Source organism: Solanum dulcamara, chromosome 6 (genome assembly GCF_947179165.1).
Source record: "Solanum dulcamara chromosome 6, daSolDulc1.2, whole genome shotgun sequence".
Taxonomy (NCBI): Eukaryota; Viridiplantae; Streptophyta; class Magnoliopsida; order Solanales; family Solanaceae; genus Solanum; species Solanum dulcamara.
In genome coordinates, this window is record NC_077242.1 from 10339596 (window position 1) to 10400543 (window position 60948).

The 60948-nt window shown below is 31.3% G+C and overlaps 5 protein-coding genes across 6 annotated transcripts; 2 read left to right on the plus strand and 3 right to left on the minus strand.

Annotated features, from left to right (window-relative positions):
• Positions 1-5691: 5691 nt before the first annotated feature.
• Positions 5692-8545, minus strand: LOC129892061 (GDSL esterase/lipase At2g42990-like). Of its 2 annotated transcripts, none has more exons than XM_055967596.1 (3): positions 7959-8545; positions 7293-7791; positions 5692-6020 (listed from the first exon to the last, which is right to left on the minus strand). In XM_055967596.1, the coding sequence occupies exons 1-3, from the start codon at positions 8325-8327 to the stop codon at positions 5827-5829; spliced, it is 1062 nt and encodes a 353-aa protein (XP_055823571.1). In that variant the 5' UTR covers positions 8328-8545; the 3' UTR covers positions 5692-5826. The 2 variants fall into 2 exon arrangements, with proteins under 2 accessions (XP_055823571.1, XP_055823572.1); XM_055967597.1 differs by lacking the exon at positions 5692-6020 and adding an exon at positions 6593-6780.
• A 2673-nt stretch (positions 8546-11218) lies between these two features.
• Positions 11219-12673, minus strand: LOC129893514 (60S acidic ribosomal protein P1-like). Its single transcript, XM_055969062.1, has 3 exons — positions 12510-12673; positions 11903-12118; positions 11219-11485 (listed from the first exon to the last, which is right to left on the minus strand). The coding sequence occupies exons 1-3, from the start codon at positions 12579-12581 to the stop codon at positions 11432-11434; spliced, it is 342 nt and encodes a 113-aa protein (XP_055825037.1). The 5' UTR covers positions 12582-12673; the 3' UTR covers positions 11219-11431.
• Positions 12674-17081: 4408 nt separating this feature from the next.
• LOC129892130 (protein-tyrosine-phosphatase IBR5-like) lies at positions 17082-25932 on the plus strand. Its single transcript, XM_055967682.1, has 5 exons — positions 17082-17566; positions 23090-23189; positions 24879-24936; positions 25229-25335; positions 25519-25932. Exons 1-5 carry the CDS (start codon positions 17327-17329, stop codon positions 25833-25835), a joined length of 822 nt encoding a protein of 273 aa, XP_055823657.1. The 5' UTR covers positions 17082-17326; the 3' UTR covers positions 25836-25932.
• Positions 25933-26046: 114 nt separating this feature from the next.
• On the minus strand, positions 26047-26829 carry LOC129892131 (putative E3 ubiquitin-protein ligase XBAT35). Its single transcript, XM_055967683.1, has 2 exons — positions 26740-26829; positions 26047-26633 (listed from the first exon to the last, which is right to left on the minus strand). Exon 2 carries the CDS (start codon positions 26593-26595, stop codon positions 26074-26076), a length of 522 nt encoding a protein of 173 aa, XP_055823658.1. The 5' UTR covers positions 26596-26633; positions 26740-26829; the 3' UTR covers positions 26047-26073.
• Positions 26830-51947: 25118 nt separating this feature from the next.
• On the plus strand, positions 51948-54856 carry LOC129892314 (glucan endo-1,3-beta-glucosidase 12). Its single transcript, XM_055967878.1, has 3 exons — positions 51948-52100; positions 52199-53503; positions 54580-54856. The coding sequence occupies exons 1-3, from the start codon at positions 52034-52036 to the stop codon at positions 54612-54614; spliced, it is 1407 nt and encodes a 468-aa protein (XP_055823853.1). The 5' UTR covers positions 51948-52033; the 3' UTR covers positions 54615-54856.
• Positions 54857-60948: the final 6092 nt, after the last annotated feature.

Genomic DNA, 60948 nt, shown 5'->3' on the forward strand with positions numbered 1-60948 from the left:
GATAGAGTTCAAAATCGTTATTACAACGGTAAATCCAGACCTATAAGGAGGAAATACAGTAATGTAAGATCGTATTTGACAAGTGGTACCATTAATGTTGATTATGTCAAATCTTGTGAAAATCTTGCAAATCCTCTTACTAAGGCCTTAACAAGAGAAAAGGTCTGGAGCACATCGAGGGGGATGGGATTGAAGCCTATAAATCCATGAGTCATATATGAGGAAACCCAACCTGGAGACTAAAGATCCTATAACCAGGTTCAATGGGAAAAACGAATCATAAGATGACTTGTTGTGAAAAAATACTCTATGTTTTATTCTCCCTATGATGTGAGTGCATTGTTTCCTGTAGTGAATTGTGGAGGTTGAGTTTAAAAAAAAACTCTTAATGAAAATCTGTAGCCCGTATGGGTGGAGTGTTAAACTTATAGGAGCACTCTCGACAGATTTCACCTATGTGAGTGTGGAAGTAGGCCGCTTTCTATGAGAATTAGGCTTATTCACAAAAGCACTCATAAAACCGGGATAGCACAAGGCCGTAATGTGCTGGCTTATAAAGCTCGTGACAACACCTTGATTACTATGTGTGAGCAGTAATATTTTATGTCCCTAAGCAGTCATAGTTCAAGTCTGAGACCACTACGACTCTGGAGTAAAAGTTATTGTTTCACTAAGTGGAGGTTCAATGCAGAGCACACCTTCATTATGTATAGTAATCTTCCTTCAGCTGATAAACTCTCTTATATAATATAAAAATGAGTGGGGATTGTAAGTGTTTAAGCATTTTAATATCAATATTAAGTGATATTAATTTGCATAAATGACATATGTTATTATTCTCTCTTTAGTGCATAAAAATGTCTTTCATTATCATCTTTATTTAGTGCAAGACTAAATCATTCCATTATGTATTTTTAATCTAATTATCACGAATAAGTGGTGCACTAAATCATATTATTATGTATTTTAATCTAATTATCACTAATAAGTGGTGCACTAAATCATAATGGTGCACTAAATAATGATAATGATGGCATTCTATTAGTTTTTCATCTTTGTATGATTTTCTCTCCTATAAATTGAGAGGTCTTCTTTGTTTTGAAATGGAAGATAAGAGAAGAAAAAATTGAGAGAGTTAAGTTTATCTAAAAAAGATTGTTCTTATTAGTTGAAGGGAGGTGTTCTTTGTGTGGAGCTTTAAACTCAACTCTTGTCCAGAGTTTGTTGAGTTACATTTCGTGATAAGGCTGTTGTATCCTGGAGGGGACAAGTCAAGAGGACTACTGCTGGACCAGTGAAACGATTTACTGCAGTGGGCTTGAATCTCCTTAAAGAGAGCGAGATATCCGCGCCTCAGCCAAGAAGTGAAGTTAATTTCTTCATTTCATTTTTCAATTATAATTTGTAATCTTGTAATTTCAACAAAAAATTGAGAGAGTTAAGTTTATCTAAAAAAGATTGTTCTTATTAGTTGAAGGGAGGTGTTCTTTGTGTGGAGCTTTAAACTCAACTCTTGTCCAGAGTTTGTTGAGTTACATTTCGTGATAAGGCTGTTGTATCCTGGAGGGGACAAGTCAAGAGGACTACTGCTGGACCAGTGAAACGATTTACTGCAGTGGGCTTGAATCTCCTTAAAGAGAGCGAGATATCCGCGCCTCAGCCAAGAAGTGAAGTTAATTTCTTCATTTTATTTTTCAATTATAATTTGTAATCTTGTAATTTCAACAACAAAAAGTCTTATAATGGGGGTAAAAATTTTTCTAATAAAGGCGATTCCATATTCAATGACATTTGAATTCGAGACCTCTAATTAAGAATGAAGGAATACTTACTACTAGGGATGGCAATGGGGCGGGTGCGGGGCAGGTTGACCTCAACCCGCAAATTTATTAAACCGCCCCGCCCTGCCCCGCATGACAATTTATTTCATTTTCAACCCATTCCGTCCATCCCCACATAAATCCTTCCCGCCCCGCATAAATTTTTAAGTTTTTTTCTTTTTTAATTGAGTTTAATATGAAAAATAAAATTAATATTTTATTTTTTATTTTTCGCTAATCAAAATCAACAACTAATTAATTATTTTTAGTTAACATTTCAACAATTATTTCTTAATCGCTAATTAACTGTTACTAATTAACATTTCAACAACTAACAATTCACTGGAGACGTCTAATTTAAATTATTTTTTTTAAAAAAAGTTAAAACTAAAGTCAAAATTTAATATATAAAGTTTACATCTTTGATTTTTAGTAATTACAAAGATTTAATTTTCTTTAGGTTATTGTTTGGTACCTTAAACCCGCAACCCGCTCCACCCCGCATTAATTTTAAAAATAATTATTTCAATTCATCCCGCCTCATTGTCATTCCTACTTACCACTCCACCATAACCCCAACTTGTCACATGCTATAATATTTGCTAAGCAATTCCATCGACGTTATAATTATTTCTTTCTTTGACTTTCTTTCTTTTGTCATGATGATGATAAGCAGGGAGCGAATTTATATGTTAAAAATGGAGTATTTTATATTTATATTTTCTATAATTAGTATAATATTATTTATTGACACTCACATTATAAAGCTATGCATTAATTGAATATTGTGTTGTTCACAAAAGGATTAGAAATCAATAATATTTTTTGCATCTTTTTTTTTTTTATGATGCACGAGGTTTTAAAAATTCTAGATTTATCTTTAATAATAAGTGAGAGTGATTCATTTGCATTATCCTGAAAGAAGTTAAAATATACCTCATTATGATCTATGACAAAAATCATGCATTGATCTTGATTAGGCAACACCTCCTAATTTACAACCACCGAAGCACTATACAAAAAAACAAAAAAGTATTGATTTCTTCGTTTCAATTTATGTAATACTTCTTACATTTTGAAAGTGAAAAAAGAATTTTTATGGATTTTTTCTATATGTTTTTAAATACTTTTAAATTATTAATTATTATTATTATTATTATGTAATTTTTAAATATATAAATTTTATTTTTATTTTATTTTATATTTTAATTAATAATTACAATTTAAAAATATAACACTTAAAATTTAAATTGTACCGAATAAATTAAGAGAAAAGAATAATGACAAACGGGGCAAAATGAAGTAGAATTGTGAACAGTGTTCATTAATGGAACGACCAGGCCGAGGGTGGCTGGTTGGCCACCCGCTTGTATGTGATCATTAATGGGTCATTTGCACTTCTCTTCTTAATTTTTATCCCTTCAAACGAATAAATTTTTTATCAAATATAAATTTATATTTTTATATTATAATATTTTATAAGTTATATCTTGTTTTGTCTTTACCCTTACAGAATGTAGTCATGCTCTATCATTAAATCTTTCAAAATGGGTTTAGCTGTGAGGTTGATCTAACTCAACTTTTGAATTAAGTGGGTTTGGACTGAATTTTTTCAGTTCATTTAGGAATGAGACTTTTTAGTTCAGCCTCATTTGGCCCACCAGCTTCATATGTTCAATCCACGAGTCTTAGAAGTCAGTCCATAGATCGTTAATTTTAAAAATATTTATTATATATATTTTAAGTAGTGTTTTATTTTGTCAAATATTCAGCAACTAGGCAATTGAAGTTATTATAACCATGAATCTTTGACCTCTTTTACTTTTATGTTTATGACTAATTTTTCATTTCTCCTTTCTTGTGTAGTTTATGAAAAAATGATCATGTAATGTTTGTTGTTCCGGTGAATCTTATGAATGTTGATTGTTGTATCTTTCCTATTATGTTGTTTTGTAAGTATTTCATTAAAGTGTGCGCAACTCATGGACATGTGAATTTTTGATGTATTGGTGTTGTGTTTTTCAATGTTCCATTGTCTTTTTAAGATGTTCATGTTGTCCATCTTTTGATTGAATGATCAATCCGTCCCAATTCGTAGTCTACTTTGGGTTGGGTTGCACAGCTATTTTATAGGCCTTTTATTTGAAAAAGTCAGTCCGTCCTAACCCATTTAACTCGCTAGCCATTTAGGGTTTGGTTGGATTAGATTGGATCATCTCATTTTGATAGCTATATCCATCATGCGTAAATTTAATTGCTAAAAAGGTAAAAAATTAAAGATCAATTTATTTGAAAATGAGTTCCATATTTATTTACTTTCTGATTTGGGGTGCACAATAGCAGCTTTCAAGAATTTTTTATTAAAAAATAGTCAAAAGTTCATAGAGTAATTCAAATCTTGTCCCATAATTTTCTTTAGATTTACTGGACTGACTAAGAGCCCATTTGAATTGGCTTATAAATTGCTTATAAGCTGTTTTTAACTTTTTTGAGTGTTTGACTGACAAACTTAAAATTATTTTGTACTTAAAATAAGTTCAAAAAAATAATTGAATCTGTTCGACTTGGCTTAGTTTATCTAAAGTAGCTTATAAGTTGAAAACAACCTATATGCCAAAAAAAATAAGTTGGGCTATTTCAACTTATTTCTTTTAACTTATAAGCTGCTTAAAATAAGTTTAGTCAAACAGACACTAAGTCACAAGTTAAATTTTCTTTATAACTTCAATTCTTCAAATCTAAAGTTGAGAACTGACTAATAGCCTATTTGGATTGGCTTATTTTTAAGCAGCTTATAAGTTGAAAACTGCTTATAAGTTTAAAAATAAAAAGTAGGTGCAGGTCAACTTTTTTTTTTGAACAACTTATAAACTGCTTAAAATAAGTTCATCTAAATAAATCCAACTATTTATTGGGGCTTATTTTAAACACAAAATGACTCTAAGTTGGTCAGTCATACACTAAAAAAAAAATTAAAAATAGCTTATAAGCAGCTTATAAATCAATTCAAACGGCCTCTAAGTCCCAAGTTAAATTTAAGTGTAAATTAAAATTTTAAATTTGAATGTTTGAAGTTAAAGTAGGCATAGCCCAAGTTTAAAATTACAAAAAGGTACTTGGTACTTTTCTCAAACTCACGTACCCAAAAAAATAAAAAAGCTTACATGTGAAGAGTCCTGTAACAGTCCTTTTAAAGGGGTGAATGATCTTTTAATATGACTCGGAAATTCATCACCCGTTTAATTAGCTTGTGTGGTTAAAAATAGAAGCAAAATTTGTTAGATTTTTAAAAAGTGTGAATGAAAAATAAAGTATTGTGAATTTTCTAAATAATTACGATTTTTTCGAAGAATTATGATTTTTTCGAAGAGTTGTAACTTTTTCAAAGGATTGTGACTTACGAGGCACAATTAGCACCTATTCATACTATTGTTTATTGTCTATAAATAAAAGAATTTCCTCTCATCTGTCAACAACGAATTTCTAACTACTTCTTCTTTCTTCTTATTCTGCACAAATAATTTCTAGTGTATTTTACTGTTGTTGAGTGGTTCATTGAAACCATGATTTTAAGTACCGATACACCGATGAATAAAATCGTTCTATCAATCTTGAGTATTTGAGAAGAATAAATTCATTTAGGAAACACTGTGTATTCAGTGGGATCGATTTTCTTCTTTGTTTCTGATTTTATTTTCTTTACTAATTTTAAGTTTCTGATTTTGAAAAGATTTTGTTATTTCTTACCAAAAGTAATTGTTCTAAATAGTTTCATAATACAAATTAGATAACAAAATTCATTTCTGACCATACATATCAAGTTCGATATTGTGGTTCATATAATACCCTTGAAAGTTGAAACTCTCAAAAGAATGTACAACAACTATTCTTTATCAAATTCTTCCCACCCACCACAGTATTCAAGACCAAGAATCACACTAGACAAACTAAAATACCAGTAAAGACAAGTGAATCTACGCTTCCTCCTACAATATGGATCCAACAGCTATAAAAATTGTCCAAAGACATGTTCCATCAGAAAATCAGAAATAATGTGATTTGTTTTGTCTGTCACATGGAATGCGTCCCAAAATACGAACTTGTTTGCATCCATGCATGTCAATGGGCTTAATTTATCGCACAAGTAACCCATCTCAAATAATCCTGTGCCACAACATGCTACACTTGACACTTCAAACCCTGCACTTATCAAAATGGTACCCAAAAAAGTAATTTAGTTAATTATATTACTAGGGGGAAGTAGCAATTTAATTTGTAGAACTTTTAGCAACAACTACTTATTACCAAACTTTAATAAGATTTGAAGAGGCTACCCTACGTTTTAGGACCAATATATGCACGTGTCGTTGGATAAAAGAATAGAATAGGGTCCTTTATGCTCTATATGTTCTATTTGAATATTATTTTTCCTAACTGCAAATATATTATACTTTAGGTCATTCATATCGTTACAGTAAGCAAATCGTCTTGTATTTACCATTGATTTTAATGGAGCGAGAATTTATGTTCACGTGTCAAAAATAAGTTCAAATTTACCCCTTTTTACGGTGATTTAAAACTATCCTCCATTATACTTCAGGTTAAAACTCCACTACATCTCATAATGATAAGGGTATGAATGACTACAAAAATATAAATACATATAGATTAATTAAAATATTTTGTACAGTAAAGAAGTATGTTTTTTACCCTTTTCTATTTTACAAGAGGAAAAGAAAAAAATTGACTAGTTATAATTGCCAAATTAGGTTTTGGGTCTGACTCACACTTCAAAATCTAGTTCATAGGAAGGAGGATATTGCCCAAGCTTTATGAAGAGTCTAGGATTTCATTCATTTGAAACATCCCATTCATCACCCCCTCGCGCTTGAATCAAACATTCTTTATTCAGGATTTCACTATCCGTACAATTTCTTTTGGTGGTTATATAATTTAAGTCCTAATAAAAAAAAATATGAAGTCGGTTAGTTTGCAGACTAAGTTATTCCAAGATTATAATTTTTGAATTAATAAGGTAGGATTAAATAATACAGAGTAGAATGTGAGAAGGTGGGATATCCAAAATTAAGTTTGACATTAAATTTATAGTTTCTTAAGTTGAAGGTGTAAATTTTATCCCAAAATTAATTTGAATATCCACCTTATCCCATGAACCAAACAAACCATGAAATTTCTTTACATGATATTATAACAAGACCAAACTCAATTCTCCTTCACAATGTTGATCCCCCCTATTTAAATTGTCTATGCTCTAAAAATCCAACTCTGAACGTGAGGAGATCAATTATGAAATAGATGGTCTGTTTATATGACTTAGAGAATCACATATAGTACAATTTCTTTTGTGCTTTTTATCAGGTAGTTACCTAAATAGCATCTAACCTATCATCTCACAAGGACAAAAATGTTTTTAGAGGTAAATAAAAATGTTAATGAAAAAGAAAAACTTACCATATGAAGAAGGTTGTGTAATCATTTGTAGCAAGAGATTATAAGCATCAGCAAAGACCACTCTAATCCCAGGAAGTTCATTATTTAACCTCTGAACCAAACCACCCAACATGTCATTGAAATGCTGAGCCACATTATTATATTTCTCATTGCATCCATCTCCATTTCCACTTACATAATTTGTTGTTCTTTCCAGTGGCAAACACCCCATTGGAGGAACTCCAGCTAAGGAAATTTTCCTAGCACCCATGCGATATATTTGGTGCACAAAATTCTGGGCAAGTTGAAGAAGGAAATCTTGAAATTGTTCTTCTGTGTATTGAGAGGAACGTTGGCTTTGTATTGAGTAGTAATTTTCCAAGAAGTCATTTGATCCTATGCTGACTAAATAGAGTGACTCCTTTATTATGTATTTGGCTTTCTTTTTACCTGCGTATGCTCTTAGTTTCTTTTGATATTCCTTGTAGTACTCCACTTCCTTCCATAATGGTATCACATTCTGCAAAATAATTTTTCTAGCTGAATTGGCTAAAAAAGGAAAACACGTGCTATTTTTATAACAACGAGTGCATAGTTGAATCCTAACTTAAAAAAGAAGACAAAAATAGACCATAGTATTAATTTTATTGATACGTTAAAATTAGGAATGAGTTAATGAAAGCTTACAAGCACATCAGAAGTGGCATTATCATAACCAGTACCCGCAGAAGCAAAACAAACCCCTTCTGCAAAATCAGATATACTATACGCTGGATCCAAATAAGCTGGAACAAAAGGCCTCAGTCCAAAAGCTTCCGATATGAAATCCGGTGGAATTCGCCCATTGCAGAACCTACCAGTTGGCTTTTTATTGTAGAAATCGCGGCCGTACGGCTCGAAATTGCTCTTAAGAACGGTGGAGATCTGGTTGTTATTCCCCGAATCGACAGACGAATCGCCGAACACTATAATTGCCGGAACTTTTCCAGCCAAAGTTTTAGTCATTAGTAACAAAAATTGACTTAGAATTATACTGATCAAAGTGTTATAAGCCATTGTTGAGTTGGGATTTTGAGTGAATTTGGTGATTACGTATTATATGAGTGATAAATTGGGTGGGATAGAGGGTTTGTTGAGATTATTAATGGCTGCCAAAATTATTATGACTAGCTAAGCTTTTTTAGATAGTAGTGAAGAGTCCAGAAAAGAGTTTTGACTTTGGTTGAATAAGTGAGCATTTTTTATTGTCAGTTTCTGGGCTTCGATCAGTTCTTTAATTTTGAATCGGAAATTGCAAAGTTGTCACCCTTCTACGATTCTTTGTATTGGATGACTCAAAATCGCAATTAAAAATAAAAAAATATTGAGTTTTCAAAATTGTGATCATTGGGATTAGAAATTATCGTTGAACGTGAATTTTATTTGAAAAAAAAAAGTTGAATAAATTTTTATTTTTATTTGTCACTTTTGACATATTAAGAAAATATAATTTTTTAATTGTGATTTATCCTTAGCATTATACTCCCTCCATTTCATATTAAGTGAATTTTTGAGGGATTTTTCATTGTTCAAAATTCAAAATGGATATTTGAAACTTTTTCCATATTTGCCCTTTCATTTATTAAAGTTTTATATTTTCTAGGAGATAAATTACACGTAAAGTTATATTTATGATTTTACAAAGAGCAATATTGGAAAAAGATGGTTTAAATTATGTCCTTAAATATTTTTCTTAATATGTGTGCATTATCTTACAAATTCACTTAATATAGAATGGAGGGAGTATTATTTATATCAACCATTAATTCTTAAAAAAGATATGCAAAATTCAAAGTGAACAAGTAAAAGTAAACGAAGGGTGTACAACTTATAATTAATGTACGAGTACTCTGTTATAAATGCAATGGAGGTGCGATACAATCTAAGTGTAGAAGACTATCCTACAAGTAACAGTTAATATAGTGATGTAAAGTTTGGTAATTTTAGTTGCAATAAGTGATATAATGGACAAAATTTCACCAAATTAAAGCTTAGTTACTTTGGATCTAGAATATCGAATTCGTATTCTGGGAAACTCAGTAACCTTTGCGTAAATTATATATCTATATTGAGAAGTCTGTTAAATATATAAGAAACATATATTGAGAATCCAATTGCAAAGTAATTACTTGATCCAATAATAGTGAAGAAATCTGTTAAGCTTAGGAGGTTGAAGTTTAGAATTCGACTATAATAATATGAGTGACAAATTATACATGTTTTCTCAATTATATATATTTTCAAATTTTGAGTTAGGTTTTATTATTCTAACTCTATATTATATTTTTTTATTGAAATTTTACAGGGTTTACATTCTTATTACATAAGGTCTGCATATATTTTACCCTCTCCAAACCTTATTTGTAGGATTGCACTGAGTATATTATAAATATTTAATTTAGGAAAAAGGGCCAAAAATATCATTAAACTATTTGAAATGAACAAAAATGTCATCCATTTATAATTTGATAAAAATATTAATTTTAAGGAACGTTATTCTTGATTTCTTTCCTTCCAAACCACTTCAAGTAATAAAAATGTAGGAAATTATTTTATTCTTCGTAATCTCATTTTATCAATTAAAAAAGAATAATTTCATGTACTCTAATTTTTAATAGATAATATATGTCATATATATAAGTTCATAATAAATCCATCATTAAATTTTATTCAAATAACGATAAAAAAATTATAATAAAATTAAAAAAAATAATTTTTTTAATTTTTTTTCTAATTGAAGTAGAATAAATATTTGCTAATAAAAGAAATATTATTAGGAAAAAAATGTGTTCAAAAAGAAAATAAATAATATATTTATTTGAAAAAAGACATTTTTGAACCAAACCATAAACGGAGGACATATTTGTTCATTTCAAATATTTTAAGGGCATTTTAAACCCTTTTCCCTTTAATTTATATTTGTCAATTAAAAAAAGGATCATTGGGTTTATGCCCCAAACTTGTTGAGACAACCCTGAAGTTATGTTAGATGTATTTATACGTCTTTACACATTATTTTGTTTGTGTTTCTACCTTGATTTGACGAGATTGGTACTAAATACACCTAAGCTAAGTTATGTCGATTATGAAATATTAGGCTAGTTTGGCCTTTATTGTAGAGTATAGGTGTTTTGGGGTGAAAATGCAATGAAATTGAAAAAAAACAACGAATATTAGGTTATGATAGTTGCATGGTTATTATTGTGTCAACTTAAATTAACGTTTTTGTTATAAAATAAGGTAACTTAGCAAATTAATTAAAAAAATAGTGAAGGAAAGAGGAAAAGAGAGGAAATTGAAAAGTATTCGTGTGTGTTTTTCTATTTGTGTGTGTATATTACATTAATAGGATGGGCTATATTTATAGTCAAAAAAGGGATTAAAACCAAGTAGGCCACACTTGGGAAAACAACATCCATAACATTCATTTTCTAACAGTTTTAGATATTTTTCATATGAGTTACATGTATAGTCAAATGCGTGAATTAAATTATTTAAAGGCAAAATTATCATTTTAAATTAAAAGAACACAAATCTCTGCATAGTTCATATACAATTCATTCGTTTTATTAATTAATGTTGATGTCGTAGATTCCCGATTAATTAACCAATACTAATTAATACATATATTAAAGGCTGATACTATGCTAAAGAATATTTGTAGCGGCAGTAAATAAACACATTAACAAAGAGAGTTAAAGTTTTTATCGGGACATTTACAAAAAAAAAATGTTAATTACCTTTAAAAATACATATATATTTAAAGGCTATTAAGCTATTGTCATTAATTCATTTTCACTAAAAATCATTTTTATTATATTGTGAATCATTGATTGTTATTGTAAAGGAAAATGACACGGCTAATACAAAATATAGCAGATGGAATCAGAAACAAAAGGGGTGTGGGCAAATCTTGCTCTGTTTGACAAAATAATAAATAAAATACAATTCTTAAAGAAAAATGCAAAATTTAAAACAAAATTAAATAAGTCTTTTGATATAAGAAGGTAATAAGCAGTAGACCTTTAAAGTTTAAAAAGCCAAAAACTTTAGTCTATAAAAAATAAAATTAAAAAGCCAAAAACTTTAAAGTCTTGAACAAGCTGATCGGGATGTGAGTCCTAATCAAACAAGCTAAACATGGCTTCATCATCACTCTCTTCTTTTATTTCCTCCTGAAAATACAAAACATGACAATAATCAGATATTATGCTTGCAATTCACTCTCCACAAATCAAGTAATAGATATAACTATTTGTTCTTGAAAGTCCAAAAAAGGAATAAAAAAGATATTATATTTTAAGTGTGTTAAATTTCTAGGGATTAGAGGAAATTGTTTTTCAGAAGCTAAAAAAAAAAAAGAAGAAGTTGAGCATCTTTGAGAAAAGTGCACTTAGAAGCACTTTTAAAAAACACAAATTTTTTCTTACTAAAAGTACTTTTGGAAAAACACTTTTTAAAATAAAATAATTTTAAAAACTTGATTAAACATTGTTATGAGCAAACACTATTTTTTTCATGTATGAAAAGGAATTCCCTAAATCAAATAATAAATTGTCGATGTATTAGGAATAATTAAGATCAAAGTATACCTTCTTCTTGTCATGGGCGGAAGGTGCAATAGAAGCATCGTCATCAGTAGTTGGGGGAGGAGCAGCAGCGTTGTTAGACGTTGTGGTTGCGCCAGCACCGACGTTCATAACAAGTTCATCGACGTTCACCTTCTGACAAAGTTTTACAAAAAGGCTTGCCCAGTACGATTCCATCTTTAAATTTGATGCTTTTATAAGTGTACCAATTCTCTCCGCCTACGTAAATAATAAATCGTTCAATGTATAAAGCCATCAAAATTTAAATTTGATGAGTTTAATTTAATTATATGGGTCGGAAATTAGTATTTACGTAAAATATGCTACATGTCCACAACATGGATTTAGTTGAACCATTATTGTTTATTTACTAGATAAAGGGGTACGTTCTTTCTAGAGAAAACAAAAGAGTAAAAACGAGTATCTTCTTGAACTATAAGATACAAAAATCTAGGGTTTATATTTAATATAAAATAACAATAATGTAATTTTATAAGTAGGGTTTGGAGAAGATTGTGTGATCGAGATTGTTTTTGATAAATCATATGTTTAAATAAAGTAGAAAAAAATACAATAGCAAAGAAATTATGAAAAGGAGAGAACACATTACATTAATAGGAATATGATCATCGTGAAGGATCAAACAAGCGTAAGTACAAGCAAGTTCACTGATGGAAGACATAGTTTTCTCAATCTCAACTCTTAACAAATATGCAGAAACTCTTGCCGTCCAAATTTTTGGGGGAAGGGAAAGACTTTGTATGGAATTTAAGCTTTGTGCGGACTATTTATAGAGTAAAATTTATGCTACTCCAACCCTATTTCAATTTGGTTAAAAGGCCTACCAAAAATACTACATTTAAAAAAGGTATCCGATTCCATATAGGTCAAGGAATTAATTTCTTTTTTATTTATTATTTTGAGACGAAACAAGGATTTGTGGTTTTAGGTTAAAGATATACATGGGAAAAAAAAGAATTCATTTAATAAAAAATAAAGCCCTACGCCAAAACTATGCCGGTTTATATTGATATGACTATTTATAGGGGTGTGCAAAAATCGAACCGATCAATAAATCGAATAAAAAAAATGTTATTGGGTTATCGTTATTGGGTTAATAGATTTTTAATGGTTTTATAAAAAAATTATCGGGTTATTGATTCGATATTGGTTTTTAATATTGGGTTATTGGGTATAAATCGATAACCCATTAAGACGTACAACAGTAATTTACTACTTTACCCCTAAATAAATATTAATTATTAATATCAATACCTTATTGGTTACTATCTTTGCCCGTTAGACTTCAATTCACATTATTGTCCTAATTCTTTTATTTGTGTTGCACTTGTAGAGTTCTTTTCATGTTAATCACTATTATTTCTATTTTATTAGCATTCCGTAAAGTTATATTATTGTCTTGTCGCGCCAAATTATTGAAGAAACTATATAATTATTTTATGAGCATTGTCTTATTGGCTAAACCGAAAACCAAACCGTTAAGGACCAACACTGACACATCAAAAATCGATAAAAATATCTTATTGGTTTGTTATTGGTTTAGCATATTTCAAATCGAAAATTGATAAACTGAACCAATAATACATAAAACCGAACCGATCGATACACACCCCTAACTATCTGTGTCTATCTATCTATCTATATTATTATAGAAGCATGAATATAAATGTTGATTGATCAAAATATCCACTAAAAGTTGATTTACTTATTTTCCCTTTTAAGTTAAAACTTCCTCCACCTAAAAAATTACTAATAGGCATAAATGTAATTTTGTACTAGAACTAAACAAAACATGTTTCTATTAGGACTAAGTTTATTGTAGGATACATATTATCCTATTAATACTAAGAGTTTAACATTAAATCTATTTCAAGTAAACTATGAGTAGGAAATGTCTACACGTTTAATAATATTGTTCGACCAAAATATTCATTAAATATTGAACAACTTTTATATTCTTAAGGAGTAAATATTTAATAGTTATAACTTTAATTAATTTCAAAGTCCTACATATTTGCATGATAATTAAATAACAATTATTTAAAAAAATTAGTAAATGATAATTTTGTCTATTGTATAAAAATAGTAAATGATAATTATCTATTATAGAGTCTTTCAATAAAGGCAATATTCAATCAACAATTCAACGGCATACAATATTCCGTCATTAACTTTTTTTTTCCTAAATTCAAGATGATTCGAGACTCAACTCCTGGATCCTAAGTCAGATCGGGGTTGGATTTCAACTTGAGTATCGAATCCCGAGTCAAAAATTGAGATAAAATTTTAGGGCGTCAGGATTGGGTCCTGAGTTAGGTGTCAAGGTGGGGTTTCGTGTTGAGTGTCGGAGTCTGTTTCATATCGAGACTCAAGGTCGGGTCCTAGGTCAAGTATTGGAGTGGGTCCTTAATCGATCATCGGGATCGAGTGTCAGAATTAGATCCCAGTTTGAAAGTTGGATCTCGTGATCGGGTCCTGATTTGAAAGTTGGGTCCCAAATCAAAAGTTGGAGTTGGGTCCTACGTCAGAAGTTGGGATTGGGTCGTAGGTCAAATTCAAGGTCAAATCTCGATTCACAAGTCATATCTAGGGTTTGATGTCGGGGTTGGATCTCAAGTCGAAAGTTGGGCCGAGTCAGGAGTTGCAAGTTGAGGTCAGTCTCGTGTCGGCTGTTAGGGTCGGGTGGAGTCAGATCCCAATTCAAATGTCGGGTGCAGAGTTGAATCTCAAGTCGGAAGTCGGGTCCTAATCTGGGATTTGGATCGGGTCTTAGGTGTCGCAAGTGCTATCCTGAATCAGTGTCGGGTGTCAAGTGTCGAAATAAGATATCGGGGTCAAATTTCTAATCGGGTCTAGAGTCGAATATCGAGATTGGATATAAAATTAAAAATTGGGTCTCGGGTCGAGTCTTGTAACAAGTGTTGGATCAGGAAATGGGTCGTAAGTCAGGGTCAAGTCTTGATTTGAAAGTAGAGTCGTGATTCAAGTGTTGGATATCGAGGTCAGATGTCAGAGTAGAGTCCCGAGTCGGGTGTCAGGATGTGGCTCTGAATTAGTCATCAGATTTTTTTTGTATGATAATTGATAGGGAATAACGTGCAAAGTATGTTCATAGACACAAGTATTATTATAAAAGCATGAATATAAATGTTGATTGATCAAAATATTCACTAAACGTTGATTTACTTATTTGCCCTTTTAAGTTAAACTTTTCTCCATCTAAAATATTACTAATGGGTATAAATATAATTTTGTACTAGGACTAAGCAAAACATATTTCTATTAGGACTAAGTTTACAAGATACATATTATCCTTTTAATATTAGGAGTTTAACATTAAGTCTATTTCAAGTAAACTTTTCTACACGTTTTATAATATGGATTGACCAAAATATCCGTTAAATATTGAACAACTTTTTATCCTTAATGAGTTATAACTTTAACTAATTGCAAAGTCCTATATATTTACATAATAATTAAATAATAATCATTTAAAGAAAAATAATAAATGACAATTTTGTCTGTCGTAAAAAAATAATAAATAATAATTTCATTTATTATAGGACTCTTGGCATCCTTTTTGTTGGGACGAAAGATATGTGTTGCTAGCCTGATAGTTCATTGTCATTTTCGCTAGCCAATCTGCAGGTTAATTAATTTTTTTGTAGCAATGAGTGAATCTGACTATCGTTTGTCTAAGCATTTGCATAAGTGCCTTTGATTACTTTATTTAATTTGAATCTTGTAGCTTTTTCATTTATGGGCATTCCTATGATTATTGAAGAGTCTACTTCGATCTTTAGGTTAGTGTAAGTAAACATTCCGAATAAACCATTTGCAATCAAACTTGATGTATTTTTTTAACCGATTCTTTTCACATTTTGACAATGTTATTTTTATAGCAAATCTGAATAGTCTTCTTTCGATTAGTCGTATTCATGCATTACAAACATCCTTTCACAAGCACAAGTAGTATTTACTAAATTAATTTTTTAGTTCTAGTTCTAATATGCTTTGCTCGTTTAGGTTGAATTACGTTTTAACCTGTCGAATTATATTATACTTTTTTAATTCGATTGTTTAATGGTTTTTTTAAGTACAAACTAATGGATCAGTTCACAAACAGTTCATGATCAAATTTGTATAAACACTAAATGAGTTGAGTGAATTAAGATTATTTTTTTTCATCTGTCTGAAATATAGAATGTAGTAATTTTAATGAAGGAGAAAAATGGTCCTCGAATATGGAACAGAATCAAGGGGAAGAGATTAAACAATTTTCCCATTAATCAAATGTAACTCTCAAATTGGAAACTTTGGGTTCAAAAAGCATTTCAAAGATCATTTAAACGATTGAAAAATTAATTAAATAGGTGATCTAGCATTCCTAGAAAAAATATAGGTAAAAACTACTTCAATGAAGAAAAATAACTCTTATCTAAAAACCTTTTGCTATCTTATCCAAATCTTTTTCCTACTATTTTTAAAAAGAAGGGATGCGACAACTTGATAAAACAAAATGTTTTTGGTCACCTTTTGCCTACTTTATCATTGGATTTTTTTTTTAATTTCTGATATTCGGACTCAATTAAATTCGAATCGCGTATTACATGGTTCATTCAGATTTCTTTATCATTAGATTCCAATCACATATATGGTGGATTATAAATGAATACTCTAGCGAGAGCTATATATATAAATTTCAATTGGAATTTTTTTACAAACCTAGCCTAAATGTTCTTGTGATCAAATTTGAGCATTCGATCTTAGTGGTGGAGTCATTAAAATAATCCATAACATGAAGAAGTCAAAAGAAATTTAATATATATATATATAAATAAATTTAATTATATCTAAATAGTATATTTTTTTCTGTTGAATTTTTTTCGATGAACTCCTAACTCTGTTAGACTTTGCTCCTGCTTAACCACCATACAATACAAATTAATGTAATCTGATACTTTCTCTTCTAAATCAAATTCACAATTCTCTTGTATTTTACTTGATTTATATATTAAAAATAAATATTTTATTTCAATACATTATATTCTCCTTTTTTTAATAATACTATCCTTAATATTAATATAAAACATTAATAATTAAATTTAATAAAATAAAACTCTAATTATAAATTTATATTAAGAGATGTGTCGGGTCGATGGGTTATGGTAACCTTGTATCCATCGAATTCTCAAGAACCCCCGGCCAAAACCAAAATTATTAGCACCGGTAGCTATAAATCACCAAATTTAGCCTGAAATTCTGTTTTAACGCTTCTCCTTACAGCACTTGAGATCTTGTTTCCCATAAAGGGTCACTACAAATCGGATCAAATCTAGACAAAGTTTATCCCTTTTTCCTCTTCTGGGGTTTTCTCGATTGAGTGACATAGTGAATTAGTTCATCATGAGGAAGAGAGAGAGGGAAAACCCATGTGGTATTTGTGGGCATTATCACAAGTACGAGGAAGGGGAGCCTTGTGGGGTTTGTGGTCATCGAATGCCTGCTGTATCTGATAAGGGTTCTTCAATTCAAGTCAGTGCTTTTCCTTCTGAGATCTTGCCAGAGTTTCTCTTCTTGGGCAGCTATGATAATGCTTCTCGGGCTGAGCTTCTTAAGACTCAAGGGATTTCTCGTGTTCTCAATGTAAGTCCCCCCTTACTTGTCCTTGTTTTCTTTCTTTCTTGGAGTTAATTGAATTGTTAAGTAGAGTTGGGAAGTTTCAATCATTGAGGCAAAAGTTGCAAAATATGATTATTATTTTTTTGTTGTTGGCAGAAAGCATAACCAGTTGACCTTGTTTTGTTCTCGTGTTGGAGATATGCTCGTTATCTCTTGCATTGTCTTTTTGAATAACTAGCACTCAAGGTGTGAGGTCAATGAACTGGTTGAGAGCCGTGAGGTCTCAGGCTCAAATCTTCAGTGGAGACAAAAAATACTAGGTGATTTTTCTTATATGTCCTAGCCTAGATGGCAGATATCAGGTGGAGGATACCACGGTCATCCAAAAAAAGAAAGTCCAGTGAAACTTGACGCTGGTGTGCTTTGTGGGGAGGGAGGGTAGGATCGCAGTGTATCCAAATTTCTACTTTTCTTGAGATAACTATACCAATATTTAGATAGTCAAAGTCAGTCATTTGGTGTACGGTGGTGCACTTTTTGACTAGGCAATTTCCCTTATCAATTTTGTTATGAGTACCTTTCACTTCCTGTGTTTGATGCATATCAGAGATTTTCATTGTTGTCGGATAATAGTAACAATCTGCAAAAAAAAAAAGTGGACTGAGTTTTCAATCATAAGGTGCGTCAATGAATATAAATCACTAAATTGACCATACAACATCATCTCAATCCCAAGCTAGTTGGTGAATCAAGAAACTATCCAAACTTAGTGTTTGTTAGACACTCAGGCCTTTAATCCATGTAATCAATGGCAAGTTTGCACAGCAGCTTTGCTTAGGTCTTCTGATTTCTTGGAGCTGTATGGAGAACTCTGCTTTAAGTTGGGGCTGAAAATGATTGTGTTCATTCTTTCAAGCATCTCGTTTGACAACGGGTTATGAAGCCATTCACAACCCGTCTCGCTCCGTCACAAATGTTTTTACCGCTATCTTCTTTTATTTGCAACGGAATTTGAAATGAATTCATGTTCCATCTCATAAAAATCCAGTCTTTGGATTTCGTTTTTATTAAAATGCCTATTCAATCATAGCCGTTAAATGAAGCGGACTACTAGAATTAGATCTTGACTGAGAATGACTTGGACCGGGCTAAGCTCTTTTGGGCTGCTTACTTTTAGGTCAAGAATTAGCTCAAATTGTCTTGAAAAAAAATCATATTAGTCCACTCCCTTTAACCCTCTAATTACATTAAACTTAATTAAACTAAATTCAATTTAAGCTAACTAACTAAAGATTAACTAATTAAATTATTCTATAATACTGCTTCGGTTATCGCCTTATTTGGCTATTGTTCTTGTTCCTTGTTTTCTGAATGCTATGTAATCCTTTCCCATTATTTTCTATGTCCTCTTTACTTTTGTATTTTCCTTTTTAAACTGCTTTGATGTGCATAACTCGAGCCGAGGGTCTTTCGGAAATAACCTCTCTACCTCCACGAGATAGCGGTAAGATCTGCTTACACTCTACCATCCTCAGGCCACGCCTATGGGATTACACTTGGCACGTTGTTGTTGTTGTTGTTGTCCATGATTTTGTCATATATTATCATGATTCAAAAAGTGAGATTTGATGGTGTTTAGTGTCGGACAAAAATGTGTTTGTTCTTAACTTATAATACTGAAATTATTAGACAATGAAGAGAAAGAAAAGGAACTGACAAGAGAGCTAAATAGAATGGAACTAATATCAATTATGATAGTTAGAGGGATGGAATTGCAGCAAGTGTAGTTCACATCATTGCAGTAAGTCTGGATTGGCTGAATGTTAATTTGATTGGGGATCCTTTTCGGGGTTTTGTGGACATAATTATGGTTCCCCACCTCTAATTGATTTATATGGGCCTATTGCTCTCTTGGATGCTTTCTCATTGTCAAATTCCAGTAGACAAAAAAAAGACCTTTTCTTCCCATATGTAAACGCTTGATGGACAGAGATACTTGGTACTTGTCTTGGTAAGAGATACTAAGTACCCCGTAATTAGGAGGTTAGCGTGAAATGACCCGGACACCACCGTTGTCAGAAAGAAAGAAAAGTATCTTATAACACATTGATGCATAACTTTATGGTCCTACTCAAATCTTCAAAGATACTCATCTTATTATCTTGCCTATTTAGTGTGCGACTTCAACTGCATCCTACAATTATAGTGTGAATGTCTGTGTTGGTTCTGAATTGAGTCTGTGCAGATCTAGGCGAGGACATTATTTTAGTGATGGGTGATATCGATCTTGGAAATGGATGATGGACTTATTTCAAAGGGTTTTAAGTTTATCTTATGTTATTCTTTATAATGTATTGTGTTGTACTATTGTAGTTAATTTTATCTACATTGTCGAATATCTTATTGATGTGGGATTTCTAGCATATTTCGAGTAACATAACTATTAGTAATGGCTGCCTACTCAGAAGCATTTGTTTTGTGTTCATGTCCATGATTTTGTTTTCATTCTTTCAAGCATCTCTTTTGGCAACGGGTCTTGAAGTCATTCGTATCCCATCTCTCTCCGTCACTAATGTTTTTACCGCTCTCTTCTTTTAGTTGCAATGGAATTTGAAATGAATTTGTGTTCCATCTCATAAAAATCCAGTCTTTGGATTTTGGTTTTATTAAAATGCCTATTCAATCTTCGTCGTTAAAATAAACGGATGACTAGAATTAGATCTTGACTGAGATTGACTTGGACCAGATTAAGCTTTTTTCGGCTGCGGACTTTTGGGTCAAGAATTGGCTAAAATTTTGTCTAAAAAATATCAGATTAGCCACTCCCTTTAACCCTAATTACATTAAACTTAATTAAGCTAATTAACTAAGAATTAAGTAACTAATTAAATTATCCTATAAATGCGCAAATTATCCGTACTTTTTTCTTGTCCTACGATTTCTGTTACTCTCGGTTATCACATTAATTGGCTATTATTATTGTTCCTTGTTTTCTAAATGCTATGTAGTGCTTTCGGAAACAACATCTCTAACTCCACGAGGTAGTGTTAAGGTCTGCATACACTCTATCCTCCCCAGATCCCGCCTGTAGGATTACACTGGGTATACTGAAATTATGGAAGTTTACGACACATTTATTTAGTGTTTTTTTTTTGGGGGGGGGGGGGGGAATTATCTGACATTTCATTAATCACCGTGAAGAATTACAAAACTATAGCAGCGCCTTCACAGCTTGCTTTTCCATCTACTACTCTCATGTACATTGAAAAGTAAGAGTAGAACCTAACCTAGCACACCAAAGCTTTGAATCATGATTCTCATTCTTACAGGGGCTTTTACATTACAAACATAAACTATTTCTCTAGCTAAACTCCCAAGGCCTTGATTTCTTCTAAATTATTTGATTCCTCTCGATAAAATGGAGTGAACAAATTCTGTATAGACCATTCTGATAAGTTGAGCACTCTATGTTTTCCCATTTGTCCTCATTATTATCCAATTGAGGTGATGTTTCCAGTCCGTGGCAAAGAAAACCTGAAGATGAAGCCATTGTAATAATCTCTCCCATAGCTATTGTGAATACAGACAGTGAGCAAAATAAGTGGTCTCGGGAGTCATTTGCTACAGCACATTACCTGCATTGGTGATCCACATTCATTCACCAAGAAGCTAACCTTTCAACTGTCATTAATCTTCCTTGCAACTGCAGCCAGAGTGTGCAAATGGCTTTTGGCCGGGATGCATTATTGAACATAAGACCCTTCCATCTCATTCTGGGGAAGTCCCTATCAACTGAAGATAAATCTGTTTAACCAATCCTTTGTGCTTCCTGCATTAATTTAGTTTGTAAAGCATGTAGTGCAATTTAAAGGGTGCTTGCCTGTAGGAAACTAAGCTATACAGTATGTCTCTGTTGTCATCTTAGAATGTTTGTGTCCGTGTTTGCCATTTGGCCAGGAAGGGAAGGATGTAAATATGAGACTATGACACACAAACAACTTATGATACGTCAAATTCATATGCTTGGACCTTGGAGGACTTGTTGGTGTTTGGAATTGAACTTTCCCCTTTCAGACAGGAAACAACATGGACATTATCTCATTTTATTTAATAAGCCTGGTGAGGTTTATTGTTTTCAATTCTGAACTCCATGGGTTTCTTTTTGGGATTTTGTAGTTGTCATTTTTGTCAATAGCAATCCATAATACATTTTCTTTTTCTGGTGAAGTTTTGTAGTACATTCTCTTGTAGTTAATATCTTCCCGAATCCACAGTTTTAAGTTCTAAGCCAACTTTAGTGGGAGTAGTCCATATTAGACGATAGGAAGCTTTGAGGAAAACACATGCTGCAGTTTGGATATGATATTGTCTGGTTCATGTATGATGATGCACGTGAAAAACTATAACTGTGATGTCTATTGTACTGGTGGAAAAAGCATGTTGTGCTGGTATGAGTGGTATCATTGCATGATGTATTGTTTGTAGGAAGGCAAAAGATTATAGCTCATTGGATTACAATATTGCCTAAGACAGTAGGAGTTATGTACACAATCTGAAGCCTTGGGGGGGGGGGGGGGGATTTTTCGGTGGAGCAGGAAATTCCTGCCAATGAAGAGAAAGAAAAGGAACTGAGAAGAGAGCTAAATAGACTGGAACTAATATAATTATAGTAGTTAGAGGGATGGAATTGCAGCAAGTGTAGTACACATCATTGCGGTGAGTCTGGATCGGCTGAATGTTAATTTGATTGGGGGTCCTTTTCAGGGTTTTGTGGACAAGTATGGGCCTGTTCCTCTCTTGGATGCTTTCTCACTGTCTAATATTTTAGTCCTTGTTCAGAGAAAAGGAGATGTAAGTTTTCCTTTTTCTGTTGTACATCTACCATTATGTTATGAAGGAGATCTTGAATAAGATGCTAGTTACTAAGAAAAGGAAGAGAACCTTATTCATTTTTAGCTGGAACGCTCGCCAGTTGTTGTCTGTTTTTGTTTTTGTTTATGCCCTTCCATTATTTATCTGGGGTCTTGACGAGCTATCATGAAATACCACTAGGGAGTTCGTGATTTTATAGTTCTTTAAAGGAATATTCTTTGAATCCTTTAAATATGAGCTGTGGAATAATTATACTCAATAACGGAATGAACCCGGTGAGGTTGGTTTGTCACCTTTACAATCAAGCTGGACTCTGGGTCTTTTAACTGTACTGGTGAATAACTCGATTTAGAGGGTAAGAGAGTGGCAAACAGTTCTACACAGCTTGTTCATTTTCCTGCTCTTTTCAAGTAATCTGGGCTGTTTCTCTGCAATTTTTGAATTGATGCAATTTAATCTTGAGAATTATTTACCATCTGAAGCATTGAAGTATTTCTGGCACTCAGACAGTTTGCTAAAAAAAGGCTGATGCTTCTCTTGCTACGCCATTTCAATTTTCTTTTTAGTGCTTAAGAAGTTATGCATGAGGCAACTATGCATGCTCTACATATCCTCTATTGCTCTCAATATTGTGGAACTAAGGTTCTCATCGACATTTACGTTTTCTCTGTGCAGACTGTACCTGCTTGTCAAAATCTATATAAAAATTCCTTTACTTATCACTGCCTTCAAGATGATCAAGATTTGCACTTTGACGATGCTATCCAATTCTTAGGTGAGTGTCATTACTTGTGAATTAGTATGTCTAAGCTTACTTTTGACAATTTTTGACTTTATAGGTTTAAGAGTATTTTATCTGACATAGGATTTCAGATAATTTCTTTTTTAGATTCTTGGCTTTGTTGGATATCAAGGAACAATAGGATTTGGAACACGTAAAGTTACTACCACCAAATAAAATGGGGGTTTGAACATCTTTTTTAAAGTTTTGGCTATATATTTTGAACTCTTTTAAGTTTCCTAACAAATAATTTGTGGTTGAATGACTTTTTTCTGAAGGAAAGTTTTTACTAGCACATAGGTATTTCTGGGGTATTTTCATTAAGAATACAAATGTTACTTATCAAAAGAACTATGTAGAAAACCTCTTCAAAACCCGAAAACATAATTAGAAACCCTTTATTTTGCAATACCTATCAGTCAAACCTCTGCATTATTAATTCCTTTCACATTGTGTAAACATCATAGCTATATATTCCTAAAACAACATGCATTATTTTAATAGTTACAGAAAGGACAAAATAATACTTCAAAAAATAAACACAAAAGTTAAAAGAATAATTTGAATGCATGAGATGAAAGAAATTATTAAGGAAGTTTCGGATATAATTCTAGAGATAGGAAAGATTGGTGAATTTAAGAGGAAGATATAACTTGTTAAAAAAGAGGGTCAGAGGGATAATAGTTTGGGGCCATTGTGAAAGTAAGCTCGGTTTAGTTTCAGTTTGATTTAAAACAGAAAAGATCCGGCTTTTAGGAAAAGATATAATAGCCAAACATGACAGTGGAAGAAAAATTAATTTCTCCAATTTAATTAATATTTACACAAGAATAATTTTTGTGTAAGATTCACTACTTTAAGTATACAACTTGCATGGGGGATTTTTCCAATTACACCAATAAACTGTTCCGTCATAAAAAAAGGAACTATTATTGACCATAGGATCACATAATGATTAACTGAGATAATTCTTCAACTGTAAATGTTATCAGCTTTTTGATCTAAGATGAGTTTGAGTAACTCTTTGATTGAAGTTTCTCGTTTGTAAGTTAACTTCTGATCAATTTATTCAGTCACGATATGCTTGATTATGTCTCTTGTTCCTTTTCCTAGTAATCACCTAGGTTTCAAACTTTGAAGCTTTAGCCTTGTACTTTCAACGAGACTAAAGGACAAATCTAGTGTGTTACTTTATCAAAAAAATAAAATAAAAATTCTAGTGCGTTAAACTTCTCTTATGAATTTAACCACCTGGACTTCGACTGCGAGCTCTTCACAGAATCCAATACTTCATTCTTTCAATTGTAGCTTTTTCCAGTTGAGTCTTCTACTGACTTCTTGTGTATAGATTTGTCTCCAACAGGCCCTTGTTTTGAATTTTCGGGGTAAAGTAGGAAGCAAAGCTTGCATTCTTTTTTTCCTTTTTCCAAATGCTTTGGTTGTGTGTTGGATATGTATTTGAACTTGACAGCACTTGTAGATTTAACTTGAACTTTCTCTACAACCTACAACTGCTGAGTAGGAAAGTATAGTATTCGTACTAAAATAAGATATCATGCAATTCGACTGCTATAGTTGAAACTATCTGTTTATGGCTTCTACTTTTTTTAGAGCAATCTGTGTATGCTTTTTGGGAGATTCTCTGCTGGCTAAACTGATGCTAATGGTACTTTTCTTCTGCAGAACAATGTGAAAAGGATAGGGCTCGTGTTCTTGTACATTGTATGTCAGGGAAAAGCAGGTTTGAAGTTTGATTTGTGAATTTCGCGTGCATAAGTTTTCATGATTTGCTGGTTTTTCTATTTGGTTTTGTGTTGCATCCTTTCCTCCGTTCCCTTTGTTCTTTCCCCGGGTTTCCCTGAATAATGGTGTATAGGTCAAAGTGTGTTATTGTTTTCAGATTTGTTGATTGAGAATGGGAAATGCAGTAAAATATTCCACTGAATTGCTTTCAATTGGTTGTGCTTATGAAGACCGTCATTCTGGTTTACTGAAGTAACTATTATTAGAACTTGATTGTGCATTTTCGACAGGTCAGCTGCCATTGTAATTGCTTACCTGATGAAAAGCAAAGGCTGGAAATTTGCACAGAGCTATCAGTGGGTGAAAGATCGGAGGCCTTCTATTGACCTTAATCAAGGTTTAACTATATCCTTAAAAGCATTTCTTCATTTTAACTTTTATTTATCTGAAAAGTTATGATACCTAGCTAGTTGCTCTACTCGGATATGCTCGTGTCTAGATTAACAGTGCTCGTGATTTTGTTTTTGGTCGTCTCTTGATATGTCAGTGAGACCTTTTTTCGTGTATTTTGGTAATGCAGGGGTTTACCAACAACTGCAGGAATATGAGCAGAAGATCTTTGGGTCACTGGAGAACAAGTCTGCATCTGTCATGCCAGTCTTCTCTTCTCCTGTGGCGCCATCCTTCAGCTTTAACTACCCAAAGCCTAGTGATTCAGTTCAAATTCCAGCCTTCAACAGTTCTGCTGCGACATCAATTTTCACTCGTCCTGTTTTTGGCGTTCCTCCACAGGAATTCACCTTCGGATCTGCTCATAATCAACGGAGTGCCTCAGATATCCATTTGAATTCAAACCAAAATCCAAATAGTAGCGACATTGCTATGGATGGTTCGTAATTTATACTATCTGCCTTTTTGCCTTTTGTGGAATCCTCAACTTGAATGATCGTTTATTACACAAGTCACTTGGCTGAGTTCTTCATGATTACAAGTACAGTTATGGTGCCTTTGTTATTCCGCAAACGATTGCATAGTTTAATGCAACTACAGAATTTTATAGCCAAACATGTTTTTCAGAGTTCAAACTCTGGGGAAAAAAGTGAAAAAATTTCATGGCCAATCACCGAAAGTGATGTTAGAAAATATTGAGAATCTCTTTAATGGAACAGTTACAAAGAGGGCATAAGCCTCTGTTCAACCACAATTCTCTGGAACAAACCCTACAATAGGTATGTCCACAGGGGATAAACGCTGCACCTTTATTCCTCTCCATGCACACGCAGCACATTTCATCAATTCCACCTCTTCCTTCTTCTTTAATGTACCATTTGAGACTCTTCTTCTCATCTCTGCCGTCCGTTTCCTCAAACAATCTCATCAACGTCTTCAGTTGCGCCGTGGTATCCACGCTCCGGTATCGACGTTCCGCCGCCAGCGCTGTAGCGAGGTCCACGTTTCCTTGATGGGCCGCGATCATGGGCTCTTCGCCGAATAATTGAGCCTGTATTTGTTGGGCTTGTTCTGTTTCTTCTTCTTCCCTCATCGTCACGTCTGATACTCTCAGGTTCCAAGAGGATCCACAGCAGGCCAGTCCGGTGAATCCCAGTCGTTGCTTCAAGTTTCTCCACATCGTCCTCAGCCTATCTTCACCGTCCATTTTTCTTGCTTCTAATTGTTGAATCCCTCACCTCTGGCCTACAAATTAGTAGCGTATTTCACTCTGATTATTCCTCTTAATTTCGGCAAGAAAAACCCATAAGTGAATTTGAAGGAAGATGAGAAAGGGTACTGAAATTCTTACTTATAAGAGTCCAAAAGCTTTGATAGGATGATCACATTGATCCTTTTGGATTCCGGAATGGAATTTTCTTCTTCTTGTTGTTGTTGGTTTGCGTGTGTGTGAGAAAGAGAAAGACAAATTAGAGAAGGGGGAGTGATGTAAAGAGGTGGGAAGATGTTGAAAAAGAAGAAGGGTTATAAGTTCAAAATTTGGAGCGATTATGCGGGGTTAGTTACAGGTTTACAGCTCATCACTGAAATTGGTAAAAGTGAGACAATGTGGAGTGTCGGGCGACGAGGATGGGGTGGGTGAGCTTTTTCACCTCTTTACCGCAATAACTGCGGGAAAGATAAGCGAGACAACTCTCGACTATTTTCTAGATTATTATTTTAATTTGCCTTCTATTTAAGTTCATGTATTCGATAAATTAGAGTTGTGACATGTCATGTTTAATCACTTCCTTTGATACGTTTTTGGTCTGCCCTCTCACTCTAATTATTAGAAGTCATATCACTCATGGATGCATTAGTACTTTATAATAAAAGTAAAATAAGTATAAAATGATAAATTATTTTTTTATTTTTTAAATTGAAGAAAATATTATAGATTGTAATTTTTCTCATATCAATTAAATAAATATTATATTTTAAAATATTGATTAAAGATCAAGGAGTTTGACTCTCGAGATACAGAATGTGATGATTTTTTTTTCTCCAACAACTCTTGGTATAGTATTTCGTTATAAACTTCATGGTACATCGGGTTGATATATTTTTATTTGTTTACTTATTACTTTTTGTTTATCGAAAATGACTTACTATATAATATCTGGGAAAACCGAATTAGATACGCTATTGTTTATATCTAGAATTAGCACTTCGTACTTAGTCGCTTTGTTAGGAAGTGTTTAACCTCTTAATGTAGAATTTTTTGACACGAATTCGAATTTAATTGGACCAATATGAACATCAAACATCACGTGGAAAAATAAATAAAAATATCTAAAATTTGTATTTTCTTGTAAGTTTATTCCAAACAAAAGATCGTCCCCTATAAATAAAAATAAAAACTCCATGATAGTGTATCACAAAAAGAAGCTTAGACCCTTTTCAATTTAGTTTTTATTTTTTTTTCAATTTTTAAAAATGTCAACAAAACAAGACATTCATATGCTCTCCTTCACCACAAACAAAATGTGGAACTTTTCTTTGTGATTTGTGAGTCTATTATTCCAGAGAGAAAAAGCTGTAAAAGGGTGCAAAAGAAAATTAAGATAATTAAGCATGTGCAATAGAAGCATGATGATTAGGATGAGGATTTCAATTCAATAAAGAAATTAGAGATCCCTTAATAATCAAATTCCCTAATCAAATCTCGGTGGAACCTTCAATTTATGTTTAACAACATAAGTAATGATGAGATTGTTTTATTCTTAATCAAAGATTTTAAGTTTGACCTTTGAATATAAAAAAAAATTATTGAAAACGCCATCTTTAAATAAATCTTGCGATTTGCGATTCTAATTTAGTCCGACTCCGAATGCGGACTTCGAATACGACGGAGTGAGAAAATAATAATAAAAAAAGAGGTTCCCTAATCAAAAGCTTTTTTGTCATTATGCAAAGGCTCAATTTTCAGACTGATTTGAAAATTAAACAAACATGAGGGACCCAGGGTTCACCACTTTATTAAAAGACCACCTTATATTAATCTAGCTTAATCATTGTTCAAATTGTTACCTTTAGTATAGTCTCACTAGTTCATTTATAGAGTTTAAGCTCGGTTTAATTATTTCAACCGACGTAAAGCCTTAGAGTAATAATAAATTATTTCTATATGATTTATAAATTACATGTTTAATTCATAAAATTACGTTAAAAAAAATTATCTACATCATATTTTCTTAAAATATGAGATGGTCTGTCTACCAAAACATTTTTCTTGGGAAGGGTCTAGGGCGGAGGGGTGGGATGGGATGGGGGAGCTTCTATATGTGAGTAATATAACTCTAAAAATAATTAAATATGATTATAATTCTTATATGTAAGAATTAAAAATATATATTTTAATTAATTAAAAATTAAATATATTGACTATAAATTTTTTATAAGAAGAAAAATAAAAAATTTGCCGATAATTAAGGGATAAAAAAGAATTATTATCCCAATAAATTTAGTGTGGGTGAAAAATATAGAACCTTACAAAGTTTTAAAAGCTTTCTGTCATTGCTGACTTCGTTGAATGCTTTACTATTTTGAAATATATAATTGAAAGGCATTTTTAGCACATTATCTCAAAAATGAGCTTTAGCAATAATTAATTAATAATAATAAATTAATTATCATTAAATATATTTTTTTAAAAGCATAATTACATTTTAGCATTCTAGCAATATTGAATTTAATGAAAATTAATTAACATCGACAGCAATTTTAGCTCTTTTTGATAATGTGCATATTTATTGTCGTTAAAAATTATTTTTATTATAGTAGCAATAATTATAGAAGTATTATAATTTAATTTTAAGTGTCCAAGATTTATGTCTTATGAGTTTTTAATATAGATCATTGCTTCACAAGTTGATTTCTCAAATGATCACTTTTATTATAGTTATTATCTAAAAAAATATTCTTTTTTTTTATTTTAATTTTTTAAAACAAAAAAATAATCATTCGAAAAATCAACTCTGACTTGATGTGATAGTAAGTTAATTTTTACACAGAACTCGCCTCACAATTAAGGAAAAAACAGAAATTAAGGTCCACCCCCAATTAATGACCCACCACCCTTGCCCAAAATATACAAAAGACAAATCAAATTGTTTCAATTTTGTATTTGATCTCATGAGATGTTATTCTTTGTTTCTAGCAATTTAATTTGACTAGATATGTTTGCATGTCATGGACAATATTTGTGGGAAGATAGAGGATTTGTTGTGCATTAATTTTGGACAAATTCTATTATTTCTAAAATTGGATAACATCTCTTTAAGTGGATATTGATAATATTTTTGGCGTTTTAATTAATATTTTCTTTTTTAATTTTTCAAAATTTTCAAGCTTGTCACATTGAAAATTCCTAATTTATTTTAGCACTGTGAATTTTTTATATAATTAAACCAAATATGTACATTAAGACTAGCAATATTGGATAATATAGCATATAATCAATGGGTTCAACCGATCTCAATACCTTCTACACGGAATATAGTTATATATATATAAATACAATTGATATATTATGACATCCTATGATATACACACTTGTATGTTGTTGTAAGTACTTTTTAAGTCGTGTATATGACTTGTGTGTATAATGTGATACATAAGATATATATATATATATATATATATATATATATATATATATATATATATATATATATATATATATATATATAGGTTCCATGCATACATTAGTCAAACACTATATGTACACTAGAAATACATTTATTTTACCATCAAATCAACAATATAATCACTATTCATTCTATTATAACAATAAAAAATCAATTTCAGACAAAAAAGAAATAATAGGAGAGTTTCATTCTATATCTGGAGAATTTATTCTTCGGCAAAGGAACTACTGTCAATAAGACAAATGCCCTTTATAATTCATAGCTCAAGTCGTCTCCTTCTTCTCTGGTTCACTCCTTCTTTCTCAATTCTTCTTCTTCCCAGTTCTTCTTATTTTGTAGTTCTCTCCTTCTTTTCAAATTTCCTTCTTCCTAATTCTCCTTCTTCCCCAATGCTTCTTCTTCTCCAATTCAAATCAACACTTGATTCCACACAAATCACAAATCAAAAAAAATTATTAAAAAAGAAGAAGCCTGAAATTACTTTATATCCATTGATGATCACCTAAATCCTCTAATGTGGAACTTTTAAATTCTCAAATGATACCATAAAAGTATATGACATGTTGTTATGGTATCATTGAGGAACAACTAGACATTCAGGAAAAATTGCACAAATATATGATATCGAAAATGTTTTCCTAAGTCATTCATTGATACATGAATGATATTATCACAGTATATTCATATATTTTCATGATATTAAAATGACATAATTAAGGAACAACCACTATTTCACCAAGTTAATCAACAATCCTGAATGATACCATCATTATATATATATATATATTGTGATGGTATCATAAGATTTTTCTAAGTCATTCGATGGTATATGAATGATACTACCGTGGTATATTCATATATTATCATGATATTGAAATTCTATAATTGAGGAACAACCACTATTTCACCAAGTTAATCCTCAATTCTTAACAAGACATTTCTAAATGCCTCAATGATACAATAACATACATTCATGAAAAATTACACAAATATTGAATGATATCATTATAGTATATATATATTGTGACGGTATCAAATAAATGAATTGGCGGGCACGAAATGTAATTTGTTTTGGCTGAATGGGCATTAAAAAGGTTAATTAAGGGTGGGTTATGGATGGATAATTAGTTTTTCTTGTGTCTAACAAGTGTAGTTTTCCCTTTTTAAAAATACTATTATATTATGTAAGTAATTGAAAGTATCGACAAAAATGATAACTAGGGATCAAATTTCATTATACAACATAATTTTTTTTAAATTTAATTTGTTTCTGTAACATTGTTCTTTATTCGGAAAATTACGTGAATAAGCAAATATATACTAGTTAATTAGTTAACATAGTTATAGTTTAGTTAATTTACAATTTACCATGAATATTTAGCGTTAATTACGGTTGAAGTTTGTATAATTCGCACGTTTGTATAATTCAAAATTTGTATAATATAATTTATATAACTTTTTATATAGTATAATTTTGTATAATATAATTTGTATAACCGTTTAAAGTTAAGATGTTTATGTTTGCATAAATTCGTTATTTCGAATTTATATGAAAATAGCTCAATTATCCACGAATTATACAAACTAGACAGCTTAAACTATACCTACAGCCTATAAATATGTAAACTATAGCTAAGAATCTTAATTAAATTTATTATTGTGGTTATTTGCGAAATTTCGTCATCTTTATTTTGCATATATCCTATTTGGGTTGGGTTGAATATTGGATTAGGCCCAATATACCCGAGCTAAGTACCAAATTCAATCACATTTTTTTGTTGTTGAATCTGAAGGGTGATTTTTGTATATATCTACTTTTAAGATTGTTTTTGAAATATAATTAGCATTTTTTTAAATAATTCTGAAAATTAAATATAATTTTAAAAAGTGAAAATATCAGATTCTTCCTCACCCTCTTCTCTTGTTCTTCCTTTTCTTTTCTTTTTTTGCAATTGGTTGTTAAGAATATTCATATGGAAAAAAAAGGACGGGTGCAAAGTTAATGACACTTGAAGACAACAAATTCAAAATTGTTATAAAATAAACTAAATTCAACAAAATAAGGCGAAGAAATATGACAGAGAAGAAAGGAGAAACTGAGAAGAAAACTTCAATATTCGTATTTGTGTCCTCTCTTCTCAATGCCAAGGACGACATTTATAGAAGATGAGAAAGCAAATTGTGCAACAATCTCAAGTGGGCAACTTGCCCACTTTTAAGTGGGCCCCACTTGAGAAAGAGACATCAATCATCTAATACTCCCCCTTGGATGTCAATATATATATATATATATATATTCTAGTTAAAGAATAATTATTCATAGTTATCTTGAACATCTATAGATGTTGTGCCTCGTTAAAATCTTACTTAGGAAAAACCTAATGGGAAAAAGCCTAGTGAAGAAAAAAGAGTACACACATATGGTAATACGCCTTGAATGTTGCCTCATTAAAAACCTTGCCAGAAAAACCCAGTGGGACAAAACCATGGTTAAGGAAAAAAGAGTGCAGCGCGTATTTTACTCCCCCTGATGAAAACTTCATTTGATATTTTGGAGACGACGCATTCCAACCTTATATCTTAGCTTCTCAAAAGTTGATGTTGGTAATGCCTTTGTGAATAAATCTGCAAGATTATCACTTGAACGAATTTGTTGTACATCAATATTACCATTCTTCTGAAGATCATGTGTGAAAAATAATTTTGGTGAAATATGTTTCGTTCTGTCTCCTTTTATGAAGTCACCTTTCAATTGAGCTATGCACGCGGCATTGTCTTCAAATATAATTGTGGGTACTTTAACATCATTTTTCAGACCGCATCTTTCTTTGATGAACTGTATCATCGATCTCAACCACACACATTCTCTACTTGCTTCATGAATTGCTATTATTTCAGCATGATTTGAAGAAGTAGCAACAATGGACTGCTTTTAGATCGCCATGATATAGCAGTCCCTCCGTGTGTAAACAGATAGCCTGTCTGAGATCGAGCTTTATGTGGGTCTGATAAATAACATGCATCTGCATAACCAATAAGGTCTATGCAACCTTTGTTAGTATAAAACAAACTCATATCAATAGTACACTTTAGGTATCGCAAAACATGTTTGATACCGTTCCAATGCCTTCGCGTTGGGGAAGAACTATACCTTGCTAGCAAATTAACAGTAAATGTTATATCAGGCCTAGTTGCGTTAGTAAGATACATAAGTGCACCAATAGCACTGAGATATGGTACTTCAGGACCAAGAATTTCTTCATTCTCTCCTGGAGGTCGAAATTGATCTTTTTCCACTTCAAGTGATCGAACAACCATTGTAGTACTTAATGGATGTGCTTTGTCCATGTAAAATCTTTTTAAGATTTTCTCAGTGTAGGCAGATTGATGGACAAAAACCCCGTCTGCTAAATGTTCAATTTGCAGACCTAGGCAAAGTTTTGTCTTTCCAAGGTCTTTCATTTCAAATTCTTTCTTTAGATATTCAATTGCCTTTTGGACCTCTTCAGTGGTTCCAATGAGATTTATATCATCAACATAAACGGCGAGTATAACAAATTCTGATTCCGTTTTCTTAATAAAAACACATGGACAAATGACATCATTTATATATCCTTCATTTATTAAGTACTCACTAAGGCGATTATACCACATACGCCCTGATTGTTTCAGACCATATAATGATCTTTGCAGTTTTATTGAGTACATCTCCCGAGACTTATTACATGCTTCAGGCAATTTTAATCCTTCTGGGATTTTCATGTAAATTTCATTATCAAGTGAACCATAAAGGTAGGCTGTAACTACATCCATTAGATGTATATCAAGATATTTATGTACAGCTAGACTGATGAGATATCGAAATGTTATTCCATCCATAACGGGTGAATATGTTTCTTCATAGTTGACTCCGGGTCTTTGAGAGAATCCTTGTGCAAATCTTACAATTTCATTTCTCTCATTTCATTTTCTAACAAAAATCCATTTATAGCCAACTGGTTTTACACCTTCAGGGGTTTGGACTACAGGTCCAAAAACCTCACGTTTAGCAAGTGAGTCTAATTCTGATTGAATTGCCTTTTGCCATTCTGGCCAATCACATCTACGTCGACATTATTCGATGGATTTAGGCTCAAGACTTTCACTATCTTGCATGAGGTTAAGTGCAACATTATATGCAAAAACATTATCAACCGTGATTTTAGATCGATCTAAATTTATCTCATCACCAGAAGAATTTATTGAAATTTCTTCATTCACTTGAGTGTCGGGTTCACTGATTTCTTCAGGAATATCACGATTACTCAAATCTGGACCTTCTTCAGGAGGTTCTTTTGTAGTATCATCTTTATTATTTCTCACGCTTCTCTTTCTAGGATTTTTATCCTTTGAACCCAACGGTCTACCACGCTTCTGGCGTGTTTGAGATTCAGAAGCTATGATACTTGTAGATGGTCCTTTTGGGACATCAATCCAGATAGGTACATTCACTGCAGGGATATGTGACTTAGTTATCCGTTTCAAATCAGTAAATGCATCTGGCATTTGATTTGCTATTTTCTGCAAGTGGATGATCTTTTGGACTTCATGCTCACATGTGCGAGTACATGGATCAAAATGTGATAGTGATGAAACTTTCCACGCAATTTCTTTTTCTTTTTCGGGTTTCTTTTTTTCTCCCTTTAATGGCGGGAAAATTGTTTCATCAAACCGACAATCTGTAAATCGAGCAGTGAATAAGTCTTCTGTCAATAATTCAAGCTAGCGAATTATGGAGGGTGAGTCTAACCCAACATATATGCCCAACCTTCGTTGAGGGCCCATTTTTGCACGTTGTGGTGGTGCTACAGGTACATATACCGCACAACCAAAAATTCTTAAATGAGCTATATTTGGTTCATGACCAAATATTAATTACGACGAAGAGTATTTATTATAATGTGTCAGTCTAAGACGTACAAGTGCTGCTGCATGTAAGATAGCATGACCCCAAATAGTAATTGACAATTTTGTTTTCATTAGTAGAGGTCTTGCTATCAATTGTAGGCGCTTTATAAATGACTCTGCAAGGCCATTTTGAGTATGAACATGAGCAACAAAATATTCAATTTTTATCCCAATTGATAAGCAATAATTATTAAATGCTTGGGATGTAAATTCTTCAGCATTATCAAGGCAAATGGCCTTAATTAGATAATCTGGGAATCACGCTCTCAATCTTATTATTTATGCTAACAACTTCGCAAACGCCAGGTTGCGAGATGATAACAGGCACACATGAGACCATCTAGATGATGCATCTATTAGGACCATAAAATATCTAAACAATCCACTAGGTGGATGAATAGATCCACATATATCTCCATGTATACGCTCTAAAAAGCCAGGAGATTCGATGCCAACCTTCAGGGTCGATGGTCTGGCAATTAATTTGCCTTGATAACAAGCAGCACATGAAAATTCATCATTTGTAAGAATCTTCTGGTTCTTTAACGGATGTCCAGTTAAATTTTCAAGAATTCGTCTCATCATTATTGATCCAGGATGACTTATTCGATCATGCCATAGCACAAATGTATTTGGATCAGTAAACTTCTGCTTTACGATCATATGTGCTTCAATTGCACTAATTTTTGCATAATATAGGCTAGATGACAGAGTTAGTAATTTTTTCAAAATATATTTCTGGCCTGAGACACTCTTGGTTATACCAAGATATTCAATATTCATTTCATTTAGTGTCTCAACATGATATCCATTTCTGCGGATATCTTTAAAACTTAACAAGTTTTTTGGGGATTTAGAAGAAAATAGTGCATCTTCTATAACAATTTTTGTCGCCTTAGGCAGAATTATAGTAGCTTTTTCGGAGCCTTCTATCATTTTTGAATTACCAGAAATTGTAGTAACATTTGCTTTTCTTCTTAGCAAGTTACAAACATATTTCTCGTCTTTAAATATAGCATGGATTGTTCCACTATCAATTACACAAATATCCTCGTGATTGGTCATTGATTCAAATAAAATTTGAGGCATTTTCATATTTTCTTAAATAAGAAATAAAATAAGTATTAACTCATGGTACATTACATAAATTTTATTTATTTACATTGACTGGAAAAATACAAACATCATATTTAATACAAAAAAAAAAGAAAAATATTTACATATTATTTGTCCTATCAATATTCATATTTTTGTCTCAAAAATTAAAGAAATCAGTTACATCCAAATGCATAGGTTCAATATTATCTTCAGAGATAAAATTTGTCTCTGGATTATTTTCTGCCCTTTTTAACGATGCCTGATATAGCTGAACCAGACGTTTTGACGACCGTCAAGTCCGCAACTAGTGCCCCACACCTCCACATCTATGACATACACTTTCTGAATTATTCTTCGGTAAAGCTTCTGGCTTTTTACCCTGCCTTTTATATTGTTGATCATTTTTCGGTGCCAGCCGAGTATCATGATTAAAATTCCTTCTTTGACCACGACCACGACTGGGGCCATGACCTCTTTCTCGTTGGTTAGAATTTGCCTGATTTACTTCAGGGAGTGGCAAAGAACCAACTGGCCGACTATCATGATTTTTCATTAATAGTTCATTATGTCTTTCAGCAATAAGAAGGTGAGAAAGTAATTCAAAATATTTTTTAAATTTTTTTTCGCGATATTGCTGCTGCAGGAGCATATTCGCGGGTGAAAATGTGGAGTATGCCTTTTCAAGTTTATCTTGCTCAGTGATCACTTCTCCGCATAAATTTAACTGAGCTATAATTCTAAATAGAGTAGAATTATATTCAGTTATATTTTTGAAATCCATTAATCTCAGATTTAGTCAATCATGACGAGCTTGTGGAAGCATGACCAACTTCAGGTGGTCATATCTTTCTTTTAAATTTTTTCACAATTTAAGGGGGTCTTTTAATGTGAGATATTGTAATTTTAGTCCCTCGTCAAGATGGTGATGGAGAAATATCATGGCTTTAGCACGGTCTTGATTGGATGTCATATTGTCATCTTTAATGGTGTCTGTCAGACCCATTGATTCTAAATGAATTTCGGCATCAAGTGCCCATGATGAGTAGCCTTTTCCAGAGATATAAAGAGTAGTAAATTCAATTTTGGAAATATTTGCCATTTTATAAAAATAAAATTAAATAAAACTCTTACCACTTTTGTTACCTTGAAAAATTAGCCGGAGCCTCGTGCTGATAACGTGTTATAAAATATTCTATATCTTAATGAAATAGAGCAGAAGAAAAAAAAACGTTACATTGTCTTCTCCGTTATTCTTTCTTCCTCGGTTTTTCCTTTTTTACTCTCTCCGCTTTATTTCATTAAGATATAGAATATTTTATAACAATAATAACTTTAATATTTTTTAATTTTTAATAGTAGGCAACACAAATGATTATCCTCCATGCCTCTCTATTGCATCATTTCTCTCTTCTGATACGATTTAGAAATTTAAATTTGTATCATTTTCTCTACACAAACTGACAAAATAAAGCAACATAGAAAAAAAATATCTCCTGTTATTTCTGAATGAACTAAGTTCTGTACACTTGAGCTATATTTATACAAGTAAGGAGCATCTCTATTGTAACTAAATATACAGGTGTCTATTTCTAATTTGTCTACTAACCTAATAGGATAATTACAAAGAAAAAAAAGAAATAATATGTATAGAATGGGGCTCATCTGTTTGAGGACACAAAATGAGACCCATCCGAAAGTCTACTCTTTGTAAGCCCAAAAATATATTTGTCAAAGAGGCACAAAATCAGTAGAAAAAACCTTCAAGAAACTCTGAGACAAATAGCCATAGCCTAGCTTCATGTCCCATAGCCATAGATGAATTTCTCAAATCCAAAACAAATTAGTATTACCTTTTCGCTTCTGAATTTTTAATTTGATTGTGACTAAAGATAGACAATTAATATTATTTATGCAATTTATTACATGAGTCTTTAGAAGAAATTCGAACAATTCTGTCTTAAATCAAAATGACCAATGTAGAAATTGTGTTGCGCATCGAATCTTGCTACTATTTTTGTTTTATTAATATTGTGTAAATACGATTATATGAGCATTTTCTAATCAGTTAAACCAAAAATCAAACTATTAAGGACCAAGAATCAACTAATCAACAATCGATTATAAATATCTTATTAGTTTGCTTATTACTTTAGCGTATTCACAAACCAAAAAATTAAAAAAATGAATTGATAATAAATAAAATCGGATCGAATCGATCGATGTGCACCTTACAATTAGATTCTATAGTATATTCTAATATAACACCACTTCATTATAATAGTTAATTGTTTTCTCAAAATCGATTCTTGTGTAATTTTTTTTTCTATATCTACTTTTTTATCTATAACAATAATCATCTTTATAAAAAAGTAAGTTTGAGTTGGATGAAGAGTTTAGTGATTTATTGTTTATCCAAATAGATCTAACTTATATTACTCGAAATAATATAAGACAAGTCAAGTCATAATCCATTTATTAGTTCAATATTTTAAGAGATAATTTCAAAATAGTTTAGACTAGAAATATAAATAGGCTCCTTAGCTATAGTTAATTTAATTACGATTCATAGCTATAGGTTAGAAGTAGGAGAGAGGCGAGCGACGTCTGGGAGAAAGAGGAAAGAGACACAATTGATTTGTACATCTGGTCGATAATTGTATCACGGATGCAATTGATATAATTGATTTATATAATAAATTAGCTACTAAAAGGAGGAGAGAGGCGAGTGAAATTGAGAGAGGGCAGAGAGAGGCGAGCGACATCCGGGAGAGAGAGGAGAGACACATCTAATTTGTATATTTGATTGATAATTGCATCATGAGTACAATTGATTTCTATAAAAAAATTAGCTACTATAAGAAAGAGAGAGGCGAGCGAGATTGGGAAAGGAGGAGAGAGGTGAGCGAAATTGGGAGAGGAGGAGAAAGGCGAGCGAGATTGAGATAGGAGAAGAGAGGCAAGCGAGAAAAGGGCAACAGAGAGGAGAGATGTTAATTGTATTTGTATATATATGTTGGATGATTATATATATATATATATATATATATATATATATATATATATATGTAACTAGTATGTATATATGTATGAATGAATACAATTGTATGAATGAATACAAATTTATCAATGAATATAATTGTATCAGCGAATACAAATTGTACCAATGTTGTATCAAGTTCGAATGATTAACAAAATATAATTTGTATCAATTAGTACAATTATATCAATGTTGTATTTCGTAACAAATTACATTTGCATTCATGTGAGTTTGTATACATATGTTGCCATGTGTGTTTGTATTTTGTATCACTGAAAGAGAGCACTCATCTATTGCCACGTGTAGTTGTATTTGTCACCTTGTATATATATATATATATATATATATATTGTATCACTAAAAAATATATGTATAATTAACTGTTATCATTATATTTGTATTATGACTATTAACATTTATATTTATATCATTAGGTGTTACTATTTGTATCTGTATTAAGTGAGAAAGGAGGAGGCGTGCAAGAGAGAAAAAAGAAAGAGAGGCAAACAGTGAGAGTGAGGGCAGAGAGTGAGGAGAGAAGCGAGTGAGAGTGCAGAGGGGGACAAAGAGAGGCGACGCGGGGGGGAGGGGGGGCAGAGAGAGGAGAAAGGCAAGAGAGATAGGAAAAAAATTATTTTTAAATGTTAACTATAGCTACAAATTGTAATTCTTTCAAACTATTATGATGTATAGTCAATGTATATCAAATATTTATCTTATTACGAAATTTTTCCATATTTTAGTCTAACTCTTGCAATATTTCCTACAATGAGATATTACAAGTATAACTTACATAAATCCTATATGTAAGGAGCAAATTACATTTTATCCTTACCCTTTTTCAATTTACAAAAAAAAATTAAATTTGCCACATCCGAATACATTAATTGTGATACATTAGACAGCTTGACTGTTTTGTTTAAAAAGAAAATTAAAGATAAAATTAAATGTCAGTTCCACAAATAACGCAAAAGAAATTGATATCAATCTCTCCCAAAACTTTAGGAACTTCAAACAATTCAAATTTAAAATTCTCTTCTCCCTAATCTATCCCAAATAGTAATAATTTTTCTTCTTCATCCATTTTTTCCTTTCAGTTTTCCTAAATTCTCTTCTCCTAATCTATCCCAAAAGATGGAATTTTTTTGATCATATACTTCATACCCTGCATTAACGAAATTTATATTTAAATTTGAAGCAGTTATATATCAAGTATAGAACCATACAAATGATACATAGAATTTTATAATTCACAGACCTAGGGTTATGTATCAAGAATAACCCTAGGTTTCTTAATGATACTAGATGAATGTATCTGATACTAAATTGTACTTAAATTTGCAGTAGTTATGTATCAATTACAGAATCATACACATGATACATAAAATTTTATGACTCACGGACAGGATTATGTATCAAAAATAACCCTACGTTTGTGAATGATATTAAATGAATGTATCTGTTACAAACTTTTACTTATATTTGAAATAATTATGTATCAAGTATAAAATCATACAAATGATACATATAATTTTATGATTGACATACTTAGGCTTATGTATTAATCTTATGTTTGTGAATGATACTAGTTGAATGTATCTGATACTAACCTGTACTTAATTTTGCATCATTTATGTATCTAGTACAAAATCATACACATGATACATAAAATTTCATGATTGACTGACTTAGGGTTATGTATCAAAAATAACTCTAAGTTTGTGAATGATACTAGTTGAATGTATCTAGTACCAAATTTTACTTAAATTTAAAGAAGTATATATCTAGTACAGAACCATACACATGATATATGAAAATTTATTATTCAAAAACTTAGGGTTATGTATCAAAAGTAATATTTGAACACGATACATTACATTATAAGTTGTAATGTATCATAATTCATGATTTAAAAAATAAAAAACCACCAAATACATTAAAAATCAAAACCTAAGGTAAAGAAAGACTTTCCCATAAAATTACAGATCCAACTTTTCTACCCTTTTTTTTTGGGGGGGGGGGGGAGGGGGGGTTTCCACATTAAAATTAGAAGAAGAATATACATGTACTTCTTCGACTTTTCCTTATCAACATTTAGATTCGCCATTGCTAATTGATGTAATTGATCATGCACTTGTTTGAATTTTTTTTCAGTCCAACACTCGTCATCAGAATCATAAACACTATTAATAGTAGCTACATTTAACTTGATAATACCAATTCTAAAAGAAGGAGTATCATCAATTTGTATCAGGACTTTAAATATGAAAAAACAAAAAGACAAAACTGAACCGTAAGTTGAAGAAAAGGAAAAACTACCTATTGAGGAAGTTAATATAAATTGACTGAAGAGAGAACTAATAAGAATTTCAAATTTTTAATTAACTGCAAAAATTGTGGGAGCAAAGAAAGGAAAGAAAGAAAAAATTTTATCTCTAAAATGCTCTTGATGTAAGTGCTGCTAACGTGCGTCGTAGTGGGTATGGAAAAAAAGGAGACGACGAGGGAGGCCAAGAAATGAGCTAACAACTTCAACTAGAAGCATAATCAGTCACAAAGAACTTGGCTCACAACTGAAAGAACTTTGTGAGCAGGCAAGAGAAACATCAAGCAATAATGGAAGCCCTATAATGAAGATGAGTGAATACATTGGAACATCAAGGTTGATTCGAAGGTGTATTAATTGAAGCCCAGAGGAAAGTCAGAGTCACCTGCAAAAAGATCTTGAAGAGCCAGAAGCAAAAATACCAGCAACTAGTATAGTGCCAAATACTGTTTCATTGGTTACTGTAGATCCCAAATCTGCAGGAGCAGAATTTGGGAAAACAAAAGAGTGAGTTGAAGCCAGATATGGAAGGTAATAAAGTTCCATAGGTGAGTCTTTTTGTTGGAAATAGGGTTGCAAGTAATGGAATGCCTTTGAGTTATATTACACCTGAAGTGGTAAATAGTTGTATCATAATGAAGTTAGATGGAAAAGAGCAGGAGAAAGAAGAGGAAAAATGGAAACATTCTCTAATTCTATTTGTCATTGGTGAACTGCCTGGGTACAATTATATGAAGAGGTTTATTACACAAAACTTGACTATAGTGGTGAGTCCTGATTTGTATTACCATGATGAGGGATATTATGTAGTGAAATTTCAATCAGAGCTAGATATGAAGGAGATACTATTTGCAGGGCCTTATAGTACTAACAACAAACCTATGATACTGAAGCAATGGAACTCCAATCTCGATTTTAAGGCAGAGTTCTTAACTGAAATTCCACTCCGGATTACCTTTCCAAAGTTACCTCTAAACTGTTGGGGATCTGATTCATTGAGCAGAATTGTAAGTGTCATAGAAGTTCCAGTGTTTACGGATGAAGCACTACAAAACAAATCAGGATTTCGTATGCTAGAATGTTAATTGAGGTTGATATCACAAAGCCAATCCCAAATGAGATAACGGTCATGGATGCACATGGGAAGTCATTTCAACAAGTGATTGCATTTGACTTTAAGCCAGAGTATTGTGAAGAGTGTATGATGATAGGCCATTATTGTCACAAGCAACAATTCAAACAACTTGACCAAACAAGACCAAAACAGCATTAACATCCCCCAAAACAGAAACAGGTGAAAGCTAAATGGTTACCTAAAGACACTGGTTTTCAAGAACCAATCATGATACCGGAGAAACAATAGGCAGCCAATTTAGTGCAACCACATCACCCAAAAACTGAGGAGTTCATAACAGTGACTAACAGAGGTAAGCAACAAATTAGAAGTACTGAAACTACATCAGGCAGTGCTAGTGTGAAAAGCTATGCTCAAGCTATAACGGTTCCTATGACAAATGTGAAGTATTACAACCCACAACTGTTGTGTTGGCATCCACTCTACTTCCTGATGAAGGAGGTGGCACCTCCTCTAATAGTTAAATGTCTTGGTTAGTATGGAATATTAGAGGTATGAATAAGAAGTATAAGCAAATGAAACTGAGTACTTATATTAAAGGTAATCATATAAAATTTGTTGGCTTAATAGAGAATAGAGTAAAGGAGAATAAGGCAGTAGCTATAGCATAAACAATAGTTCCTAGCTGGAGTTTAATACACAACTATACAAGTGCCCAGAATGGAAGAATATGGATAATGTGGGATGATAATAAGGTTGAAGTTGCAGTGGTTAATCAAGAAGCTCAATATATTCACTGTAATATGTCAAGTAGAGACAAGAAGATAGACTTTTGTATGACTGTGGTGTATGGATTTAATACAATTGATCAGAGGAAAGCTTTATGGAAAAAATAAGATATCTGGCAACTCAATGTACCAAACCTTGGTTGATGTGGGGAGATTTCAATGCATTATTGCATAACCAAGATAGATTGTATGGTGCTCCTTTAACAAGGATTGAAACTAAGGACTTTGCTGAGTGTGTGTAGGATTTGTTCTTAAATAAACTGATGTGGAAAGGGGATTACAACTATTGGTCTAATAGACAACTTGGTGTAGACAGAATCTATAGCAGGTTGGACAGGGCAATGGGTAATAATGATTGGATGATGCAGTTTGGACAATTGATATTAGAATACAGGTTGCCTCATATATCAGATCACTCTCCAATGCTACTAGATGTAAAAATGAACTCATGTAACATTAAAACTCTTTTCAGATTCTTCAATGTATGGTCAAGTCATGAGAAGTTTGTGCCTACAGTTCAAAGAATTTGGTCAGGTAGAATTCATGGTAATAAACTAAGCTACATATGGGGAAAACTAAAGGATCTGAAGCCACATTTCAAAATGATGAATGAGAGAAATTATAAAGGAGCTATTGAGAGGACCCAAATTATCATAAACACCTTAAAGACTACTTAGATGAACTTGTCCTCACACTATACTGAAGATTTGACTTTAGAAGAGAAAGAGCTGTTGATTTAACTAGAGAAATGGACTAATATAGAGGAGAGTATTAATCAGCAAAAATCAAGGGCTATGTGGATAAAATTGGGAGACTCAAATAACAAGTATTTTAGAGCAATGATTAAGAAGAGGAGATATAAGAAGCAGATTGTAGAACTTTTTTAAATGGAGCAAAACTGGTGGAACCTACTGCAATACAAGAGAAGATCATTGCTTTTTATCAATCTCTAATGGGAACTACTCTAACTAGTACTATTGCAGTAAATAAGGTCAGGGTGTGCAAAAATCGAACAGACCAATAAAGCGAACCGAAAAAAATATTATTAGGTTATTGCTATTGGGATATTGGGTTAATGGGTTCTTAATGGTTTTATAAAAAAAATTATCGGGTTATCGATCCATTATCGATTTTTAGTATTAGATTATTGGGTAAACCGATAACCTATTAAGACAATAGTATTGTACTACTTTACTCTTCATAAATATTAAATATTAATAATAATTTAACATAATAGTATGCTACAGTCTTCAAGGTACTTCTACTTCACACTAGGCCACTTTAGTCTTTACACAAAACCTAAAGATTAAAGTAAAAATTAAGATTGTTCAAGATTGTCTTGTTTGACTGCTTGGTTTTAGTTTTAGTTTTAGTTTGTAATTGTAGTTTTTTCAAGTTCATAAACGTATGTAATTTTACTAACATCAGAAATTTCATATTATCTTTTGGTTGTAACATGTAATTGTAGCCTTCGTACTACATATACTTTTATTGATGCAATTTTCTCATTATCTTTTTTATTTCAGTATATCAAAGCATTTACATGCTTACCAAAAAATATTAGAGAAGTGTGAAGTCATATATTTATTTTATGAGCATTTTCTTATTGGGTAAATCAAAAATTGAACTGTTAACGATTAAAACCGATAAACCGAAAATCCATAAAAAATATCTTATTGGGTTGTTATTGGTTTAGCATATTTAAAAACCAAAAACTGATAAATCAAACTGATAATACATAAAGCCGAACCGAACCGACCGATCCACACCCTAATTATGAAAGCAGGTTCAACCCTGACTCATTCTCAACAACTGAATATGTGCGAAGATGTATCTGACAAGGAAATATATGATGGATTTTGCTCAATAGGTGATGATAAAGCTCCAAGTGTAGATGAATATAATGTTGTATTCTTTAAAAAAGCATGGCCAGTGATCAAGTATGACATAAATGATGTTGTAAAGGAATTTTTCAATACTGGTAAGCTATTCAAAATTGTAAATTGCATTACAGTTACTTTGTTACCTAAGGTGCCAAATCCATCTAACATTAGAGAATATAGGTCCATTGTTTGTTCTACTATCTTGTACAAAATCATAGCTAAAGTGATGGCAAATAGAATTCAAAGGGTAATAGTTATATTGATATCAGAAAATCAGGCTGGATTTATCCTAGGGAGAAAAGTGGCAGATAATATCATTCTTGCACATGAGTTAGTTAAAACTTACATCAGGAAGAATATTTCACCTAGGTGCATGGTCAAGGTGGATATCCAAAATGCTTATGATATTGTTGATTGGAAGTACTTAGAGCAAGTAATGGCAGGCTTGAGGTTTCCTATCAATTTTACAAATTGGGTTATGAAGTGTGTCTCTACTGTGTCCTATCCCATACTGATCAATGGAGAATTGACAAAACCATTCAAGGCAGCTAGAGGACTCAGGCAAGGGAATCCAATGTCTCCCTTCTTGTTTGCTATAGATATGGAGTATTTGAGCAGGAATTTAAATGATCCTTCTAATCACAAGCAATACAAATATCATCCTAGGTGCAGCAGACTTAGGATTACTCATCTGAGCTTTGTAGATGACCTCCTCATGTTTGCAAAAGGAAGTCAAGCATCTGTATAATTGCTGCATGAGAAGTTCTCAATATTCACAGCAGCTTTAGGATTACAAGTAAATCTGGCTAAAAGTGCTATATATTTTGAAAGGGTGTCTAGACAGGAAATGAGCCAAATTCAGCAGGCACTAGGCTATAATCATGGAGAGTTGCCTTTTAGATACCTTGGAGTGCCACTATCAATCAAAAAACTCAGCATTGTCTAGTGGTAAACTACTGATTGATCGAATTGTAGCAAAAATTTCATCTTGGACAGCCAAAAAGCTATTCTATGTGGGGAGAATGCAACTAGTTAAAAATGTGATCTTTGAGATCCAAGCTTATTGGGCTCAACTGTTTGTCTTTCCCTTTAAAGTGATGAAAACAATTGAAGTCTATTGCAGAAGCTATATCTGGTTAGAAACAAATGAGATCACCAAAAAGGCACTTGTTTCATGGGAGAAAATGTGTACACCAAAGGTAGATGGAGGATTAAACTTGGTGAGCTTAAAGATGTGGAACAAAGCCACAATTTTAAAGATGTGTTGGGATATAGAGCAGAAACAAGACAGACTATGGATTAAGTGGATCTATAGTTACTATATCAAAGGGCAGAGCATGGACGAGCTTAGTGTACTTGCCCAAGCATGTTGGATGGTTCGAAAGATATTTGGAGCTAAGGGCATGTTGCACTTGTTACAGAATGGAGCCGTTGGAAAGAGGAGTATGCTACGACAAGCCTATAATCAGATGCTTGGAAGCTACCCAAAGGTAGAATGGAGAAGTTTGATATGTCATAGTTCAGCAAGTCCTAAAGCTATATTCACACTATGGTTGCAAACAAAAAACAGACTTCTCACGACGGATAGATTGCTGAAATGGAGAATGCAAGTGGATCCTATGTGTGTTATATGCCGATAAGAACAAGAAACAAGAAATCACTTGTTCTTTGAATGTATGTTTGCTAATCAACTATGAAAAAGACTACTTCAATGGATAATGATAGATCAACCTCAATGTTCTAACTGGAATACAAATCAACAATGGATCATATTGAAGACCAAGGGGAAAAGTAACCAAGCACTAATCTACACTGAATATATATTATGCAATCTGGAAAGAGAGAAATGCAAGAGTGTTTGAGAAGCAAGAAAATGCGATGGAGAATATAGCGCGACGAATTGCTTGTGTATGTTGTGTTCAAGCTACTGTACCGGCCAAGCTATTCTTAGATAGATGTAGCTTTTAATTTCGTATTTGAGTCCTAGCTAAAACGTTGTCTCATTGATGAGCTAGTAGTGTATTGTTGGCTCAGGTTTGTAACTCTCATTTTGGTGATTAATAAAATTACTAATTACCAAAAAAGGAAGAAATTGGAGGAATAGAAAAAATGAAGAGGGAAACATGGGTTTAGAGCAGTGTTTTAAAAGGCGGGGGCGAAAGGCGAGGCGTAAGCCTCGAGACACAGAGCGTAAGTCCCATGGATCTACGGGGCATACATCTCATTTATATTCAATTTTATAATTTTTTTATTTAGAAAATAAGCAAAAATAAAACTTCCAATGATTTTACAAGTAAATTTTAATAAATAACCAATAATGTAGAAAAAAGTATCATTATTATTATTTGAGAAAGGTATTCATAATTAATGATATAGAGAAAAGTATTATAATTACTATTTGAGAAAGGTAACAACTAATAACAACATAAAAAAATGATGATGGCCAAAATAATCTTTAAGATAAAATTATCATTCTTCTTTAGATTTATTAGTTCTACTCACCCTCAATTAATATTTGCACTGATTATTATTTATATATTTTAAAGCAGAAGAAAAATAAAAAGTGTAAGACTAATGACAAAAAATGAGTAAAGCTGTCTCAGAAACATAGTGCTATGAAAGATCAATTCTATCAATTTCAGACAAGAATATCTAAAAAATTATTTATAGCAATTTCATTTTCTATACGAGTTTATTTATACATTTTATAATAGATCACTATAACCTGAAAAAACATACCAACATAAAATATAAATATCATTACACCAATAATTAAAAAATATGATTTAAAGTAAAAATGGATTAAAAAATAAAAAAAAACAAAACATTAACGTCCGGGGAGTACATTTTTACGCCCGAGGCTTACGTTTTTATGTCTAAGGCTTACGCCCCAAATTCTAGGACTTACGCCTTATAGATCTACGCCTTCAATTTACGCCCCGGGGCGTTTTTGACACGCCCTGCTCTAGGGTTCACCCCGAAAATGTTTTTTAAAACACTGGTTTAGAGGAGAGAGAAGGAGTGTATCTGATGAAATTGAATTTTGAATTAAAAGGAGGAGTTTTTGAAATATTTTAAAATGGTAGAAAATAATAGAATATGGTAAACAAATATGTGTAGATAGGTAGTTTTTCGAAAAAATTACTTGGGTGAATACTTTTTAATAGATAATTACTGATTTTAGCGATACTTTTTATTTATTACCATCTATAGCAATATTATGATATATCTGTCATGTATTAAAAGTGAATTATGCATGCAATATAAATGTATTATAAGTGTTTTAAAATATGTTATGCATGTTTGATAAGAAATTGACACAATGTATTACAAGTGTATTTAAGTGTGTGATAAATATATTATTAATGAATAAAACTTGTATTATATGAGTTTTATAAATTATTCTCGATAATTTATATTAAAACTATATTATAAATGAACAATTAAAAAAAATTATTATTATAAATAATAAATATTTTTTTAATATAATATATTTACGTAAGTTTCCTAATTTTTCGATATTACAACACTAATTTCGGCCAGTATACGTCCAAATTCTAAGGCCCTCTCACGAGTTCAACTTTTTTAGCTCCTTCTGGACTCCAATATGCAGCCTCTGTCAGTGAATACACCTTCATGATTCAAACGTACAATCTATAAGTTACTTGGAAGTTAAAATTAAGATATTTTGAATTTGATTATTAAGATTTATAGATTGAGATATTTAAATCTAAATATAAATTATTACTTTTATATTTAAAAACTGAATAATTAAAATTATTTATTTTCAATATATGACTATATGCATACTTTATCTTATTAAACACAATCAACATACAATTCAAATAAAATTAGGAACAAGTCGGCAAGTGTTCTTTTTAGGAGATATCACATGTAAAACAAAAGTTGAACAAGTCGGCAAGTAGTACTTTGAATAAGACAAAATCAATTGTTACATCCGTGGACAAAAATTAAGTATAAATCATGTTCTAATTTATCTTAAGTATATAGGTTCAGACTAATATGAAAGAAGGCAAAATATGGATTTAATTAATTATTAACTTTCAAACGCATTCGTTAATTATGTCTTTCACACACTATCTCTTTCGACTTCAAATAATATTCAGATCAATTTGTGCACAGGCTTTAATTTATTCAAATCTTACTTTTGAAATTTCATTTAGTATTTGCAAACACAGTTAAAACTTTTTTATAGGCGGCTCTCAAGACAGTGACTTAGAAATTAATTTAAAGACATGTGAACAAGAAGAGAATAATACAAAAGCATAAGCTAATCAACGGCACAATCTCTTTTTAAGTGCAATAATAATGAATCAATCAACTACAGTAAACGTACAACACCGTTTTTTAGAAACGGTCGATTAATTATCCGTTTGAATTAACTTATAGATTGTTGAAAATAATTTATAAGTTATTTTTAATTTTTTTTAAATATTTAACTAATTAATTTAAAATTATTTTATATTTAAAATAAATCCAATAAATAAATAAATTTATTTGATTGAGCTTATTTAAAATAAAAATATTATAAATCGAAAATAGGACACCTTCCATTTCATTCGCTTCTTCATGAATCGTAGGACCCCACCTACCCCACTACCACCACTTATCTCCTCGATCCCCTCAATCCTCACTCACCGATGTAAGGCCATCTCCGATTCATGTCAAATTTTGTATCAAATATTATATTTAATGTAAAATTGAGTGTAAAATTATTTCAATTCATATTAAATTTTGCATCAAATTTAATGTGTAAATAGTGTAGTACCACATTATTTATCACATCAATTGTCTTTTATTATTATTTTATTATACCATACTTTTAATTAAATGTTATATAAATTGGTATGTTTTAATTAAAATATTTTATTAGGTTTACGTAATATATTTATAATATTAATTTTAGATTAAAATTTTAATTTTTTTATATATTATTTTCCTTTGCTTGAATATTTTTAAAATTAAATTTATATTAATTCTACTATAAATTTGAATTGGAGATAAGTACGATTAACCTTGACAAAAATTAATTATGCAAAACTATAAATTGGTGAATATATTAACTTCATGTATTATAATGCACAATATGATAATTGAGGATGAGCGTGATCTTAACGTACCAATTCAAGATGCTTTAGATGGTTCAACTCCAACGGTAGAAATGACAGTAAATAAAAATTATCGATTTTAATAATTTCTTGCTCGACATAAAAAAATTAAGAACAAAGAAGCTTATTTTGAACCACGTAATGCATTAATAAATCATTTATGGGAGCACCATAGTGATCTTGAAAGTTGAATATTCATGTAGAACTTAAAATAAAATTTTCAATTATGTAATGTTTATTTAATTATATTTCTCTAATGATTTCACTTTTATTTGTGTTATTTATTATTACGTATAATATGTAATATTTGCTAGCAATTTATATTATTTAAAAAATTATGATATAAAATAATTTTATATTAAACAACTATAATTTGTAACAATATGAAAATTATGTAGAGAATGTTTTTTAGAAAGAATTTTGTTTTATGAAATAAGAAAATATAAATAAAACAAGAAATAGTAATATAATAAATAAAAGAGAGCTTCTTCTTTTTTTTTTATGTAAAATTTGGTATAGTGGGTTGGAGTTGTGCAAAATTTGGTGCTAGGATTGGAGATGAAGAGAAAATTTATTGTTGGTAGGATGCATAAAAATAATATATAAATTGAATACATTAATAATATTAATATTAATTATACTTACATTAATTAATTGCATGTATCATATAATTTTTTTTAAAATGTTAATTTATAAAGATAAATAAAGATATTCTTTATAAATATAATGAAAAAATTGTAAAAAAAGATTTTGAGGGATAATTGAGTCTTTGACCATACTAATGCATGCATTAAATCTTCTTACATTACTCATACATATTAGTAATATTCTCCTCAATACACAATAAATTGTATACATAGGTTGAAAAAATGTATCAAATATGTTAATATTAATACACAAAATTAATATATGCATTATTTTTTCTAATACACTCTTTAATAAAACTATTCACTTTTAAAAAATTAAAAAATATTTTATCCTTAATTAAATGTCTTAAAGAAGGAAATTATTTTTTAATAATATAAAATTCTATATTGAAACAAGGATATTTTGAATGGAAAAAAATTGTTTTTTCTTTATTATACTCTATATAACATCATTTATTTAGAAATAAAATAAAATAAATAAAAACTATCACTTTTTAAAATGAAAAGATAAGGTGAACCTCTAACCATATATTTTGGATCAAATTTATAAAATTTATCTTTAAATTTCTATTTAATCATAGATTTTGAATCAAAGTTTTGAAATCTATTTTCAAATTTCAAAATTTGGTTCACATTGGTTTTTCTTTAAAGAAATTTCATTTCCACTCATAGTTACATGTTCAATCACAATTTTAGAATTCAAATGTATAAATTTCAATTTCAAAATCTATTAGTAATGTTAATTTTTTTTTCATAATATTATCAAGTTTAACAAATAGATTTTAATACTCCCTTCATTCTAAATTAAGTAAATTTGTGAGATAATGAAAATATGAAATGGAGGGAGTAATAAGCAAAACTAAAAAAATATTAATCTTTCACAAACTCAAAAAGTAAAAATCATTTGGCGTATGTTAAGACACTAGAGCATTTTTATCCCCCCAATTTCTAGCTCTCTATTACCCTCACTTCCCCTTTAAAGCACCCACTCACTTTCATGCTCTGTTTCTTCATCAAGCATTAGAGCATGGAAAAACTCACCTTTTGTCTTCTCCTCTGCGTCTTTTTCCTTTCCCTTTTCTCCTCCATTGCAGGTAACAACTCATTTTCTTTAATTTTTTCTCACTAACTTTACATAAACATAATTATCTGTCTTAATTTAACTTTTTATTTTTTTATTGTGCATTTGCAGATGGTGGTTCAATTGGGATAAACTATGGCCGTGTAGCTAACAATTTGCCATCAGCAGTGAAAGTTACAGCGCTGTTGAAATCTCAAGATGTTGAGCGTGTGAAGGTCTACGATACTGACCCGGCTGTGCTCAAAGCTCTTTCTGGATCCGACATTAAGGTTACTGTAAATCTGCCTAACGAGCTTCTCTACAATGCTGCGAAGCGCCAATCTTTTGCTTACTCATGGGTGCAGAAAAATGTTGCTGCTTATTACCCATCAACCCAAATCGAAACCATTGCTGTTGGAAATGAAGTTTTTGTTGACCCACATAACACGACCCGTTTTCTTGTACCCGCCATGAAGAACATTCATCAGGCTCTTGTTAAGTATAATTTCCATGACAAAATCAAAATTTCTTCTCCTGTTGCTCTCAGCGCCTTGCAGAACTCTTACCCGTCTTCGGCCGGGTCATTCCGATCCGAATTGATCGAACCCGTGATTAAACCCATGCTGGATTTCCTCCGGCAAACTGGATCTTACCTTATGGTGAACTGTTACCCGTTTTTCGCTTACGAGTCGAATTCCGATGTCATTTCTCTTGATTATGCACTGTTCCGTGAAAACCCCGGTGTCGTTGACGCCGGTAACGGACTCCGTTACTTCAGTCTATTTGATGCCCAAATCGACGCCGTTTTTGCTGCATTGTCGGCTTTGAAGTACAACGATATCAAAATGGTCGTATCAGAAACTGGATGGCCATCCAAAGGAGACAACACCGAAATCGGCGCTTCCGTCGACAACGCCGCGTCGTACAACGGAAACCTCGTCCGGCGAATACTCGTCGGTGGTGGTACTCCTTTAAGACCGAAAGAAGACCTCACCGTCTTCCTCTTCGCACTTTTCAACGAGAACAAAAAGCCAGGTCCTACTTCTGAGAGAAATTTCGGGTTGTTCTACCCGAATGAGCAAAAAGTTTACAACATACCATTGACAATGGAGGGTTTAAAGCATTACGTCGACCGACGGTCACCGGTGGCTGGCGACCAGAGAACGCAGAAGGGCGGGAAGGGGAATGTGTCAGGACAAACATGGTGCGTGGCGAGTGGAGAAGCGGGGAAGGATCATCTACAAGCAGCTCTAGATTACGCTTGTGGTGAGGGCGGAGCTAATTGCCGTTCGATTCAACCAGGGTCGACGTGTTACAATCCTAACACATTAGAGGCTCATGCTTCATTCGCTTTCAATAGTTATTATCAGAAAAAAGGACGTGCGATGGGTTCGTGTTATTTCGGTGGAGCTGCCTACATTGTTCATCAACAACCTAGTAAGTAGCATATCTTTTAGTTCATCTTAAAAAAATTATTTAATTTTAAAATGAATTTCAATCCCACAAATATTAAAAAATTATTTTAAATCACAAATTTCGTGGTAGTAGGAAATATTAATTTTCTCATTAATAGTAACTTGCGTGTTGGATTTTGCGTTTTTCATCCTCGATTATTGTGACACGTTTGACTTATGGTTCGAGGTATAATGGTTGAAGGTAAATTTAATGTGTGGCGCATTTTAAGGGATGAATTTGCTAACGTGTACTTGGTAAAGGGCCCCACATATAGGTAATTTATTTTTCGTTTTGAGAGGTCTAGAGTTGCCGTCTCCGAATAGATGAATTTAGTCAGAATTTTAATATGAATATGCATTGACTGAAAAAATAAATAAATTATTTTTCACAGATCCATAGAACTAATGTGTTAGATAGTGAGCTCGGGTGAGTTCGACGAAAGATATCCTATATAAAATTAGTTGAGTTTGGCTCAAATTGATTCTAACAACACAATTATATAAAAAAACGTATTAGGATTGTTTGATGATTTATGTTTTTCAGTTCATCTTTTCCAATATCTTACTGATTCAATGGAGATTCGTGGATGGTCAAATATTTATTATCTATTTTAAGCCATAAAGTTCTTAAAGTCAGTCAAAAATGAAATTTCCAATTTTTTTTGTCATTTTCTTTGACCATGAAAATCACTTTTATATTTCTTGTATTTTAACTAAATTCTCAAACTACCCTTTTTATTTTTTAAACTCTAAAATTCATATTATTTTCCTTATTTAAGCACTTTTATCCAAATAATCAACTTAAGCCTATCGAAACGGGGTCAAAAGATTTAGGTTTGGTACGTTAAAGTTGAGAATAAAGCATTTTCTTTGAATACATTATACATCCTGGGTGCTTTTTGTAGATCAATATTTTCTTTTAGTGGTACTTGAAAGTCACTGGTCGTGTTTTGCACATTACAATACACCCACTCAATTTTTATTCTATGTTTCACTTTGTCTTTATTTATTTATTTATATTTTAGGTAACACATCTTTTTATTAATCTTTTGTTTGCAGAGTATGGACACTGTGCATTACCAACTGAAGAATGAGAAGGAAGTAGAAGAATAGACTGAATTTTGATAGCAGTAGCCAAGCTTTAATTTATTGTAGCTACTTTCAGTTCAGACTATTCATTTTTATTATTTTTAGTAACTTTAGCAATGTCTTTGTTCTTCTAGTGATATTGCTTTCCTTTTTGTAATTGTGTTGACATCAACTTACTAGCTATATTAGTATTTGTTACTATATTTTGGCTTTTCTGTTCATAAAAAATATGCAATTTCATTTCTAATACTTTCTCTGTCAAACATTTTTTACATGACAATATTCTACTAGTGGCAGTTCAAGAAAGATCACAGTATCCTGATTAACCTGTGATCTTAACCATGACATTCTTATGACTATGTTATAAGAGCATGTCATTATCGATAAATATAAAGTTTAATTTCAAATATTTTCTAATATAGAAAAAAATAACATAATTCTTTTTAGAATAAGATTGAAAAAGAAAGAGTGGTTAATGAAATATAATTAGTCAAACTTATTTGCAAATGCCAAAAAGCAAGAACTAATGTCAAGTCTTTTGGCTTTGGGGTTATAAAGCAAACAGTTGCAAAGATGATGGCTTTGCCACTTGCAATAAGGATTAATAATGAATTTAGAGCTCCTTTAATTTTGAAATACTTTTTGAGTGTCTTTTAATTTCTTTGGTGATAAAGGCGGGATAATTTATCTCATGATTAACAATATAGTATTGGAATAAGTTATTTTTTTAATGTGGGTGGAATAGTAATTTTAAAATAACTTATTTGAGATGAAATATGTAAAATAATAAAAATATCTTTCTTAAATTCTTTTTTATACACCACTTTTATATTTATGTATATTAACATAATTTTTAACAATATTTATAATGACATTCACAACCTTAATTAATTATTATTTTATGATAATATATTTTTCTTTTAAAAAATTATATTTTATAAATATAATTTCTATTTATGAATATACTATAAGTTGAATTTATTTGTCTAATTATTATGTTTATTTATATTTTGATTTCTCTTAAAATGTTCTCTCCACTACTAAATTACATATGTTTAATTAAATAATTTATTACTCACTTAAAAATTATATTTTATATATCAATTAAAATGTAGATACAATAAAATCTCGATAATTTACAATTCGATAAAGTAATAATCTCGCTAAATAAATATTTTTCTCCGGTCTCGACTTGGGCCAGTTATATTAAAGTAATATTCTCGCTAAATGCATTAAATAATAATTAAAAATAAAGTATTAAAGGCCCAGAAAAAACATAAAGTAATAATTACTAGAATACATCAAGAATTTATATATATTTAATCAGTCAATAATACTAGACTAATAACTATTTCTTTTTAAAATATGATTCTATAGTTGATTGTTTTTTCTTCCCACCAAAATCAAAATTAATCTCATCCTTAACTTTTTGAACAGGCGAACACAATTTCCGAAATATTTTGTTCGTATTGTAACAAATAGTTTGACAATGTAGTCATTACTTGAAATGCCTTATTTGACGATATATGTGGGACAATGCTAGTATCATCTTGTTCAGGATCATTCTCATCATCATTATTCATTACAGATTGCAATATGCAATCTTAATTCAAATTTTTTTTTTTCTTATGGCACATACTGCGAAATACTTTCTAAAATAATAAATATTTATTTATCGATAAATAAATACTTTATGCATTTATCAATAAACTAATAATCTCGATAAACGAATATTTTTTCTGGTCTCAAACATATGCATTTATAGAGGTTTTACTGTACTTTGAATAATAAAATTTCTTTTACTTTAATAAACTTAAAATGAAACTTTTATTTTTGAGCTAAATAAGATAAATGTTTTAATTTTAAGTTAAATAAGATGAAAGTTCAATTTTAATAAACACACGACACAATCATGGAAATGCATACACAAAAATATTTAAATTAAATAAGATAGAAATTTTATTTTTAAGAATGAATAACCAAAACTTGCAAAGAATATATATATATATATATATATATATATATATATATATATATATATATATATATATATATATATATATATATATATATATATAACTAAATAAGGTGGAGGATATTTTGTAAATAAACAACTTATTCTTAAAAATTATGCAATAAATATAATTTTAAATATGATAAATCAAACATGCAATAAAAATTATTTTCAATATAACTAATGACTTATTCTGACATAATTAATCGTGCATTACTTGTGTCTAAACCAAGCGACATAGACATTGATGTCCAACTTGATATGTCCATGCATAATTAATACCATGTCTGATAACATTTTTTTTGCTATTTATTAAATTTAACAAATTTAATTTGGTGTTTGATTTGGAGTTTAAATATGGCATGCATAAATATACATATACAAATTATGAGAAAATTATATATTATTTTATGTGAAATAGAAGATAAAATAATTAATATCCTACTTAAACAACTAAAACTTTACATAAATAATCTGTATATAATTAATCCCTGTATTAATAATATCTGTGTGATTCTATCGGCTCTCAAACGACCTCTTATCCCTTTATCACCATATCCACCATCAATGGTGGCTGATTCAAATCACCATAAGCTATCCATTCCAACAAGTGATCTTTTTCCATCCATCTTTCTTAAATGGATTTTGCTTTTCAGTCCATATTTCTTTGTAAGTCTGATGAAAATTTTATGATATTATTTGAGGAATTATTATTAGTACTTTAGAGATCTGTCAATGGATTTATCATTCTAAAGGGCACCATGGTGTCCTTTTAAGTCATTAACATGGTCTTTTCTAATGATCAAAGGCACCAACACATAAAAGGGAAATTGTTTTTTGCTCCCACAATATAAAAGAGAATAATTAGTTGCTGGAAAAAAGGTATAGTTGGGAGAATGTCAAATTCTATCTAATGTATAGAAGGAATGTATAAAATCAAAAGTGACATAAAAAGTTTCATTGGATCCTTAAGAGAAGAATCTTTCACTTGGAAAAAGGTCTTATATATGGTGACACATTTTTGTTGCAAAGTACTTACTAATTATTTTATCTTGAAGCAAACTCTAGATTTAATTTCCAAATGAATGATTCAAAACATTCTAAAGTATCTGTTTCTTTATTATTTTTAATGAAATGATTGAATTCATCAATGCTATATAATCATAGTATAACAAAATCATTATGCCTTAATCCATAATGAAAAAAAAAAACCACTAAAATAATGACGGCAAATCACGTGGAGTACTATACTAAAAACAAAAACTAAGCTGTGCCTAAATCGCATAGATTTAATATTTAATAATAGAAGATGAACGAATTTTGGGTCCTTTGGTACCTAGTTAGTGATGGTGCGAGTATTAGTAATTATGAGTGAGTTGCATGTATTATTATTTTATTTTTTATTCAGTATAAAATAATACGATATATATAGATTTTTTCATAATTTATATTAAGTTATATATATATTAGTTATGTGAATTCTCAATCAAATATCGTTTTAATTATATACATGAATAATTTATAAATTATGTATCAATTAAATGTTATATAAGTTAAACGGAGATTAATACATAAATAACTTATTTCTTATTCAATTATCAAATTACACCTTAATGCTCTCACAGTTTCAATCTATTTGACATGCTTTGTTTTTTAAAAGAAAATATCTCTTTTTTTTATTAATAATTTTTTAATTTTAATTTTTCGTGTGATAAATTTACGTTACGGACAAAGCTATACATTTTTTACATACATAAACAAATAGTGTTAGTGGTAGTGCATATATGGTCGTACCCAAAAAAAAACAATAATTACAAGGATGTGATGTGAATAATTAGTGGAGAACAATGACATGTGAGTCCCTGACAAAAAACATATGCATTGCAATATGACAATATAGTTGATCTAGAAATAGAAGCATCTATCATAATCATTCATTCATAATAATATATCTATATATATGGTGAAATTGACACGATCAACTTGTTAAATTTGCAGCAGAGATTCTCCAATTCACTCACATGCTTATCTCTATCTTTTTTCATTGAATGGATATTTATATTGAAGTTTGATTATTTTAAATTCATATCCAATAAAATTTTATTTAAAGAAAATTTTTTTATTAATTTTTTTAAAATCAAAATTTCTAATTAAAAAATAGTAGTCCATCCGTTGGCCACATGCTTACCTCTATTATTATTTTTTCCACAGCCAAGTTGTTAGTATTTATTAGCAGATTGTTGTCCATTTCCCTCTCTTGTCATTTTTGCTACAGAAACATTCTGACTACGTACTTCTGTCCTAATAATGTTCCTTGTGTTAGGAGTAGTGGCTGTCCACATTATGGGATCCACTATAAGAAAATTTACTCCTTCATTCTTATCTCCTTTATTCATTCAGGCTATAAATAGCCATACACGGAGAAGAATGAGATACACCTATTTTTCCTTCTATTCTGTTCTTCCTCCTGTTCCCTTATTTACTCTTTCTAAAATTGTTCATTTGTTTAAATTTTATAACACGTTATCAGCACGAGGCTCCGGCTAATTTTCAAGGTAACAAAAGTGAAAATATGGAAATGCCTCAAATCTTGTTTGGATCAATGATAAATCACGAGGATATTTGTGTAATTGATAGTGAAACAACCCATGTTATATTTAAAGACGAGAAATATTTTTCCAATTTACTTAGAAGAAAAGCTAATGTTACTACAATTTCTGGTAATTCAAAAATGATAGAAGGCTCCGGAAGAGCTACTATAATTCTACCTAAGGGGACAAAAATTGTTATAGAAGATGCACTATTTTCTTCTAAATCCCCAAGAAACTTGTTAAGTTTTAAAGATATCCGCAGAAATGGATATCATGTTGAGACATTAAATGAAATGAATATTGAATATCTTGGTATAACCAAGAGTGTCTCAGGCCAGAAATATACTTTGGAAAAATTACCAACTCTGTCATCTGACCTATATTATGCAAAAATTAGTGCAATTGAAACAAATATGATCGTAAACCAGAAGTTTACTGATCCAAATATATTTGTGCTATGGCATGATCGAATAGGTCATCCTGGATCAATAATGATGAGACGAATTCTTGAAAATTCAACTGGACATCCTTTAAAGAACCAGAAAATTCTTACAAATGATGAATTTTCATGTACTGCTTGTTATCAAGGCAAATTAATTACCAGACCATCGACCCTGAAGGTTGGCATCGAATCTCCTGGCTTTTTAGAGCGTATACATGGAGATATATGTGGACCTATTCATCCACCTAGTGGATTGTTTAGATATTTTATGGTCCTAATAGATGCATCATCTAGATGGTCTCATGTGTGCTTATTATCATCTCGCAACCTGGCATTTGCGAAATTGTTAGCACAAATAATAAGATTGAGAGCGCAATTCCCAGATTATCCAATTAAGGTCATTCGCCTTGATAATGCTGGAGAATTTACATCTCAAGCATTTAATGATTATTGCATATCAATTGGGATAAAAATTGAACATCCTGTTGCTCATGTTCATACTCAAAATGGCCTTGCAGAGTCATTTATTAAGCGCCTACAATTAATAGCAAGACCTCTACTAATGAAAACAAAATTGTCAATTACTGTTTGGGGTCATGCTATCTTACATGCAGCAGCACTTGTACGTCTCAGACCGACTCATTATAATAAATACTCTCCATCACAATTAGTATTTGGTCATGAACCAAATATAGTCCATTTAAGAATTTTTGGTTGTGCGGTATACGTGCCTGTAGCACCATCACAACGTACAAAAATGGGCCCTCAACGAAGGTTGGGTATATATGTTGGGTTTGACTCACCCTCCATAATTCGATACCTTGAACCGTTGACTGGAGACTTATTCACTGCTCGATTTGCAGATTGTCGGTTTGATGAAACAATTTTCCCGCCATTAGAGGGAGAGAAAAAGGAACCCGAAAAAGAAAAAGAAATTGCATGGAAAGTTTCATCACTATCACATTTTGATCCACGTACCCGCACATGTGAACAGGAGGTCCAGAAGATCATCCACTTGCAGAAAATAGCAAATCAAATGCCATATGCATTTACTGATTTGAAACGGATAACTAAGTCACATATCCCTGCAGTAAATGTACCTATCCGGATTGATGTCCCAAAAGGACCATCTACAAGTATCATAGTTTCTGAATTCCAAACACGCCAGAAGCGTGGTAGACCGTTGGGTTCAAAGGATAAAAATCCTAGAAAGAGAAGCGTGAGAAATAATAAAGATGATACTACAATAGAACCTCCTGAAGAAGGTCAAGATTTGAGTAATCCTGATATTC

Excerpts from the sequence above, each read along its gene's own strand:
- LOC129892061 (XM_055967596.1), bottom strand. The coding sequence starts at position 8,327 with ATGGCTTATAACACTTTGATCAGTATAATTCTAAGTCAATTTTTGTTA. Across the intron at positions 7,792-7,958 it reads ATGCCACTTCTGATGTGCTT|AATGTGATACCATTATGGAA; the intron begins GTAAGCTTTCAT and ends ATTATTTTGCAG. Across the intron at positions 6,021-7,292 it reads TACACAACCTTCTTCATATG|GGTTTGAAGTGTCAAGTGTA; the intron begins GTAAGTTTTTCT and ends TGATAAGTGCAG.
- LOC129893514 (XM_055969062.1), bottom strand. The coding sequence starts at position 12,581 with ATGTCTTCCATCAGTGAACTTGCTTGTACTTACGCTTGTTTGATCCTT. Across the intron at positions 12,119-12,509 it reads ATGATCATATTCCTATTAAT|GCGGAGAGAATTGGTACACT; the intron begins GTAATGTGTTCT and ends TTATTTACGTAG. Across the intron at positions 11,486-11,902 it reads CCGCCCATGACAAGAAGAAG|GAGGAAATAAAAGAAGAGAG; the intron begins GTATACTTTGAT and ends TTGTATTTTCAG.
- LOC129892130 (XM_055967682.1), top strand. The coding sequence starts at position 17,327 with ATGAGGAAGAGAGAGAGGGAAAACCCATGTGGTATTTGTGGGCATTAT. Across the intron at positions 17,567-23,089 it reads GGATTTCTCGTGTTCTCAAT|ACTGTACCTGCTTGTCAAAA; the intron begins GTAAGTCCCCCC and ends TTCTCTGTGCAG. Across the intron at positions 23,190-24,878 it reads CGATGCTATCCAATTCTTAG|AACAATGTGAAAAGGATAGG; the intron begins GTGAGTGTCATT and ends TTTCTTCTGCAG.
- LOC129892131 (XM_055967683.1), bottom strand. The coding sequence starts at position 26,595 with ATGGACGGTGAAGATAGGCTGAGGACGATGTGGAGAAACTTGAAGCAA.
- LOC129892314 (XM_055967878.1), top strand. The coding sequence starts at position 52,034 with ATGGAAAAACTCACCTTTTGTCTTCTCCTCTGCGTCTTTTTCCTTTCC. Across the intron at positions 52,101-52,198 it reads CCTTTTCTCCTCCATTGCAG|ATGGTGGTTCAATTGGGATA; the intron begins GTAACAACTCAT and ends GTGCATTTGCAG. Across the intron at positions 53,504-54,579 it reads CATTGTTCATCAACAACCTA|AGTATGGACACTGTGCATTA; the intron begins GTAAGTAGCATA and ends TTTTGTTTGCAG.